The sequence below is a fragment of the Meles meles genome, chromosome 2, assembly GCF_922984935.1.
Source record: "Meles meles chromosome 2, mMelMel3.1 paternal haplotype, whole genome shotgun sequence".
Lineage (NCBI taxonomy): Eukaryota > Metazoa > Chordata > Mammalia > Carnivora > Mustelidae > Meles > Meles meles.
The window spans coordinates 94,986,047-95,058,135 of NC_060067.1; the positions used below are offsets into that span (position 1 = coordinate 94,986,047).

The 72,089-nt window shown below is 33.8% G+C and overlaps 1 pseudogene; it reads left to right on the forward strand.

Moving 5' to 3' along the window:
* The first annotated feature begins 18,822 nt into the window (after positions 1 to 18,822).
* LOC123936869 lies at positions 18,823 to 48,404 on the forward strand (annotated as a pseudogene).
* Positions 48,405 to 72,089: the final 23,685 nt, after the last annotated feature.

The window sequence follows — 72,089 nt, forward strand, 5'->3', positions numbered from 1 at the left end:
ATGGAAGGAATTTGAAATATCAAGGCAAAATCACCGTCTTGCAACATTAAAGTTATAATTCACATTTTTACTCTACAGAGTAATAAGTGCTATGTCTAATATTGTGGAGTCATTAAAACAGTGAGAGCAAGAGATCAGAAGATACCAATCATATTTTTAAACGTAGTAAATGATTGTCTAGCCACCTAAGTAAGTGTGAAATCAAGGTTGTTATAAGACATAAAATGCAACACCAAACTACAGAGTGTTACAGGATTAATTATAGAGTGAAACACTCTGCAGTAGAAAGCAGAAGGAAAACCTTAAATTTGAATAGGAAAAGGCTTCTCAAGACTGAGTACATTTCAGCCTCACTGTAAAGAAGTAATAGGTTTTAACTTTGGATATTTCACATCATCAACATTGCTATTGCACATGGTGGGTATAATTTCCTATGCTCTTTGTTTTTGTTTAATTTGCTCTTTCAGTCAATGCATTTTTCTTATTCATTTCTCTTTAATACCTATTTTATTCTGGCTTTATTGCTATTCTTTCCAAAACACTTCAAGATTCTTTTCAAAAAAGATATCCTCAGGTCTTATAAGTATGAATTTATCTTTGACAAAACATCCTATGTAAGTAGTATCTTTTTATAAAATACACATTTTTGATGTTTAGTACATAAACTAGAAAAAATAAAATTAAAATATTATTGACAGAACTGTTGATGGTGAAGACATGGGGAAACTACAAATTTATATACACCTACCAGGCAACCCAGACATTGTGCTCCTAAGAATTTACATAAATTAAACAAAAACATGCCCAAGCACTTGTACATGAATTTATTTTTTTTAAAAATTTTATTTATTTATTTGACAGCGAGAGAGAAAGAGAGAGAGAGATCACAAGTAGGCAGAGAGGCAGGCAGAGAGAGAGAGAGAGAGGGAAGCAGGCTCCCTGCCGAGCAGAGAGCCCGATGCGGGACTCGATCCCAGGACCCTGAGATCATGACCTGAGCTGAAGGCAACGGCTTAACCCACTGAGCCACCCAGGCGCCCCTGTACATGAATTTATATAGAAACTTTATTTATAATAACCCTGAACTGATAAGAAATCAAATGTCAATAGATGAATGGATGAATTGGTCTATACGTTTAATGGTGCATACTTACCAATAAAAAGAATGAAGTATTGAGACGTGCCTGGGTGGTTCAGTGGGTTAAGGCTCTGCTAGTTTTACTATGAAATAGAAACATCACATGGTCTTTTGATCATTTTAGTTTGTGTTAGCATCATCAGTCCCTATCACTTATCCAAATTCGTATCATTAGAAAATAAAACCAATTACTGTGCATGTAACATAATTTATTTTCTATTCTCGAAAGTTAATTCCATCACAAGAGGATTAATTCTTTTTTAAAACATTTAAAAATAAAGATTTGGTATTTTTGAAATGGTTTTATTTAAAATCTGATTTAGATTATCCAACACATAAGTTCCTTTATCACCCAGTTAAGTGTGTCTTCTGTTAATCAGAATCATCAAATGATATGAGTCAACCCTGATGTCATTTATTGGGATCACTGACTCAGTATATTTTATGTTTATATTAACTCAATATATTTTATATATTTCATGTTTAGATTAAAAATATTTGTTAAAATTAAGATTTAAAAAACAGGAGGATAATTACTGTCAATCATATGTCAGTTACAACAAGAAGTCATTCTGAGTCATTAATAAAGTCTGAGTCATTAATAAATTCTGAGTCATTAATAAAAAGTCTTTAACACAGGCAAAACACAATAGTAAAAGTATTATAAACCTGAGTGGTTGGCATATGTCACTTGCAAAATAATATGTGAGATATAATTTTTCTGACAGTTTTTTTTACTTTGGGATCATTTTTCTTTGGAGAAAATTGAAATTTATAACATCGTCTAGATTAAAACTAAGAAAATAGAGTACAGTAAATTTTTAAGGTTATATACCCTTTTTTATCATTGGAATAAAATTGTTTGAGGCCTAAGGAAGTATTGGCTCCAAAATATCAAGTGAAATTAAAATAAATAAATAAATAAGTAAATAAATGTTTAAAATTGTCATGTTACACATGTAATTTTTTATTTTATTTTCAAAAATATGGAATATAGATTTATGGTTATATTATTTTAAATTTAGATGTTAAAATATTTTCATAAATTACAACAAACATGCTAAACTTAATATGTGGTATGGATATATTTAAACATACCAAGAAGGAAGGTTTTGTTTTTTTTTTTTAAGATTTTATTGATTTATTTGAGAGAGAGTGAACAAGAGAGAGAACACAAGCAGGGGAAAAGGAGAAGCAGGCTCTCCACTGAGTGGATCCCAGAACCCCAGGATCATAACCTGAGCTGAAGGCAGACACTTAAGCAACTGAGCCACACAGGATCCCCAAGAAGGAAGTCTTAAGAATGCCCAGGGCACACATTACTATTAGAACATTTGGCCAGTGCTATGGTGGTAGTGTATACTTTACTTACTGTTAAAAAATAAGTGTTCCAATTTGCTTGAGTCATAATACAGAAAGGAAAAGTGATCCTAGAAGCAGTCATTTAATCTTTATCAAATCCATTAAATTGTTATTGCACTACACAAAAAGGCAGTTATCTTGATAAATAACTTGTTTGTTTGTTTGCTTTTTTAAAGATTTTGTTTATTTATTTGACAGACAAAGATCACAAGTAGGCAAAGAGGCAGGCAGAGAGAGAGGAGGAAGCAGGCTCCCTGCTGAACAGAGAGCCCAATGCGGGGCTTGATCCCAGGTCCCTGGGATCATGACCTGACCCAAAGGCAGAGGCTTTAGCCCACTGAGCCACCCAGGTGCCCCAATAACTTGTTTTGATTAAAAATTAAATCTTCTGGGGCACTGGGTGGCTCAGTGGGTTAAGCCTCTGCCTTTGGCTCAGGTCATGATCTCAGGGTCCTGGGATGGAGCCCCGTGTCAGGCTCTTTGCTCAGCGGGGAGCCTGCTTCCCCCACTCTCTCTCTGCCTGCCTCCCTGCCTACTTGTGATCTCTCTCTCTGTGTCAAATAGATAAATAAAATCTTTAAAAAAGTAAAATAAAAATAAAAATTTATCTTTTATTGTATTTGTAAAGTAGTATTTGAAATTTAAAATTTCTATTTTTTTCTAAATTTATTTTTATTAGTTTTGAGATATTTTTAAATAAGTTCATCAAATGTAAATAATATTGAAAAGTCATCTAAAAAAGGGATTCAATATTTTGGTAGTAGAGAGTTAAGAAATTTGGACTATCAATGAAAACAACAAGAAAGCTTGGAGAGAAAAAGAAAAAGGAAAAAGGAAAAAGGAAAAGGAAGGATTTAGAGACATAATAAGGTAGTAAAGAAATAAGGACCAAATCTAAGAAACAAAGAACAAATAGAGATATGAGCCTTGCATTTAGAATCTACTTTCCTGGGTCTATCTGCTAATTCAGAAAGATTAGCTGAGTGACAGAAACCAAGCAAAAAGCAACACTTTTCAAAACTTCCTCAAGTGAAGAAGAAAGAAATCTGGAGTGTAGTCAGCCTAGAATTGCTTTCTTGGTAAAATTCTAAGCTTTAGACTAGGACCCTAAACACTTGCTGTGTTGAGCACTGGGTGTTATGTGAAAGGGATGAATTATTAAGTTTTACTCATGAAACCAATAATACACTGTATGTTAACTAACAAGAATTTTAATAAAAATTTTGGGGAAAAGTAAATACTAAGTAAAAAAAAAAAAAACCTAAAAAAAAAAAAAAACCTAAAACATTATGAGGTATAAATGCACTACAATAAACTGCACATATTGAAATTGTTCACCTTAATCAATTTTGATTAATACATCCTGAAATCATCACCACAATCAAGACAACAAACATTTCCATTGCCCTCACAAGTTTCCTTGTGCCCCATTGTAATAAGCCCTGTCCCACCTCCCATTCTCAAGCAACCACTGATCTGGTTTCTTCCACAACTTTTTTTTTTTCCATTCTTTTCCCATTTTTCCATTTTTTCTCCATTTTTCAATTTTTAAGGGTTTCATGTATTTTTTTCTCTAACTTCTTATATTAAGCATAATTATTTCAAAATCTTTACATGTTACCATGTGTAACAATACTGCATTCTTTTTTATTTATTTGACAAAGAGAAAGAGATCACAGGTAGGCAGAGAGGGAGGCAGAGAGAGAGGGGAAAGCAGGCTCACTGCTGAGCAGAGACCCCAGATGCGGGGCTAGATCCCAGGACCCTGAGATCATGACCTGAGCTGAAGGCAGAGCCTTAACCCACTGAACCACCCAGGCACGTCTCAATACTTCATTCTTTTTATTGGTAAGTATGCACCATTAAACGTATAGACCAATTCATCCATTCATCTATTGACATTTGATTTCTTATCAGTTCAGGGTTATTATAAATAAAGTTTCTATATAAATTCATGTACAGGGGCGCCTGGGTGGCTCAGTGGGTTAAGCCGCTGCCTTCGACTCAGGTCATGATCTCAGGGTCCTGGGATCGAGTCCCGCATCGGGCTCTCTGCTCGGCAGGGTGCCTGCTTCCCTCTCTCTCTCTCTCTCTGCCTGCCTCTCTGCCTACTTGTGATCTCTCTCTCTCTTTCTCTCTCGCTGTCAAATAAATAAATAAAATTTAAAAAAAAAATAAATTCATGTACAAGTGCTTGGGCATGTTTTTGTTTAATTTATGTAAATTCTTAGGAGCACAATGTCTGGGTTGCCTGGTAGGTGTATATAAATTTGTAGTTTCCCCATGTCTTCACCATCAACAGTTCTGTCAATAATATTTTAATTTTATTTTTTCTAGTTTATGTACTAAACATCAAAAATGTGTATTTTATAAAAAGATACTACTTACATAGGATGTTTTGTCAAAGATAAATTCATACTTATAAGACCTGAAGGTATCTTTTTTGAAAAGAATCTTGAAGTGTTTTGGAAAGAATAGCAATAAAGCCAGAATAAAATAGGTATTAAAGAGAAATGAATAAGAAAAATGCATTGACTGAAAGAGCAAATTAAACAAAAACAAAGAGCATAGGAAATTATACCCACCATGTGCAATAGCAATGTTGATGATGTGAAATATCCAAAGTTAAAACCTATTACTTCTTTACAGTGAGGCTGAAATGTACTCAGTCTTGAGAAGCCTTTTCCTATTCAAATTTAAGGTTTTCCTTCTGCTTTCTACTGCAGAGTGTTTCACTCTATAATTAATCCTGTAACACTCTGTAGTTTGGTGTTGCATTTTATGTCTTATAACAACCTTGATTTCACACTTACTTAGGTGGCTAGACAATCATTTACTACGTTTCTCTTCTGCAAAATGGAGACAACTAACCATGACAAGAATTGTTAAGGGGGTGAGGTTCTGAAACACTATGGATTTTTCAACGATAGTCCCTAGTTTTTTTTGTTTGTTTGTTTGTTTTGTTTTTTGATCAAAAGGTTAGTGTCCTCACAGACACTGAACAAATTTATGTTTTATTGAATAGATGCAAAAATTGAATATTTTGAGTTTTCCATATACAAACACACACACACTTCTTCAGTATATACGCTCACGAATGAAAAGTGATTATTCATCTATTAGGCCAGTAAAACATTTATACGCTATTGGGTTTAAAACTGGTTTGTGATACTCTGATTATATTATTTCTGGTAAACATGGTTCACAACAACAAGATAAGGCTCAAGCCATATCCTGCAGTGGGTAACCGATAACACCTGCCAGACTATGTGGTATCTCCTTCATAGAATATTTTTTAACCATTGCTTTAAAGTTGATAGAAGACTTACTGTCGGGAACACAAGAGCAGACAGTATATAACGAGATATGCTGTACTCTTAAGAGGTGGAATTCAAGCCAGTATCTACTCCAGCCATTTACCCTTAGAAGACTGCATATCAAGTACAACTAACTATTCCCATATGCCCAGAGTCCAAAGTAGGAGCCAGTTATATCCATTGAGTGCTACCCATGGAGTGACATAGTGCAAGAGTCCCCACAGTAACAACATCTTTCTCCGCTTTTCATGAAAGAAAAAGAATTAAATTCAGTTTTAATCAATATGTTCATTATAAGAATAGATGTTCACCCAATATAATTCTAAATTCTTCATGGCCACATCTGAAATACAAATTCCACAGCTGAACACATTAGAATGGCATAGTCTCCCTATAATGACACACATTCCAGCTTTTTGTTTACTTTTGTTTTTGTGGCAAATAATTTATGTTTTGCCCCACAGAATTGCAAGTTATTTTAATGAAAAAAATTTCTTTCTATTTAAAATAATCTGTAGCCTTATTTTTCTCTGAAGTTAATGTACTTTGACATTGTTGGATATAGAAATAGTTCAAACCATGGGCAATGTATTGAGACATATTTTCTAAAGTCTTATAATAATTTATCAATAACCCAAATCACTCTTTGTGGTCAAAGATGGCTATTATAAAAGTTTCTTAATCTATTAATGGCTAGCCTTATCTAATCTTTGTGAACATTTTACTTTGTATTCTAATGGTCCATTGTTGTTCGTGAATTTATCTAGCTTCCTTGTATTTTATCCCTGTTCTTTTACTATTTTCTCTCAATAGTTGCTGAGAAATGACACTGATTGGTACAGAAACTGAGGTGTGTAGTTATGCTGTAAAAAAAATGGCTCTGCTTGTTGCTGAAGAAAGAATTATGACTTTTACCCATCTGTGCTGTGTGTGTGGCTGAAATGGGAACTGAATGCCCAATTCTCTATGAAGAAACTGAAAACTATTTCTAGACCCACTGTGTTAGTTTCATATTGCTGCTGTAACAAATTACCCCAAACTTAATGATCTCAAAGAATACAAATTTATTATTTTATATTTTGGAGACCAGAAGTCTAAAATGTGTACTCAGAGCTGCATTCTTTTTGGAACTTCTAAGAAAAACAAACAAACAAATTTCCTATATTTTCCAGTGCTCAAAGTCTGTCTCCCCCAAACTTCCAAGCTAGCAGTTTAGATCTTTTCACTCTCCTCACTCCCAACACTTGATCTTCTGTACTCTCTTATAATGATCCTTGTGGTTACATCAGGCCCAATGGAATAACACAGGATAATTTTTCCATCTCAAGAACCTTAACTTGATCACATTCATAAAGTCTCTTTTTGCCATATAAGACTACTAATATAATCCCAGGTTTTGAGGATTAGGACCTGGACATATTTGAGAGACATCGTGCAGCTTACCACAACCATAAAGTCCTAACTGGTTCAGGGCAGTTGAGCTGGTAAGGGTTTTCTAGCCTTACCATTATGAAGAGGATTATATAATGATATTACAAGCTGACAAAAGTGTACAAGTACCTTTGTTTTGTTTTCTTCAATTAATGATATCTCTTGTTTATAGAGTAGACCCAAGTAGGGGGTTAATTAAATCTATTCTAGTTTCATTAGACTAACTTAATTTGACTTGTTTCTTTGGTTAGTTCAGAATTTTGGAGACAAACTATAGGTAGAGGCAAATACTCAGTCTTTCAGGTTTCTGCCACCCTCCCTTCCCCTTCTAATTTCTGGACTGGCTTATACAACCATAGGTGCAGAAGGAAGACTGATTCTACAGATCCACACAAGACTTCTGTATCTTCTCTCAATGTCTAAGGAGTTAGAAAAGCAGTCTGTTTCAAGCACTGTGTCACTGTTGAGGTATTCCTAATATTCTCTGGTTGTTTGAGTGACTTATTTGTAACACAGAGTTCTGGATCATGTGCCTCCAAACCATTATTTGCAACTACAGATGTCTTATTTTCCTAATCCTATACTTGTTCTCCCAGTTATCTAAATAACTCCATGCCTTCTATTGGAAAGGATGAGACCCAAGGAACCTCTACAAAAATTTATAAAATCATGATGATCCAAGAAATTTTTAAAAATTTACCTATTTAGCTACTTCCCAATAATGATTCGTTATTTCTGCTTGGTCTCACTTTTAGACTGAGATGTATTGGCAGTCCATAGTTTTTCTTATCCAAGCATAAGAAAATGCAATACCATTCTTGATTCCTCACTGCCAAGTCAAAGTTGTGGGAAGTTTCTACCCCACTCCTGCCAACAAGCATGGACTACATATTTTGGTAAAAACCTGGCACATGATGTTCTTCCTGTGGATCTAAGATGTTTCATTCTTGTTACAAAACTATTTTGTTGACAAGGCAATAGTTTCTGTGTTTCAGTTTTCTATATCTGGTGTGTTTTGTGCATGAGTAAGAAAGCCTTATAATGAACCTATCAATGGCAGAATTAGTACTAACCTATAATGTGGAAGAATTTCTTCTTATCACTCATTTGAACATCTGAAATATATATTGTAGTCAAAAACAAGTTGGATATAAGTTCCGTTTTGCATTTGTTATTCTAGTATTAAAACTTATTTTACATTTGCATTTCGATGTTTTATTTTGCTTCTCTTTTGCTAACAATTCAGAGTACAGAATCTAACAAAACAAACATTCTTGCTGAAAAAATAATTTTAAAGCATTTAAATCTTTAACAGTATTTCCTTGAAGTTTAACTTTAAAATATATTATGGGGCGCCTGGGTGGCTCAGTGGTTAAAGCCTCTGCCTTCGGCTCAGGTCATGATCTCAGGGTCCTGGGATCGAGCCCCACATCGGGCTCTCTGCTCCACAGGGAGCCTGCTTCCTCCTCTCTCTCTGCCTGCCTCTCTGCCTACTTGTGCTCTTTGTCTGTCAAATAAATAAATAAAATCTTTAAAAATATATATATTATAATGTAATGTATTACTTTAATGAAATAACTGGTATTCATGCAATCAGCAAATATTTAGTGAATTAAAGATATTTTGCGAGGCACCTAAAAAAGAGAATGACTAAACTATAGTCTGAGTTCCCAAGTGGTAAACTAGCAGTAATATTTTAATGAATAAATTAAAATCATAGGGAAGATATTCATGCTTGAGGAAACAAAATATGATCAGTAATTAAGGCAAGAACTCATCTTTTACATATTTTAAATAGTAATAATTTGTGTTGGGTTGAAACATGGTTAAAATAAAGAGCAGGCAGTTTGTATTAGAGTAGACACTTTGAAGCTGTATTAAAAGCTATAATTTCAAAGGCATAAAGAGCCAGTGAAAGTTTTTGAAGAGGTGGTGAATACTTTTCTTTAGAAGGATGGTTCAAGTTTCAATATCAAAGATGTACTTTAGGTAGGAGAAGCCTACAAAAGAACTAAGAAATATAAATTAATAAGATGGCAAATATGTAAAAATATTTGGGAACATTTGCAAAACATTATTGCCCAGTCAGAATACACCATTCATAGAAAATGAAAAGAAATAGTTAAGATGACTCTAAGTGTTCATCCTTTGTGGCTGGCAGAACTATGTTATGAAGAAAAGAGGGAAGTAGTGAAAAGTTCACACTGTGTAGGCTCAGAGAAAAAACTACCTCTAGTAATAGTTCTCTGATTGCTTCTTTCCCTCTCTAGGAAACTTCATGTGGTCTTCTAAAAAGTATAATGATGATCACTCTTGAATTGTGGGACACCTAAAGAGAAAGTGTCTCTCTGCATAGGATAAAGTTGCACATTAGATATCAGTGTTCCTTTCTCTTGAGGCCACTGTGATTTTTTGGCTGTGGTCATGGTAAGAACTGCTGTCAGTGGTGCTGGGATCAAACAGGTGATACAGCAACTTCTCTGGGTACTTGCATTCCAGAGAAGCAAAGCCATAGGCAATAGGCCTCAGGAGATATTCAATCAAGATCCTGTTACAGTGACAAATTACCCTTGTATGAAACTTTCTAGAATAATCTTAAATGGGCTTAATTCTATGTTGAGGGAAAATCCCACATTACTAAGTATTTGCAGAGTTTCTGGGATTGGAGGAGGTGAAATTGTAAGAGATTATAGTATAATACATTGCTATCAGATTATCTTGGGCTAGTCATTCTTAAATGACTTTATGTATAGGGTAACAATATTGAAGATCATTTCATTTTTTAAAAATGTCCTGCATAAAGTATTTTTTTCTTGCTTTTATAACTTTTAGACCAAGTCTCAAGTTCATGATTTATATAAAAACTACTTCAACAACACACTTAGATGTTCAAGAATGTGCAATCATTTAATTATGTGTTATACTCAAAATGCTGACAGCTTCATGCCAGATTTACACAGACCAGGAGAAAAATACTGCTTTACTTAATTTCTCTAGGCAGGAACATGTGTTTCTGTGGGATTTGAAGTTAGGCAATCTTGGAGACAACATTTTACCAGAAGCTAAAGAAATTATTTTATTAGATACTATACCAAGTTCCTAAGGAAATGACTTTGTTCCATTCAGAGCATAAAGTACATTTGGTATTGGCAGACATACATCCTCAATGACTTTAGTGTGGCCATTTATTAGTCAAATTCTACAGGGTTTAACACTTAAGTGTTATCTTTGGGTATTAGATTTACACATACCATGAAAGATTGATTTGGAGTCCAAATCCAGGAATGTTAAAGCAAATAGTGGCTACAATACATACACTGACTACATAATACCAGTATACAAAAGAAAAATATTTGCATAAATAATGAATGACTCCTTACTCCCAGAATTGGTAGAACGATGGTTTCAAGAATTAGAAATGACCAGTTCCAGATAGGAAAGGTACATGGTCAAAATTTATTTATAATCAAGGTTCTTTATTAAGTAGTGTTGATTTAACCACAACTAACAGTAATTATCAAAGTCATAATAGTAATAAGAAAAATAGGCAATTATGACATTTCATCAAAAGAAAGATAAATTAATGAAACCCATGATCTGAGAAAGGGATGGCTTTCACCTGACAGCAGCCAGAAATCCTATTGGATGGTGGTAACCTTTCTTTGCTTCTTTATTTACAGAGATTTCTTCTTTTTTTTTAAAGATTTTTTTTTAAGACAGAGATCACAAGTAGGCAGAGAGGCAGGCAGAGAGAGAGGAGGAAGCAGGCTCCCTTGCTGAGCAGAGAGCCCGATGTGGGGCTCGATCCCAGGATCCTGGGATCATGACCTGAGCCTAAGGCAGAGGCTTTAACCCACTGAGCCACTCAGGCGCACCCCTCCCTTTTTTTTTTTTTTTTTTTTTTTTTTTTTTTTACAGAGATTTCTAAAACACAACCTCTTTCTTAGTTTGGCAGTTGGAACTATTAATTTCCAGCAGGTCAAAATTGATTATCAATGGAATCACTAAAATATTTTATCTATGTATCCCAGACTCATACTTGCTTTAGTGAGGAATATTTGTTCTCAATTTTCATAGCAAGAGGAAAAGAAAACAACACTGAGACAAAAGGACTGGTCATATTCCTGGAATTACCAAAGACACAGATTATAATATTGTATCCCACCTTTTACCCATCTTCAGCAAGTCAAAATGAGAACAGTATTTCCTTGGATACTGGTTATCCTAAAATAAGAATGAGTCTGAAAAATTCTTCCAACTCCTTAATTATACTCCGTATAATTAAGAAAAAACTGTTGAGATAGGGGAGTGTGCAAAATTTTAAAAACAAACAAACAAACATAACAAAATCAGTACTTGTTCATAAGTAAGAGCCTTCAACCTTCTTTTCAAGGTTTGCTCCTAACGTATTTTATGCTTCAAAAGCAGAATAGAAAGTATAAAAGTTAGGAATGGAGAGACAATATTTTTTTCCAAGATCTTCTCTGTTGTTGGGATCTGGATAACAGGTTAAGTAGGAAAATAAAAACTCAGGGATACTAAATTGAGTGGGATGAGTGTGGAGGTAAAAACAAACAAAACAAAACACAACACAACTAAGAAGAGTGGGGAAAACACCTAAGTTTCACTAAGAATTGAAGGCTCTGATAAGATGTTATTAATCAGGCTGTCTATATCATACATGGATAGACAGACAACCCAACACAAGTGGTGTTGATGAGACACTTCTAGCCCAAACTAAGTGCAGAGACAAGCTCCTCATGTATTAACTATATACATGTTCTGGACTGGGAAAGTTTCAAAGTGATTTGCTGTAATAACATCAGAGATACAAGTTCTAGTCCACTTTTTATGAGCCCATTTTTGTCATATCTATGCTAGAATTCTGTGGTGGTTATACAATAATGTGTCCAAAATAGTTTCTTTCTTTCTTTCTTTTTTTTTTTTTTTTTTGGTTTACTTTAAGATTTTATTTATCTGTTTGAGATAAAGAGAGAGAGTATGAGCAAAGGGAGTAGCAGAGGAAGAGGGAGAGGCAGACTCCCTGCTGAGCAGGTAGCCTGATGCAGGCTCCAGCCTAGGATTCTGATACCATTGATCTGAGCCTAAGGCAGATGCTTAACTGCCTGAGTCACCCAAGTCCTCCGCAAATAGTTTGTTTAAATACATTAAGACTTAAAAAGTTTGGGACGTCTGGGTGGCTCAGTGGGTTAAGTTTCTGCCTTTGGCTCAGGTCATAATCCCATGTTTCTGGAATCGAGTCCCACATTGGGCTCCCTGCTCAGCCAGGAGTCTGCTTCTCCCTCCCCTCTCCCTCTGCCTGCCACTCTGCCTACTTGTGCTCTGTATTTCTCTCAAATAAACAAATAAGTAAATATTTTTAAAAATAAGGTTATTTTTCTAGATTATTTTTGTCTTTTCAACTGATTTGTAAGCACTTTCCTATTTTTTTTTCTGTAAATGATACTCCATAATACTAAATAATTTAATAATCTGTAAATTTAAGGTTGATGACACCATATCATTTTTCTCTACATGGAAGAAGGAAGAAATGAGATTATAATTTATTGACTGTTAATATAAAATGATACAATATAAGTAAATATAATAACAAGTATATTATATAAATATAATAAGTAAATATAATAAATATAAAATGATGCAGGGGAGACAATCTATACAGAATAACAATAGTATAATTGAAAATCAAATTGTCTTCTTACTGCAGAAAGAAACTAGCATTTAATATCATCATGCATGAGAAAACACGTTTATACATTTTATTATTGTACTTATTTTACATAGAACAATAAAATGTAGTATATTGGTTTATAATTTTTCAGTTAGGTATTAAAAAATAATGGTCATACATTACCAAATATGCTTATCTGTCAAATTCTCCAAACTCATATAAACAAAAAACAATTCTAAGTTTGGTTCTGTTTCCATTCTAACTAAAGCTTCCTAGAATTCTTCCATGACTTTGTTTTATAAAAGTGTTCATATTCTAAATCACTTCTTTCATACTCTCCTTCAGTCAAAGAATCCATAAGTGTGACTTTATCTAAATTCTACATAGTTAGGTCATCTCAATTCCTAGAGTTCCATATTCATTTTATTTTCCCTTGTAAACTATTAGAAAGTTCAACATCTGCTCCCTCAAATCTTAAATTGTCATCCTCACTTTCAAAATTATCCCATAACCTGCATTCCACATTGTGATCAGAATTAGCACAGCCTATGAATGGTTTTATAGAAGACCGTAGGAACTGACCACAGAACAACCTTTTAAAAACTCTCATCTTTCTTTTGAACATAAGCTTAACTTTATTAAAGTGTTTACCTTCCTATTGGACCATGTATTTGGGGGAGGCTGGCCTTAGCTCCAGTCCCTAGAGGGTGGGTGGTAATTGACTTAACTCAATCACAGTGGAGCTGATCTACATACAAGGGAACTGAGTTTGTTATGGGAATAAAAGCACATTAATAAATGAGGCATGAGAAGAACTCCGTTAAGTGTCTTCAGGGAAATGATTTCTTTTTATATTCCACCCCCCCCCACAACCCCAGGCCAGACACACAAAAGCTGATAATCTCTTATCCTCTTGTCATTTTAGATGTGTTGTCTAAAAATGTATAGGTTTTTTTTTAACATGAGAATAAACTTTTCTAACAAAATTGACAAAGATGTAAAAGTGACAGGCTGGCTATTTAATGACTTCACTAAACCACTGAATGAACTAACCATAGACTTACCATACATTGGGACTTCTTACTTACATATACTACAACTTTGAGTGTAATTGTTTATGTAATTTTGAGTTTATATATATATATATTTTAATATATATTAAATATATATTATATATAGTTATATATATTAAATATATAATATATTAAAATATATATTTTATATATAATATATATGAAGCTCAGCAAATTATATATATATGTAATTTGCTGAGCTTAATTGAAAGCATCCTGATATTTATTAATGTCTATGACAGAAAAGTGGGAGTTACCTCCACAACACCTTAACACCATCCTCCCATTTTTTTCCAAAGCTACATTCTATCTATCATTTGAATGAGATATTTCCTCTTTGTCAAAATCTATGCTACTTTAGTTTTGAAGATAAATTTCCCGTTATTATTGAAGCATCCTCTGAAATCCATAAACCTACCCACTTATTACAGCCTACATCCTTTAAAAAAAAAATCAGGTGGTTTAGTATGATGAACTACTTGAGGGCATTATTTTTCTTTATTTTTAATATCACTAATGCTTAGTATAATCCCAGAAAATTATAGATTTTAAATTTATTCAATGAATGGATTATTATACAACAAATTATGTTAAATTTTATAAAGAAAGATTGATTTGAATCTCTTGGTTTTAACTGTAATGGGTATTAGATAAAACATACTTCTTTTGCAAACACTTTTGTGGTACTCCAAGAAAAATGTTTTGATAATTTGTATCTTGTTTATGTGTGAATGTAAACTAAATTCTTAGAGTAATAAGACCACTATAGTAGAAATCAAGGTGAAATAAAAGATCTCATATTTAATTTATGACTCTTCTGATAATTGGATATACAGTGTTAAATAATGTACTTTAACAGTATAAACTTCAGTCTTCATATAGGTATAATAATGATAATTATACCACATGTTGTTTTATATCTGAATAAAATGAGATAAATTATGTTGAACTCAATGGAAAGTGGAAAAAGGCTGTAAAAATTTGTGTTATTAATAGTACATTTTCTATTATGAAAAAAAAATCAATGTAAATTGCCAAGAACTGCTGGGCCAATAGATGATATCATTTGAAGTAATACACCACATTTTAAGAAAAGTAAAAAACCAAAAATGATAATTCGTATTGCGCAAAACCAATCAAAACTTTTAAAAGCCATCTCTACCAATCCTGTGGGCTTCCTCCTCTTCTCCCCAAGCACAAAAGAAGTATTTGATTTTATAAAGTGTTAAACTATAAAGAGGTTGTTTGGTGATTTTCAGAGTTGTAATGAGAACAGATCAATTTCCATCATCTTTCTCCTAGGAAGTCATGAATCAATAATAAACTCACTTCTACAGAAAATAACAAATCATTATTTAAAGGCTAGTTCCTCAGATATCTCATGAATTATATAGAATGTTATAATAAAAGCAACAAAAGTGATAGCACTAAAACCATTTTGATAAAGTTATTACACAATGCAGTTAAAAACATACATGGGATTTGTGATTATGCTCTAGAGACTTAACTAAGAGAATGAAAAACAAGTCCTTTCAGCTTGAGAAACATTACATGTTACCCATCATGTTCCAGCAAGTTTCTACTGAAGAGAATTTGAAAGTTCCTCAGCCAAGCCTGAGGCACCAGGACAACCTCAGAATTTATTATAGCAAGTTGAAAAAGTGTTTGTACAATATTTGACATAAATGCATTTAAAAGTTAAAAAGAAATTTGAAGGTAGAGAGTGACTAAAATGGGCAAAACACAGAATAGAGGAAGAAAATACAGTAAGAAACAGGAAAAATGGGGGCGCCTGCGTGGCTCAGTGGGTTAAGCTGCTGCCTTCGGCTCAGGTCATGATCTCAGGGTCCTGGGATCAAGTCCCGCATCGGGCTCTCTGCTCAGCCACAAGCCTGCTTCCCTCTCTCTCTCTCTGCCTGCCTCTCTGTCTACTTGTGATCTCTCTCTGTCAAATAAATAAATAAAATCTTTAAAAAAAAAACAGGAAAAATGAAAACAGACACATGGAATGTAGAACAAGAAGCTGTATATGATGATAATCAAATCAAAGCATCACAAATCTTTCAAGGAAGGTGGGGGGCAATCTGTGTAATGAAATGATAACCCAGAAGTTTGGAGAGGAGGCTATTCTCATGCTTGAGGAGAACACATTAAAAAATTAAATGTCAGTGGAGAATGTCTGTGGAGGTAGAATGGAGCCATGTTAATCAATATCACCATGTGGTTGGGAAGGTTGTACCCTGCAGAGTCACTTGGATGAGGGTGGTTTGTCAAAGAAGTGTGCGGCTGCAGCACTCCTGAGGAAGGTCCATTCTGTAATTACTTCTGCCCTCCACCAAACAAAGAGAAGAGGGTCTTCTTCTCCTCCTCTTTCTCCTCCTTCTTCTCCTTTTCCCTCTTTTTCTTCCTCTTTCATTTCCTTCTTCACCTTCTTCACACGAAAAAATAGAATATGCTTGATATAGACCCTCTACCTCCTCCCCTGAAAAGCAGAGATTATAAGAATGTATGTAAGGGTTTATAAGGAAGGTTATAAGAAAGTATGTAAAAATGCTTAAAAATCAGAAAGTCTAATCATATTGCTTTGTGGTGTGTGTCAAGGGTGGGTATAAGATGATTCAAGTATTCCAGTGGATAATTAACAAAGATAGCAGCCAGAATGGAAATTGACAAATTGCTCAAAGGACATACATGTTCATATATAAAGAAGCTTAATTTGGTTATTACTTGTATGTGGTAATTATAGAGAAAGGGACTGTATGTATCAAGGTTTTTTTGGGGGGTATGAAATTTATTAGATTTGACAGTACATGAACTTCCTCTATTCACTGCTATCATATAAAGAAACATCATGAAATTCATGGAAGATATAAAATCACAAATTTTACTTTTCATTGCAATTATTAAGTTATTGAGTTTAATATTTAACATTATAACTTCCATTTTCTAGAGAAGAATATGTAGTATTTGTGTCTGCATGCATGTATGCATATGCATGTTGTATGTTTAGGCACACCTACAAATACAGAACCATGAAAAAAAAAAGAATGTGATTACTGTCATTTTTACTTATAGAATGCTTCTGAACACATAAAATTTTTTAAAAAATACTATGCTAAAATAAATTTAAAGTACTAGAAAGAGAATATTTAAACTGGGAAGAAAGTCACTTGTAATTTTTAGAAATAAGTAAGTTAAGATTAAGGAAAAAAACACACTTTAAAATGTGGTTTATAAAAAAACAATGTGGTTTATATGTTTTTAATAAATGGATACATAAGGTTTTTAACCAGAAAGACTAGAATGGTACTATTAGTAGTCAAAGAAAGGGAAAGCAAGGAACTTTGTAGGAAATGGCACATGAATAAATATTATGTTGAAAAAAAATATTAAAACACAAGATTAAAAATAAGCCATCCTCATAATTTTGGGGGGTAAAACACCCAAGATAACCCTTAAAAAACTGATTAAATAATTAATTTTTTTTCATTATTTCATTTACCAAAAAATAACAACCCCCCTCCAAAAAAAAAACTTTCCTCTTTTCTCATGTCTTCTTTTATTCCAGGCACCTAAGAATTCTCTAGAAATATGAGATTAAGGATTTTAAATGCCATTCAGTAGATATAGACCAACTCTGTCACTCACACATCAGTTCATTAAGTCTTTAGTAGAGAACCGAAGGATACGCAACATACACAAGGATACATTCCGGGATTCAACTAAAGTATTTTAGGTTTTAATATATAGTTATTAAAATCAATGTGATAAATAATGGGTATTTTTTGGCAAAGTTAGATGAATTATTTATTTATTAATTTATTATTTATTTATTTTAATCAATTTAATTTTAATCAATTAGCCAAGGTATAGTATATCATTAGTTTTTGATATAGTATTCAATGATTCATTAGTTGAATATATGTCACCCAGTGCTCATCATATCACACATGTGGCCTCTTTAATGCCCATCACCTGGTTACCCAACCCCCCCCACCACCTCCCTTTCTTCAGCTCTCAATTTTTTCCCAGTCAAGAGTCTCATACAGTTTGTTTCCCTCTCTGATTTCTTCCCATTCAGCTTTCCCCCTACCCTTCTTGTCCTCTGTTCCTTCTGTTCCTTGTCCTCTGTTCCTGAGTGAAACCATATGACAATTGTCTTTCTCTGATTAACTTATTTCACTTAGCCTAATACCCTCCAGTTCCACCCATATCAATGTAAATGATAGATATTAATCCTTTCTAATGGCTGAGTAATATTCCATTATATATATGAACCACATCTTTATCCATTGAAGGATATCTTGGCTCCTTCCACAGTTTGGCTATTATGGACATTGCTGCTATGAATACTGGGGTGCACATGCTCCTTCTTTTCATTGTTAAATGAAGATAAATTTTAATGAAAATTGTCTTAAGACAGTATGTGTCACAAAGCGATATGCTTTTGAGATGGCCTGGCACCTTCTAACTATCCTAACTATCCTAGTTTCTATGAATAAGTGAAGTTTTAAGTTTAAAATCATTACTTACAAAAAAAAATCATTACTTACAAAATCATTATTTATAAATCATGGATTTTTAATTGAAATTTCATAAATAAGGGTTTGCCTACAATGACTTTAAATTATCCAAGACAACGAAATTTTACAAGGAAATACAGGGGTCATCAATTTACAATCATTTAACTTTTTTTCTTTTTTACCTTATGATTGTGAAAAAGTGATAACCATTTAGTGGAAACTGTACTTCAAATTTTGAATTTTGATCTTTTCCTAGACTAGTGATATATAGCAGGACATTCTCATGATGCCGGGCAGTGGCAAAGAGACACAGCTTCCAGTAAGACACAAGATCATGAAGGTAAACAACTGATATACTTATAATAATTCTTTACCCATACATCATTTCATTTTTCACTTTCAGAACAATATTCAATAAATTACATGAGATGTTCAACACTTTATGATAAACTATGTTTTGTGTTAGATAATTTTGCCCAAGGGTTAATGCAATTGTTCTGAGCATGTTTATTTTATTTTATCAAAGATTTTGTTTACTTATTTGTCAAAGAGAGAGTGCAGGCAGGGGGATCAACAAGCAGAAGGAGAAGCAAGCCTCCTGCTAAGCAAGGAGCCCAATGTGAGACTCGATTCCAGGACCCTAGGATTATGAACTGAGCTGAAAGCAGACATTTAATTGACTGAGCTATCCAGGTATTCATATGTATTCTGAGAATGTTTAAGGTAGGCTAGACTAAGCTGCGGTGTTTCATAGATTAGGGGCATTAAATGCATTTTTGATTTAGGACCTTCTCCACTTATGATAGAGTTATATCCTGATAAACCTGTATATGACAATTAGTTTAATAATTAATATCTGCTTGAAAACCCCCCATATTTCTTCTAGGGCAATTTTGTATTTTTACATTGTATTTCTACATTGATTTAAAATAAACATTTAATAAAATATCATCCTATTCAATTATGGCTTTCAATGATGTTAATAGAGTACAAATAGAGAAAAAGGAAAATATACCCATGTGCACAGAAGTATGTCAATGTTACCACAGCATTTACCATCTATGACTATGTTTGTGCCCTTCAGCATGACCATCATGCCATACCTTACAAACACAGGTGTCAACAAACATAAAGAGATTCTGTCAAAAAATCTTCACGACTTGTTAGTATACCTTCCCTCACAGTGGAGAGTGAAAATTGCATTAGTGAGAGCTTTCCAAGTTGATGGGCAGGAAAAAGTGTATACCAAGCTTGTAAACATAGTGAAATTACACCTATCCAGGGTTATCTAAGAATTCTTATTAAAAATAGTATAGCATTAACAAAGAATATGGAGGACATGGGGAGAGGGAGAGGAGAAGGGAGTTGTGGAAAATTGGAAGGGGAGATGAACCATGAGAGATTATGGACTCTGAAAAACAACCTGAGGGTTTTGAAGGGATGGGGGTTGGGAGGTTGAGGAACTAGGTGGAGGGTAATAGAGAGGGCACATATTTCATGGAGCACTGGGTGTGGTGCAAAAACAATGAGTACTGTTACGCTAAAAATAAATAAATAAATTTAAAATAAAAAAAAAATTAGTATAGCATTCATCTGGGTTTTTTAAGTGGAAAGTATAAATATGCAATCAATTTGAGCTTATATTTTATAGTAACTAAGGTAAAATTATTCTAGTTCATCCCTGGAAAAACAAATGAATTCATTAAATATTTGAATTTCATTCAATTTCCTTGATGATAATAATATTCAGATTCTTACATTATTTCTATACTATGTGTTTAAAATCAAACTACACTGAAGCAGTGAAAGCAAAAGGGATGCAAGTCTCCTTTGGAACATTGTGCCAGAATGATATAGAAGTCTACTTGTAGTTTTGCTTATTTGCTTGCTTTTTTGTTTCAACACATTATTTGTTATAAGATTAGGAACTGAGTATATTTCAGTTATGATATTGTAATTCTTGCTTAAGAATGGGTTGGCTTATCTAAATTTCATGCCAAACCTACTGGTAATTTGCTTATCTCTTGTAGATTTACCAATAACAAAAAGTCATAAACCCGAAGTTAAAAAAAATGTACTTCCTTAAATCATTTGTAAGCACTGAAAAATTTTCCTTTTGCAACATGTTAACCAAATCTTACTTTGAAAAATATACTCTCCAAGCATAATAAGTTTTGTGGTATATTATTGTGCATTGATTTTAAATTGCTAACAATATGGTTTCACATTAACAATGTTTGGTTCAATTTCAAGTCACATTCAAAATCTAAGGTGTTTTATTCTGCCTATTTAATGTCTGCCAACTAGAAATTTTTACTTTAATGATGATGAATGGACAAGAACTCAATGACAAATTCTAAATAAATATCTTGTGTTATATCCAGAATAAAATGTAGTGTTTGGAATAAGGTTGAATAACTAAATTCTGTTATATAAAATAGAAATGTCAAAATGTAAGTAAACTATATTGAACCTGTGAGAAGAATATCGATCACTTGTCAAGTAATAGATATATATGTTTTAGGATAAATCTTATTTTTCATTTCTAAAAATATTTAATTAATGATGCTTGATTTCTCCTCTGTACTGATGCTTTAAGTAAAAATATATGACCTCATTTCTATTCAAATAATCAACATTTCTATTCAAAGATACATAAACATAAAAATATTCTAGAATTTGATCACTATCTTTAAATTTATACATCACTATTATTTTCAAAACTGCAAGTCAAAAATATTTCTGAATAAAGTGATGAAATAAAAATGACTTTAATATATTTTCCTTTATAAAATGAGTTGATCATTACAAAAATAATGTAATTAAGCCTTAAGGTGTGCATGCATTTAGAGTTAAATATGATAAGATCCTGGAAGAACAAATATTTCTCAAGATCTTGTCTCCAATGCAAAATCCTATAGAAGCCATATAGTACAACTGCTGATTCCTTACATGGAAATAGCATGTAAAATTATCCTTCTAAGCCATCTCAGAGGTATATCATATATTGAAATATAGGGAAAGAGTCATATTAAAATGATGAACCAGAAAAATCTGCCATAATTACAATGATCAGGCAAACAGAATCCACTTGATATCCCCCCAACTTTCAGAAACTTTGGAGATAAAAGGAGATGAAAAACCAAACCAAACCAAAATAAATATTTAATCAAGTACCATGAAGGATTGTTTAAAGGAAAGTAAATTTTAGAATTTACTAAATGATGCAATTAAAACAATATGAATACATAATGAGTTCAGTAATTAAAGATAGCATATTTGCCTTTAATCACATTACTTAGCTTAATCCTAAGCACAAATAACTAAATATTCAACTTGGAAAGTAGAATATAAGGAGTTTTATGACCTCCAGAGGACCTTGATAGCTAAATAAAGAACCCATCCTTCTGCTCCTTCGGAACTGAAAATGTTAAGTGAGTGAATGATCTCACCAGACTGCATGTGTGAAATTGATCTATTGTATTGATTAGGAAGTATACAGCTCCAAGAATTTACTATATGAGAGAATTTGGGTACCTCAGAGTCCTTTAATTCCCCAGCCTCCATCTCCACTGAGATCATTTTACAATAAACAGCAGCAATGCTTCCCTTGAAAGATGAAGTTAGTCCTTGCTTTCATAATTCATAATACACTCACCTAAGGAGTCTTATTTGCAGTAGAAAGTGGATTCTCCTCACGCTCCATTCTTTACTGCCTCTAGGACTCATTGCAATCTGATATATGTAGGAGGGGTATAAACACAGGAAGCTGAAAACATAAACTTTAAAAAATTACTAACTATGTAAATAAACTCTAAGGATGTTAGGAAAAAAAGGAGATTATAATCATACACAGGATTAAATTTTAAAAAAAATGAGTGTCTTTTCCCACAAACTGGATTCAGTGGACTATGTGAAACACTAGACTATGGTTTCAATTGCTCCATTATTTACTTGGTTAGTTAACTGGAACATGGCTTCAAAGACTAAGGTGAAAAAATTAGAGAAAAAAATAACTAGAGGAAGCAAATATTTGGGGATATAGTTGCCCATGCCCAAACTATGTTTGAGGAGAGAGCTGAGCTCAGAGCTCATCAATCTTGAGGAGCATATTACTAAGGAGAACACTAGATTCTACACATAGAAGTTTATGGTGATAGGGTTTATGATGCTGTTGGGAGTTAGTGTTATTAAAATTGTCTCCCAGATTTTAGTAGGAAAAGAGGAACTGGGGCAACGGATCACATACTTGTACTACAGTGTCCAAAGCAATAGACTCCAAAAGATGTGGGGCTGGTTAATTAGAAAGATTATATCAAAAGGAATCTTCAATGTTGCTTAATTGTGCACAGGGTCCTTGGACTAAAATAAAAAACAGATCACTTGGTTTTCTTTTAATGTATCACTAAAATTATTCCAGCCGTATTAACAGAAGCCTAACATCAGAATTAAAGACTGGAGTTACAGCTTCTTACACACTTTTTAGAATTAAATAAGTTTACATATTCAGGATCCATTGAAAGAAGTAAATATTTGGTATACTTGAAATTGTGTTTTTAATCTCATGAAAAATCCTAAAAAGTTTCATCTTGTATGAATATCTAGAGAAAAATTACAAAACTAGTTTACAATTTGAGTACTCATTAGAATGAAATCTGCTCTCAGACACAAAATACAATAATAAACTTGGTTCCAGAGTTTTTCCCTGATTTTTATGAGCTATATAGTCAAAGTTTCACCTAGGATCAGGAAAGAACAACCTATCTACTCATGGAGTGTCAGAAAGCAGCGAAGCCTGCAACAGTTATTTTGTGATGGAATGATATAGAGTCACCAAAGAGAGTTAAAATATTTTTTTTTCTAATGCAAAGCAAAATGAGAGTAAACTAAAAAACTCTAAAAAAGAAAAAAAAATAGTCGTAGCCAAAAATGCTCTTTTAACAATCTTCCTCTTTACTCTCAGAGCAAGACAGGAGTGGAAGACAAGAACATTGAGAGGCAGGTTCTATTTACATGTAACTTAGACATAGGAAATTCTTATGTCAGTAGAGAACAGGACAGCCAATGGTAATCTTAAACTGTGTTGCCTATGGAAGTGTTTTTCATTCTAAGGGTGATAAAATATTAGTTTTTAACAAAAGTTTATTTGATCCTACCATATATTTTTGCATGGAATTTCTGAACTAGGTTAAAATTCAATAGAATAAATTCAATAGAATCACTATGTTACATTTGATATTTTAAATCTTCATTGAGGTGCTCGCTTTGGCAGCACATATACTAAATCTTCATTGAGATATCAGAAATAAACTCTCTTTAATTGTCTTTGGAAAAATAAGAGTTTTTCCCCTGTTACAAGAGCAATTCCTATTGTATATTAAAAAATAATTTAGAATGTTTGAATTTAAAGTATTGTCCTGTATATGTTAATTTAGTTTCAGAACTAAAGAGTGACAACTAATCAATAAAAAAATAAATGAATATTGATATTGTAAGACTTTTTCAATACTTTATTCATAGCACCTTTAAAACAAGCTAGACATTGTATATAAGGAATCAATATGGTGATATGGAAATTGTAAGGCTAATATTTTGTACTTTGAATTCTTACTGTGATGAATAGTTGTTAAATATTTACCCCTTGATGATTTACTTCCTTGATTAGTTAGCAAAACTTAGTTCACTTTAAAAATGAGCAAACTGAAATTATTGATTTCCTTATATTGGATTATACAGACATTCACTAATGCTGAGGGAGAAAAAGAAAAGAAAAAGATCATCTAGAAAAAATAAAAAGAAGCTGAGTGTTTAGTTTATTGTTTCATAAATTTTGAGATGGTATAGAGTAAAAGAATAGGGGAAGAAAATGCTATCTGCCTTTCTTTAAAATGTTCAAATACTTGATACTTAACATCTTTTACCATGTTTTCTGGTTTAAGCATACATTTGTAAATACATAACTTTCCTGTATGTCTAGGCCAACTTTCATCTTTTCCCAATCTTACACATTAAAATATGCAATATTTTCTGTCTTTAAGTATTTAAAATTACAGAAAGAGATTCACGGTAGACATTTTGTAGGCTATATGTAATACTTAGAAATATTCATTTTTTTTTTTTTTAAGATTTCAGCTATTCATTTGAGAGAGAAAGAGAGTACACGAGAGCACAGGAGGCAGGAGGAGGGTCAGGCAGAGGGAGAAGGAGAAGCAGACTCCTCACTGAGCAGGGAGTTAGATATAGGATTCCATACCAGGACCCTGGGATCATGACAGAAGCCTAAGGCAGACACTTAACTGACTGAGCCACCCAGGGGCCTATACTTAGAAATATCCTTAAAGATAATGAAGTCCTCCTGGCTTTGTTTGTGTTTCTCTAGGGCATAGGCTACAGAAGTGACTCCAGTTTCCCTCTGACCCTTGATGTTCTTTCCTTTTGACCACATATAAAAGAGAAAAATAAGTAAATCTTATATGCCTATCATTTTATTATCAAGAATAAATATAATTTGCATACATTATATGAAAGAAAGAGGATAACAATGAGCAGATGAAGCTTTGGGAAGTTTTGAGGAAACCATACAGGCACTTTGAGAAGAAAACACAGGTGTGACCTTAAACATATTTTAGTCTTCACTGAACACTTTTTTGCCTCTAGCCCCTGAGGTACAATAGAAACATCCTAGGATTTTTTTTTTTTAAGATTTTATTTATTTATTTGACAGAGAGAAAAGAGGTATCACAAGTAGGCAGAGCAGTAGGCAGAGAGAGGAGGAAACAGGGTCCCTGCTGAGCATAGAGCCCAATGCAGGGCTTGATCCCAGGACCCTGAGATCATGACCTGAGCCAAAGACAGAGGCTTAACCCACTGAACCATCCAGGTGCCACACATCCTAGGATTTTTTTAACAAATAAATTAAAATCTCAATTTGAGAAAGAATCAAACTGGTTTAGGAAAAGGAGAAAAACTATCTGGTACTTCTTACCCAAGTTAACCTACTAGTTGCAACCTCAGACAATGCAAAAATAAATAAATAAATAAATAAATAAATAAATAAATAAATAAACAAACAAATTTCAATGGTAAAAATATTTGATGAATCTTAAGTTCTGAAAAAAAAAAATCTCAAGCTACTTTTTAAAAACTGTTTTCACAGTGTCTCATTGTTGATCTCCTCCTCCGATTTACCCCAATTCACTTTTCCTTTCCATCTCCTAATGTCCTCCATGTTATTCCTTATGTTCCACAAGTAAGTGAAACATATAATTGACTCTCTCTGCTTGATTTATTTTATCCAGCATAATCTCCTCCAGTCCCATCCATTTTGATGCAAAAGTTGGGTATTCATACTTTCCGAGGGCTGAGTAATATTCCATTGTATATATAAAGCACGTCTTCTTTATCCATTCATCTGTTGAAGGGCATCTTGGCTTTTTCCACAGTTTGGCCATTGTGCTATGAACACTGGGGTACATATGGCCCTTCTATTCACTACATCTGTATCTTTGCAGTAAACACCCGGTTGTACATAAACAGTGAATCTTGGAACACTGCTTCAAAAACTAATGATGTATTTTATGGTGACTAACATAACACAATAAAAAAAAAAAACTGTTTTCATTTTCTGAAAACATAATATTCCAAACGAAGCTTAATCCTAATAGTTAAATAGTTTATTTTCTCATTTAGTCAGAAACTTATTTCTTAAATACATCACACTTAGTTTATATTTCTTTTTTTTTATTTGACAGAGAGAGAGACAGATCACAGGCAGGCAGGGAGGCAGACAGAGAGAGGAGGAAGCAGGCTCTCCGAGGAGCAGAGAGCCAGATGTGGGGCTCGATCCCAGGACCCTGGAATCATGACCTGAGCCGAAGGCAGAGGCTTTAACCCACTGAGCCACCCAGGCGCCCCTTCGTTTATATTTCTAATTTGTATTTCCATGTTTCAATATTCTAGCCTTAAACTTAATATACTGAAGCTGCAATGCTTCAAAGCAGTTCTGTTGTTAACCACCTGGAATTAGGTAGAACCCATATAAGTTAAGGACATAGTCCCCTAAAAGACTACTCTCCATCTTCAGATGTCAGCTGCAGGTTTAAGAATTCTCTGGCCACCCACTCTTATAAACAACTGGGGGTGTTTCCATCCCTTCAGTTCAATAACTTGAAAGAAAAATGCCAAACTCAGGAAAGTGTTATATTAATGACAAGTTTTATTATACAGGATACATATCAGGAGCTGGCAAATGAAGAGACACAAATGGCTGTCTCAACACAAGGCACCTGACAAGGGAAGCAATTTAAGAGGCAACTAGAGTGACTAACATGGAAGGAGGAAACCACAGTCTTTATATAATCTAATTTCAGAGGGGAAAAAATAATCCCACCTCTTTTGTCTTATTATATTCATTAGAAGCATGTTAATATTTCCACCTCACATGCAAGAAGACAGGATTACATACATTCTGAAATGTTCAACCTTTTGAGAAGTATTTGTAGAACACCTGTCATATATATACATATATATATATCACAGTGGACCAGTTAAGGAAAAGGATGTGATTAAATAAAAGGAGGAGGAGGAGGACAAATTACAAAATAGCATGAAGAGTAAAGAGAGAATTAAGTTCTCATTAGATCTAAAAAATCTGTTTTGTGTTTGGATTTTGCAATTTCCACAAGCTAGTTTTAATTTTAGAGGCTGTCTACCACACTTTGCCATAGTAAGAGATACATTGCAATATAAGAAATTCATCCATTTCATATTGTTATAAATGAACCATATGTATAAATTATGTCATTCAACATAATCCCCTAATCTTAATGACAATAAATGGGAAAATATGTATGATAATTAGTTGAGAGAAGTGAGAAATTCTTTACATATATCAAAATATGTTGAATAAAAAATGCCCTAAAGGAGTGATGAAATGAAAGAGAAACATTTTATTGTAAAGCTATATAAAATTATCTTAAAACTCATTTTATGAATGAAAATCAAATTTTAGTCAATAATGTTAGGTGGGTTAATTTCTGTCTTTCTATACTGTTCCACTGATCTTCAACAAAGCAGGAAAGACTATCCAAAGGGAAAGACAGTCTCTTCAACAAATGGTATTGGGAAAACTAGACAGCAACATGCAAAAGAATAGAACTGGACCACTTTCTTACACCAAACACAAAAAGAAGTTCACAGTGGATGAAAGACCTAAATGTAAGACAGGAAACCACTTTAATTCTAGAGAACACAAGCAGTAACTTTGGCCTTAATAATTTCTTTCTAAGTGTGTCTACTGAGGCAGCGGAAACAAAAGCAAAAATAAACTCCTGGAACTTCACCAAAATAAAAGCTTCTGCACAGTAAAGAAAATTATTAAACAACAACAACAACAACTAAAGGGCAACGTGCAGAATGGGAGAAAATATTTGCAAATGACATATCTGATAAAGGGTTAGTATAAAAATTATACAAAGAACTGAGAAAATGCAACATCTTTGAAATGAATAATTAAATTAAAACTTGACATGGGGAGCCTGGGTGGCACAGTTGATTAAGGGTTCAATTCGTGGTTTTGACTTAGGTCATGATCTTGGGGTCCTGAGATCTAGCCCCATGTAGGGCTTCAAATTTCGCACAGAGCTTGCTTGGGATTCTTTTCCCCTAACACTCCCTCCTCCACTAGTCCTCCCTTTGCTCTCTCTGTTTCTCCTTCCATCTCGCTCTCTCACCCTCTCTCAAATAAATAAGTCTTTAAAAATTGGGCAGAAGACATGAATAGATATTTCTCCGAAGAAGACCTACAGATGGCCGACAGACTCATGAAAACATACTCAACATTTTTAACCATGAGGGAAATACAAATCAAAAGTATAATGAGATATCACGTCAGAATGGCTATTGGGTGGTTAACATTGACTGTCAGAACAGAATGGCTAAAAGAAACAACACAAGAAACAACAGGTGTTGGTGAAGATGTGGAGAAAGGGGAAAACTCTCCCACTATTGGTGGGAATGCAAACTGGTGCAGCCACAGTGAAAAATAGTATAGAGTTTCCTCAAAAAGTTAAAAATAGAACTACCCTATGATCCAGCAATTGCACTACTAATTTCTTACCCAAGGAATACAAAAATACTAATTCAATGGGATACATACACCTGGATGTTTGTAGAAGCATTATCAATAATTGCCAAATTGTCAACAGCCCAAGTGTCCATCGACTGATGAAATTCATCCATTTCATTGAATGGTGAATGGATAAATAAGAGAAGGGTATACACACACACACACACACACACACACACACACACACATAAATAAAATAAAATAAAATAAAATATTACTCAGCCAAAAAAATTGAAATCTTGCCATCTGCGAGAATAGGGATAGGCTGCAATGGAAAATGCTGAAGTCAGCCAGAGAAAGACAAATCCATATGATCTTATTCATATGTGGCATTTAGGAAACAAAACAGATGAGTATAGGGGAAAAAAGAGAGAGAAGCAAGCCCAGAAACAAACTCTTCACAATAGAGGATAAACTGATGGTTATCAAAGGGGATGTGGGGGGGGATGGGTGAAATAGCTGATGGGGATTAAGGAGTATACTTTTGATGAGTACCAGGTGCTATATGGAAGTGTTGAATCATTATAATGTACACTTGAAGCTAATACTATACTGTATGTTAACTGGAATTTAAAGAAAAAATTCTTTTTGAAAAAAGAATGTTGGATAGAATTCTCTTAGGTCTAAAATTTTGTTTTATGTTCATGTTTTGCAATTTCTAGGATCCAACTTTAGTTTTTAATTATAAACCACTGCAGGTGGTTTGGGAAAAAATGAAGCTACAAAGAGAAACAAGAATATTTTGTTTAAAATAGAAAAACAATAATAAATCAAGCAGTAAGTTTATCTTAAATTCTATTTTATATGTAATAATTAATAAGTATAATTTATGGACTGTTTCCATATCTTACATGCTTTGCTTTATTATGTTTCTCAGTTACTAAAAATTTTTTACTGAAACTATGGTATTGAAAAAGATAATGTTTAAAATTTTAGGTAAATTCAATTACAAGAAGAACCTATGTATTCCTTTCCTTTTAATAAAAGATATAAAAAAGATGTTTGCTGCTGTTGATACAGTACAGTATAAGGGTTGGCTACATATTGAGAACTTTGTTTTAAAACTCATTGGTAAGCTCCCTCAAACTCTTTGTTTTGTTCACCAGGTTGTAAATCCATCTTACTATCTCACTGATAGTAAATGTATTTTACCTGGAACCCAGTAAACAAAGTTTTCTATATTCAAGTGGTTTGCTTTATATTTTTATTTAATTAATAATGAATATATATCTAAGAGAAATATTTCTAATGGTATGTTTGTATTTTTTAAGTATTATGTTCAGCTAGCCAACATATAGTTCATCATTAGTTTTTAATGTAGTGTTCAATGATTCATTAGTTGTGTATAACATCCAGTGTTAATCACAATACCTACCCTCCTTAATACCCATCAACTGGTTACCCTAACCCCTAACTAACCTCCCTCCTTTCTATAACCCTCAGTTTGTTTCCTGGAGTCCAGAGTCTTTCTAGTTTTGTCTCCCTCTCTGATTTCTTCCCATTCAGTGTTCCCTCCCTTCCCCTGTGGTTTTCCACACCATACTTTATGCTTGCATTTTTTTAAGATGGAGCTCAGTTAGATGTTTCACAACTCAAAGATGTAAACACATAGTCATTAATAAATGGATTTTTCCTGTGACTTGAGTACATTACAAAAAGAAAAGATGAGAAGATCCATGAGTTATAAGATATTTTTAGTAGAAAAAAAGCTTGAATAGTGAGTGTGATTTATGAGGTACAGGAACATGTCCCCTAAAAGCTCATATTTAATCAAATAATTATAATGCAGACAATTCTACTTCATGTTATGCATTTATTTCTAAATTTCCTTTTAAAATGAAATTATGCTAATGTAGGCACAACTTCACAACGGTAAGTCATTCCACCTATAGATAGTGGCATGCCAGTAAATGTGTAACAATTAGTTATCTGAGAAAAAAATAACTCATAATTTCAACTTGTAACACTTGTCAATTTCTGAAGTATAACTATCCTTACTATACTATAAATTGTATATATCCTCAAGAATATAGATAATGAGGGTGTCTGGATGGCTCAGTCATTTAGCTTCTGCCTTTGGCTTAGGTCATGATACCAGGGTCCCGGGGGAGAGCCCCACACCCGGCTCCCTGCTTGGCAGGGAACCTGCTTCTCCCTCTCCCACTGCTTGTGTTCCCTCTCTTGCTGTGTCTCTCTCTGTCAAATAAATAAAATATTAAAATAAAAAATAGATAATAGTAGAATGATGTAAGATAATAGGGAAGTCTTGACTTTTGGATATTTATTTTGTTTTTAAGAAAAATAATTTAATTATAACTTTATATATTACTTTTGACAATGACTACCTTCAAAAATCAGCTTGCAAAGTTCCTAAAATAATTATCAATCCACTTATCTGAGCACGAATGGGACAGCTCCAACTCACTACTGACTGTAATTCATTTTACGATATTCATTTATAATAGGAGACCGTGACACCATGTCTGTAAATCAGGAGAAAGGGGCAAAAAGGGAGACTGATTTGCTGATAATGACAAGATGCACAGAAATGAATTGTCTTTTTAGAATATTTCATAGACTTGCCTAACACAGCAACTTGGAATGGGCACTATTTATAGTGGTAATCCAAATAAGCCATTCTTATATAAATTCGATTTTAGCATTTTACTCCATCATCCATTAAGTAAAAAATATAGGAAATTTTCCTTAGAGACACCATTAATTTTCATATGTACCACCACTTTCTGACTGTTCTTTATTATTAGATATCAACCACATCTCGACACCCTCTTTTATCAATGATTAATGCAATGATTTATAAATTAATGTATATTAACATATATCTCTTTATTATATTTCTTTTCTTTTTCTAAAGCTCAATAACAGATTTATATTGTTTTAGGACGAAAGTTAGCAAATATTTTTTTTTCTGATATGAATACAAATTTCTTTTTTGTTTATAAATACAGATTTCTATTATGAATCTAGATCTTGGAAAACTAAAGTGAACAATAGACTTTTTGTCAATGATATTTTACAATACATGATCATCATTCACACATTCTCTTATTTTGAAATTTGGTAGAGCCAAATAAGAAAATTATTAAGATAATCATTTTAAACTTTGTGCTCAAGTATATTGTAGGAAAAATATTGTGAAATGAAATTTATTTGGTTCCATTTTTCTTTAGAGTTGAAATAATCATATTCTAATACATAATTATGTCCAATATAAAAATATTAAATTATTTGTAAATACCAACATTCAAGTAATACTTAAAAATATGTTGAATGATGAAATTAATGCTCGCATTTCCTTGAGACTTATTCTGGAAATTTTATCTTACTGATAATCCTGTATTTCAGCAAACTTGCATTCAATAGTTTTACATTTATCTCTGAAGTTAGAGAGAAAGGTCACACTTACTGTTTTTCATTTATCCCTGAATATTTGATCTTTTTCTCTGATATTTGTGCCTCTTATTTGGTTCCATTTCTTGGTGTTTTGTTAATTTCTCCAAATCTTTAAATAAGAGCTTAGTAACTTCAAGGGGTTCAAGATGATGACATAGGAAGATCCTGAACTCAACCTCTCCCATGGACACAACAAATTTAAAACTACATATGGAGGTAAATTCCTTTGAAAAAACTTGAAAACTAGAAAAACAACAACAACAGATGAAAGGACAGGGTCAAAACAGATATAAGAGGGTCACTTGTCTGGCTTAGTAGGTAGGGAGACCCAACTCTTGATCTCAGAGCTGTGAATTTGAGCCTACATCCAATTAGATGTAGAGATCACCTAAATAAATAAAACTTAAAAGAAGAAAATTAAAAAAAAAAGTGGTGAACAACAAATCAGAGGATATCAAAAATGCAGAAATTTTCCTTGAGTATTGAAGGGTCTGTGATTCACTTTATGTTGCTCAACCCCTGGATCCTACACATGTGAGACAAATCCCCAAAATATATAACTTTGAAAACAATAGGGACTATATCTAGTAAAACCATAGAACTCTGAATAAAGGAGAGTCCATTCTTAAAGAGTTCACACAAAGATTCACTTGTCCAGACCCAGCACTAGTGTGAAAAGTACGTGGTATAAAATAAGGACACCCTCTTACTAATTTTAGAGCATCTGACAGAGAGGCAGTAGCTCTTAGGGAATGGAGACACTGGCATGTGCCATTTCTGCAATCTTGTTCTAACTTACAAATGCCAGCACTGGCGGGTGCCATTTTGGAACTCTTTCTAAACTGTTAGCACTGGAAGGCATGCTTTCATAAGGGTCCAGCTCTAACCTGTACCAGAGCCCTTTGTCACGGCTGTGTTGAGTGAGACCTCTGCTTAACCCTCCTGCTGCCTGCAAGAGACTCACTTCAGAAGTAAAGACACATAGACTGAAAATGAAGAAATGGAGAAAGATCTCCCATGCAAATGGAAATAAAGAGAAAGCGGGTATAGTTTTACTCATATCATACAAAATAGACTTTAAAATAAAGACTGTAATAGACAAAGAAGGGGAAAGAGGACACAGGGGAAGATAGTGGAACACAAGTATCCTTAGTTCATCTTCTGTGGATTTACCAAGACTACAACTACAACCTTGCTAGCACTGCTCACCATCATTGGTCATCCCCTGTAGAGCTGCTGCACCTAACATGCCTGTTCTGGCATGTGTCCTTCCAAGGTGGCTCCTGTCCTGCCATAGCTGACAGGCAACGCAGCCCAACCTCTGCTCTTCCAAAGCTACTCAGGTCCTGGTGAGGGGAGTAGTCCTGCCTATCAGCTTGTCATAGCTGCTTCAGCTGGGCCCCTTGTCAGCACTGCTGGGAGTCAGCCCTACTCACTAGTGCACATGAAGTAGTCATGCCAGTCATTGCAGCCAACTACAATGGCTGCGTGCCATACCCATGCATCAGAATGCCTACAGCGGTCATGACCCAGTCACAACAGATTAAGGGATATATAAATAAAGTCATTGAATCATATGGGAAGAGTGCAAGACATGAAAAGGACAAAGAAGAAATACAAAACACCCAAAAAATAATTAATGAAAAGGCACTGGGATTACATCAAATAAAAATCTTCTGCATAACAAAGAGCAACATCATTAAAACAAAAAGTCACCTACTGAATGGGAAAAGATATCTGCAAATCATATTTCAGATAAGGGGTTGATATCTGAAATATAAAAGAACTCATGAACTTGACACCAAAAATTTTAAAAAATAAAAAATGGGCAGAGGATCTGAATAGGTATTTTCCCAAAGAAGACATACAGATGGCCAACAAGCACCTGAAAAGATGTTCAACTTTATTAATCATCAGAGAAATGCAAATCAAAACCATAATGACATATTATCTTACACATATTACAATGGCTATTATCCAAAAGACAAGAAATAACAAGTATTGGAGAGAATATGGAGAAAAGAGAATGCTTAATCACTGTTGGTGCAATCACTATGAACTAATGTATGGAGATTTCTCAAAATTTAAGAATATATCCCCCCTATGATCCAGCTCTTTGACTTCTGGGTATTTATATGAAGAATACAAAAATATCAATGTGAAAAGATATGTACATTCCTATCTTCACTGCAGCATTATTTACATCAGCAAAGATATGGATGGACCTTGAGGATATTATTCTAAGTGAAATAAGTCAGACGAGGAAAGATACAGTACATGATTTCACTCATAAGAAGAAATGAATAAAACAATAAGAAAGCAAACTCATAATTACAGAGAACAAATTGGTGGTTACCAGAGGGAAAGGATAATGAGAGATGGGCAGAATGGATGAAGGGGATCTACAGCATGGTAATGGAAGGTAACTGGATGTTTCATGGTGATCACTTGGTATTGTAGTGTAGTAGTATATACAGATACTGAATTATAATGTTGTGTACCTAAAACATATAACATGCACTAGTTTTACCACAATACAATGAGTTTAGTTATTCCATTGTTTTAAATGGTTTATTTATAATTTTATTTCAAATATCTTAATATATACACATATCTTTCAAATATCTTTCAGATACCTTTCAAATATCTTACTAATATATACACATAACATATAGAGAAATAATTTTACTAATATATGCACATGACATATATATACACATATGTATATAATATCTATCTATCTATACATAAGTAGCAAGAGAGAGAGAGAAATTTATTCTAAGACCTGGCATTTGAATCAGTTGGAAATAACTTAAGCATTCTCAATTTAGGACAATTCTGATAATTATGCTAACTTGTTAATAACATGCTTTTTGTAAGTAATATAACCAACTCTGGCCAATTTAACCAGTACATCAATTCATTAAATGTGTACTGAGAGGTACATGGAATATCCAGAACTGTAGGAAAGTCAGCAGTGCAGGCTGAGTATCCAGAAACAATGCCCATAACGATCCTTCACAACAGGTTCTGGGAATGGCAGAGGCAGTTCACCATAGTTTGTGGCCAGTGTGCCAGGGCCTACTGCATAACTAACTAAAGAGTTATTCTTCATCTAAAAAAGAAAACCACTAATAAAAATAATTAGAAAAATATGTCAATCACAAAATATTTCAACACAATTTCATAGACAACAATATTAATTGGGTTTAAGATGTCATACTCTGTATTTGTTTTTTCCATAGAAAATTATAATACTGGGCGCCTGGGTGGCTCAGTGGGTTAAGCCTCTGCCTTCGGCTCAGGTCATGATCTCAGGGTCCTGGGATCGAGTCCCGCATCGGGCTCTCTGCTTGGCAGGGAGCCTGCTTCCCTCTCACTCTCTCTGCCTGCCTCTCTGCCTACTTGTGATCTCTCCCTGTCAAATAAATAAATAAAATCTTAAAAAAAAAAGAAAATTATAATACTTATTGCACCAACTGAGTAGACAAATCATTGAAAACAACACTATTTCTTGCCTTGAATCAGAGAAAATTTACATTATCATTCAACAGTTTAAAACAGTTTAAAAACATCCTGTATTCATCTCCAGATTTAAAGAACATTTTGAGATGTACGCTAGAGTTGTGTTTATTATAGGATTTTTGTCATGTTTTATCATCTAAAATTGACCTTTCCCAAATATCATTTCAAAATACATAAAACAAATTTTTAAAGTATGATACTTTTCCTTTTGAATGTGAAATTTAAATAAATAGGATTCTAGGAAGTGTTCTTAATTAAAGTTTTTAACCTTGGTGTTTAAATTTGTTTTGGGGTGTTTATGTTAAAAAAATTGCTGTCAGCAATCATTAATTTGAATAACAGTAAATGGTTCCTTGTGAGCCCTAGTTATCAAATCTTTATCATAGCAAATGAATATTTTGCATTCTCAGAAGTGCCACAAGAGAAGTTATGGATTATTACAGGTAAAAAAAAGACACACACATCTGATAAATCATTGAACACTACATCTGAAACTAATGATATACTATAAGTTGGCTAGTTGAATTTAAAAAAAAAAAAAGACAGACTACTGGAATTTTTTCTTATTCTCACTTACCTTCTATTGAGTAGAATATTCAAAGTTATAGGTGTGGAACATTTGCCCTGTCTTTTTTTTGTTAAATTTTACCTTCCTAGCAGAGAAAGTTGGCAAATAAGTACAGAAATAGATAACCACAGATCTAATTTGGGGGGAGTAGCTCAGCAGTCATCAAACTATAATCTGCAAGCACTGGAGGATAATATAACATTGTGAATGTTAAACTGTAGTGATTTAAAATCATAGGAGATCTGAAAACTCCCTAATATTTCTCTGAATTCTTGAGCATTTTGTATCTTTAAATTCTCCTCAGACTCTGTATCTGCTTGCATTCGTCTGCTCACTGTCTTGATTCTTGTTAATCCAGATATCAGAGCTCCTTTTCCAATCTATCCCAAATCCACCCATATATACAACTTCATATTTTTATACTGAATGTAATAATATGTACTAAAATTCAAGGGAAATTGACAGAAAAATAAGGAAGACAATGGATTTCTTTGTAAACATGTGGCTAGTAAAAACTTCTGGTCCCTCACTGACCCTTCATTTTAGTACATTTCTTCTTGTTCTGCTCCTTCCATCATTCCCTGTTTTTTTCTTTCTTTCCTTTCTCTCCTTCAAAAGAAGCATACAATGTATTTTCCCTCATTTGTCTTGACCTTCAGTTTAGCTATTCTCCTCTATTCTGTTGACGTTACATACATTTATTAATCCATGTGTTTATTATTTATTTGAGAGAGGGGGAGCATAAGAAGGAGGAGCAGAGAGAGAGGGAGAGTCTCACATGGACTCCATTCTGAGTGTGGAACTTGAAGTGGGGCTCGATTTTACAACCCTGAGATCAATACCTGAGCTAAAATCAAGAGTCAGATGCTTACCTGACTGAGCCACCCAGGTGTCCCTGTTATATCTATTTAAATCCTTTTGTCTTTCCTCCTGTATTAATTTCAGAGTGTTGTCATAACAAATTATCATAACCTGATGGCTCAAAACAATGTAAACATATTCTCTCATACTTTGGAAATTAGAAATCCAAAGTCAAGATGTTTGCAAGGCCATGTTTCTTCTAAAGGCTCTAAGGGATATTTCTTCCTTGTCTCTTGTAGCTTCTGGTGGCTTCTGGATTTTGTTGACTTATGGATGCATAACTCCAGACTTTCTTCTATTTTCACATGACCTTCTCTTCTTCCTGTGTCTTGTGTCCTCCCTCTTTTATTTCTTATAAAAACACTCATTATTGTTTTAGGGCTGTAAAATATTTGATTTAGGGTATTTGAGTAATCCAGGGTGATCTTAAGATTTTTAACTTAATTAGACTTTCAAAGATTCTTTTTTCAAATAAAGTCCTGTTTACAGGTTCAAAGGATTAGGTAACAGGCCTCTGTTTTGAGGACCACTATTCAACCCACTATGCTGCCTTTCCAAAATGCATATTCAAGGGACTGCTTGTAAGATTTTTTTTCCCTAAGAAGTACCTATGTCTGCTGAAAATTCATACCATATAAAATTTTCACTCCTTTACAGTAAAGTGTGTGAAGTCTGGAAAACATGAAGTTCTTTAATATTAGTCTGTGATAAGGGCAAATGTGTGAAAATAGAAGCAACAATGGGAACTTTTATAGGAATTTGAATGTTATGCAATTATTGCCAAAAAGTTATTTATAATTCTGACTTTCATAATCACTTTAACTTTCAATACTGAACACTGCTTAATCATGTTTTTCTTTCCTATAATTTCTGTGCTCTTAAAATATCTGATTCAGGGGCATCTGGGTGGCTCAGTGAGTTAAGCCTTTGCCTTCAACTCAGGTCATGGTCTCAAGGTGCAGAATGGAGCCCTGCATTGGGCTCTCTGCTCAGCAGGAAGCCTGCTTCCCCCTCTACCTCTACCTGTCTCTCTGCCTACTTGTGATCTCTCTCTCTCTCTCTGTGTCAAGTAAATCATATATATTTTTTCATGTGTCTGATAGCCATTTGAAGCCATTGTCTTCATTGGAGAAGTGTCTGTTCATATCTTCTCCCCATTTTTTGATATGATTATCTGTTTTTTATGTGTTGAGTGTGAGAAGATCTTTATAGATCCTGGATATCAACCTGTTGTCTGTACTGTCATTTGCAAATATCTTCTCCCATTCCATGGGTTACCTCTTTGTTTTGTTGACTGTTTCCTTTGCTGTGCAGAAGCTTTTGATCTTGATGAAGTCCCAAAAGTTCATTTTCGCTTTTGTTTCCTTTGCCTTTGGAGACATATCTTGAAGGAAGTTGCTGTGGCTGATATCGAAGAGGTTTCTGTCTATGTTCTCCTCTAGGGTTCTGATGGATTCCTGTCTCACATTGAGGTCTTTTATCCATTTCGAGTTTATCTTTGTGTACGGTGTAAGAGAGTGGTCGAGTTTCATTCTTCTACATAAAGCTGTCCAATTTTCCCAGCACCATTTATTGAAGAGACTGTCTTTTTTCAACTGTATTTTTTTTCCTGCTTTGTCAAAGATTATTTGACCATAGAGTTGAGGGTCCATATCTGGGCTCTCTACTCTGTTCCACTGGTCTATGTGTCTGTTTTTATGCCAGTACCATGCTGTCTTGGTGATCACAGATTTGTAGTAAAGCTTGAAATCAGGTAAGGTGATGCCGCCAGTTTTATTTTTGTTTTTCAACATTTCCTTAGCAATTCAGGGTCTCTTCTGATTCCATACAAATTTTAGGATTATTTGCTCTAGCTCTTTGAAAAATACCTGTGGAATTTTGATGGGAATGGCATTAAAAGTATAGATTGCTCTAGGCAGTATAAACATTTTAACAATGTTTATTCTTCTGATCCAAGAGCATGGAATGGTCTTCCACCTTTTTGTGTCTTCTTCAATTTCTTTCATGAGTGTTCAAATGCTATCAGACACATGAAAAAATGTTCATCATCACTAGCCACCAGGGAGATTCAAATTAAAACCACATTGAGATACCACCTTACACCAGTTAGAATGGTCAAAATTAGCAAGACAGGAAACAGCATGTGTTGGAGAGGATGTGGAGAAACGGGAAACTTCTTACACTGTTGGTGGGAATGAAAGTTGGTGCAGCCACTTTGGAGAACATTGTGGAGATTCCTCAAGAAACTAAAGATAGAGCTTCCCTATGACCCTGCAATTGCACTACTGGGTATTTACCCCAAAGATACAGATGTAGTGAAAAGAAGGGTCATCTGTACCTCAAAGTTTATAGCAGCAATGGCCACAGTCACCAAACTGTGGAAAGAACCAAGATGCCCTTTAACGGATAAATGGATAAGGAAGATGTGGTCCATATACACAATGGAGTATTATGCCTCCATCAGAAATGATGAATACCCAACTTTTGTAGCAACATGGATGAGACTGGAAGAGATTATGCTGAGTGAAATAAGTAAAGCAGAGAGAGTCAAGTATCATATGGTTTCACTTATTTGTGGAGCATAACAAATGACATGGAGGACATAGGGAGATGGAGAGGAGAAGGGAGTTGAGGGAAATTGGAAGGCGAGGTGAGCCATGAGAGACTATGGACACTGAAAAACAATCTGAGGATTTTGAAGGGGCGAGGAGTGGGAGGTTGGGGGAACCAGGTGGTTGGTATTAAGGAGGGCACGTATTGCATAGAGCACTGGGTGTGGTGCAAAAACAATGAATTCTGTTATACTGAAAAGAAATTTTAAAAATCTTTCAAAAATAAAATAAAATATCTGATTCAGTCTTTGCTTTGTTCTTTCATTATAGGAAGGGAATCAAACTAACCTACTTGTGAATATTGAGAAGGTGAGCACCAAAAAGGGGATCCACATAATCTACTCAAATTGAGCCTTTTTTTTTTCTTTTTTGCTCTCTCTTCTCCAGTTAGGCAGAGAAGGGATGATCAAGTCTGATCTGTGATCACAGCTGAAGTTCATATAGCTGTGGCTAAAGAATTCACAATGTTTAAATAAACAGGGTCAGCCATGAAGAATATGCTATAGGATATACCACTTTGTGAGTAAAAAACAACAGAATTTCATTTGATGAGCTGCCAAAAAGTGAATTCATCTTGCCTATTATCTCATAATGACCTGCAGGTGTGTACCAGACAGCTGCCAGAGCTCCACTTTGCAGGAAATGGGAATGTAGTCTAGGCATGGGGGTGGCTGAAGCACCAAGAATGTAGGATAAATGTCATGACATACATGGAAAGAAAGAAAGGTATGTTTAGCCCCAGGCCATTACTTGGAAGCATCTCTCTTTTCATTTGGCTGGTAGTTACATGAGTGTGTTCAGTTTGTGACAATTCATCAAGTTGTGTACTTACTTGTGAACTTTCATTTATGAATATAAGTAAAGTGTTAGAAACAAATATCCAAATTCAAGTATTGTTTTAAAGTAAATGTTATTCTTTTGCCTGGGGCTTTTATTGTCTTCTAAATAAGGTTCTTTGTAAGTTTCATGACAAACCATTTTGATATTTTTAAAATTGAAGACAACTTCCCTGCCAGTGACACAGTATCGCTTATCCTTTTTTTGTAGAATTACTGTCTTTTTAGAAGTTAGGGTCTCAACCTAGTCGCAATAGTATCTACATAGAGTCAGATAATAGTTTCTAATACCATTATCCAATAAAAGGAACAAGGGCTCGTTGTAAAATGACTGATCTTAGGCCTGGGGCAAGAGGGGTGCCTGGGTGGCTTAGTCATTAAGCTTCTGCCTTCAGCTTAGGTCATGATCCTGGGATCTTGTGGTGGATGGACCCCATGTCGGGCTCCCTGCTCAGCAGGAGAGCCTGCTTCTCCCTCTGCCTGATGCTTCTCCTACTGGTGCTCTCTCTCTCTAATAAGTAAAATTAAAAAAAAAAAAAAGACTGGGGCAAAAATTATACAAGATGAGCCTAAAGAATCTTTTAGTACCAGAAAATAAGGAAGTACAAACACACACACACACACACACACACACACACACACACACACACCCCATGATGAGGGTATATCAAAGGGACATGGAAGGAAGCCAACTGAAAGAGCTCTCCATGGCCAAAACTGGAACCATTTGAGCAACAAAATAACTTAAGTAACATTCTAATGCAAAGAATAAAATTGATGTATATGAATATGTGCAAATATAAGTCAATTATCGAATGGGTAAATACATGAGGGAGAATAGACAAATATTCTGTACAGAACTGTGGGTTTCCCGTACTCACCTCCTTCTAAAAAGTACAGTATGGAGATAGAAGAGAAAAAAAATAGTAACTTTACAGTGTAGAAACCTGGCAAACATTATCTCAACTATGTGATAAAGGTTTATATCATCAGTGCTAAGTTGTTATGATGAGGTAAGATGACACTTTATCTCTATGATCTTCCTCCCCAAACCCACAATCCCAGTCTAATCATGAGGAAAATATAGGACAAATTCAGTTAAGAGACATTCTCAAAATACTGTTAGGATTATTCAAAACAAGCAAAGTCTGAAAATTGTCATATTCTATAGGAACCTAAAGAATCATGACAATTAAATATAATGTGATATCTTGGTTGGGATTCTTGAACAGAAAGAAGACATTGGATAGATCTAGGAAAAAAACTGAATAAAGTATGGGCTTCAGTTAATAATAATAAATACATCAATCAATATGCTCACTGTTGGTGATACAAACACCATGCAAATGTAAGATCATAGTAATAAGAGAAATAAAATGTGGAGTGCATGGGAACTTTCTGTACTACCTTTGTATTTTTCTGCAAATTTAAAACTATTATAAAATAAGAATTTGTTTTTAAAAGTTAAAATTCAAGATGCATAGATAGAAGAATAGTTATGTGATAAAACATTTATAATAAATGTCAATGGTTGAATCTATGTAGTAGGTATAAGATTTTTCAGTATTCTGTTAACTTCACTGCCTATATGAAACTTGGAATTTAAAAAAATGAAAAGAAATAATTAGGATGAGTAGAAGGGTCAGACTCAAAAAATTATACCAAGTAAGTTTTCTATGACCATTAAAATATTTATACATTAGTTTTTTCCTAATGTTTTCCAAAACATTTTCCAAGGTATTTTTTAATAGATGACATTTTATACATAGCCTAATGCCATGTTTTCAGTCTCAAGTATTTATTGAACATTTGACAAATTCATATCAACTTTAGGCCTTTTTTTTTCAGTCCTAGACTCTGTTATTTCTTAGTTGACAAATTTTGTCAAATTTCTACATTTATACTAGACTTACCTCGTGAAATAGTAACACAGCTAAACTAGGATATTGATGGGAGTTCTGTAATTCTAACCTTAAAGATATTATCCTAAGTACTCAGAGGATATTTTTATTTGTGATTTATTTGAAATCTTACAATCTGTGGCTGGTATTTTCTATGTTAGACAGGCATGTGCATATGTATATCCAAATAGCTCTCACAAGCTTAAATATTTTTGAAGTTATACACAGAATTTGAATACTTAAAATCTGTGATGACAATTGAGAAATTTTCTTATTTGTTAATATAAAATCAGAAGCAATTTTTCCTTCTGTAACTTATAAATAATTATGAAAAAGCTAGACAAATTTAGACAATGTTAATAATCAAGTATTATGTTGCTTTACTATCTCTTTCATGGGAGTGTGGTTCTAATATTGATGAAATGTGGAGGCTCCTGGGTAGCTTAATTGGTTGAGTATCCAACTCTTGATTTTGGCTCTGGTCATAAACTCAGGGTTATGCAATCAGGCTCTGTGCTTTGTGCTCAGCAGGGAGTCCACTTGAGATTCTCTTTCCCTCCCCCTCTGCCTTTCACCTGGCTCACACTTGTTCTCTAAATAAATAAATCTTTAAAATAGATGAATTCAAAGAAACAAGTTCATAACAAATCTTTGTAATTTTGAGAATTTCAGGGGAAGGAGAGAGATAAAATGACTTCATATTCAATGCTTGAACATACTGGAGTCCAACTAATTTCTCTAATTTGTTGGACAAAATATTTGCTGAAATATTTTCATAAAATCTAAATGTAGGACTAAAAAAGAAATTGTTATGATGAGTATATATATGTGTGTGTGTGTGTGTGTGTGTGCGTGTATACATATGTATACTTCTTCACACCCACTAAGATGACTCTCAGGAAATGTATATATGTATACATATATATATATATATATATGTATATATATGAGGATACATATGTGTGTGTGTGCATATATATACCCCTTTAATCTAATATACTTTTATTTTTGCCAATGTCTTTATCACAGAAAAATATATATAACATCAAATGTACAATTTTAACCAATTTTAAGTGTATAATTTAATGATATTAAATGCATTTATAATGTGCAGCCATTACTACCATCCATCTCTATAATTTTTCACCTTACAAAATAGAAATTCTGTATCCATTAAAAAATAACTCCCCATTTCCCTCTTTCTAGTCCCTTGTCTAGTCATCATTCTACTTTCTGTCTCTATGATTTGTACGTCTTTGAGTATTTTATGTAAGTAGAATCATATAGTATTTACCTTTCTGTGAGATGATCATTTCACTTAGCATAACATCCTCAAGGTTCATTCACATTGCACCATATTCCTTTTTAAAGTTGAATGACATTCCATCATATGTATATACCATATTTTGCTTATCTATTAATCTGCCAATGGACACAATTTAGTCACAATGACCACAATGGACACAGTGGTCATGAATATGGATGTACAGATATCTTTGAGACTGTGCTTTCAATTGTTTAGGGTATATACTCAGAAATAGAAGTGCTGGCTTATATGGTAATTCTATGTTTAAATTTTTGAAGAAGAGCCATACATTTTTATATATTGGCTATGCTATTTTATATTCCTACTAGCAATGCATAAGTGTTCCATTTTCTCCATATCTCACCAACATTTGTTGTTTTCTGTTTTTCTGATAGTCATCTTAGTGGGTGTGAAGAAGTATCTCATTATAGTTTTGATTTACTTTTCCTTAATGATTAGTTATGAGCATCTTTTCATGTGCTTATGGTCATTTTTATCTTTTTTTAGAGAAATGTCTATTCAAGACTTCGCCCATTTTTAAATTGTTTTTAAAAAATTTTTGTTGTTGTTGAATTTTACGATTTTTCTATACATTCTAGAACTGATCCCTTATCAAATATGTGATTTGCAAATGTTTTTACCCTTTGTGTGGGTTGTCTTTTTATTGTGTTGATAGTATCTTTTGATGTCCCTTTTTTTGTTATTCCTGAAGTCAGTTTTGTCTACTTTCTCTTCTGTTCTCTATGTTTTTGGTGACATAGCCAAGAAATTATTGCCAAATCTAATGCAGTCTTGCCCTGCTTTCTTCTAGAGATTTTATTGTCTTATTCATAGATTTAAGTCATAAATTATTTTAATATTTGCATATGGTGTTATGTAAGAGTCCAACTTCATTTTTTTATAACTAAAAAAAAGAAGACAATAGGTTTACCTTAATAAGTCACAAAACTTTTCAAGGGGCACCTGGGTGGCTCAGTTAAGTGTCAGCCTTCAGCTCAGGTCATGATCTAGGGTCCTGGGATCAAGGGTCATATTGGGCTCCCCACTTAGAGGGGGATTTGTTTCTTTCTCTCCCTCTCTGCCCCCCTGCCATACTTGTGCCATTTCTCTCACGGTCTCTTGCTGTCTCTCAAATAAATAAATAAATAAATAAATAATAAAATCTTCTAAAGAATTTTAAATATCACAAAATTTTTCAAATTGAAAGGGTATTTTTACCTTTTTATTACTATATGTAAAATGCTATCTATGATATATAATATTTCAGTTCTGAATGAAAAAATTGCTGTACTGTATAGTAGGTAATTCTATTTAAAGAAAAATAAAAATTAGATGGTTGCATTTATAAATATTTTGTTTAATGAGGTAACAACTGCAAGTCATGACATTTATTTCAAGCTTATTTGAACTATATGTAACTTTAGAACTCCAACTTAAACTTTTAAGAAAATAAACAATTTCCTTCGCTTCATAATTTTGGTTTTATTATAATTTTATTTAACCAGGTTGTTGGATATTCATATGGAATTCATCTTTAGTAGACTAAAATGATATAACAGAATTATTTTTTATTTCTTCATTTCTCTAGGTTAATTAAAATAATAGAAAAACAAAGACATGAGTGAGACAAATTTATCATTAGGTGATATGAACTTTTTTTTTTTTTTAAGAAGAATATTGATTTAAAAGTCAGGAGATTTGGAATAGTCTAGATTTTTCAGGATAAACTTTTGTGATTATAGAAAAGCCACTGGACTTCAGGTGCTTCGTGAGTTTAATCATTTTCATAATTAGAGACTTGCATGAGGAAATTCATATAATTTTCTCTAAAATCTATTCTATTGATATATCTCTTTTTATTAAAAGAATATACTAGATGATATAGTTTTAATCTCAAAGGACTCTTTTCATCCGTCATGCAAGTCACCTCCAGATAGTGATTAGAGTCAAGTTTGTAAATGGTATATAATTCACCACATTCTAGTATTCAAATAACCAAAGTCTAAATTGCCATTGAAGCACTAAATATGGGTAAGTGTAAAGTTGTGAATAAAATATGTTTTCATTAGAAAAAAATGGTAAGGTGTTTGTGAAATAAATAAAAATCATGAGAGTATGTGTTAGGAGGGTATCTAAATTGATTAGAAGAAAATGATCAGATTTTTTGAAACTGTAGTTTAGGAAAAAATATCTTCTAAAAAAATCCCCATGACATCAGATATACTTTTAATATATGAGCCTTGGCAGTTAATTAAAGAGGGGCAGTAGAATAGTTGAAGATATTCTAGCCATCAATATATTATTTTTTAGTATGTATATATACACATGCATTTAAACATCAAGTAATTGAACAAACAAAATATATTAATGTAGTTTGATTCATGCATTATAACTAAAAGAATAGCCAGCTCTCTGTAGTCTCTTGTTAAAACAATATATATGTTACATACATATGTATATGTACATATACTATACATATGTCTGAGACATGATTGCTCTTCATCAGCTTGCTCCAAATAGAGCCCCTTTGGGTTCATGTCTCCAGGTAATATTATAAACCATATTTTTTGTTGAATTATATGTCTAATTTGAATATGTTAGAGTCATATTTCATTCATACTGAGGAAAGGAAAGTCCAGTTACTTATACAGAACATGCACTACAAGGATGAACAAGTATTAGTTCTGTTTTTCTGTAATATAGTTTTTCATGTGTGAGTTGTGACTATAAATTTGTAAATACTATATATCATTCTCCTTTGAACATAAATGTAATAATTATGTTGAATCCCTGCTAAATAAGAGGGGCATTATTACTAGGCACCTGGGTGGCTCGGTGGATTAAGCCTCTGCCTTCAGCTCAGGTCATGATCTCAGGGTCCTGGGATCAAGCCCCACATGGGGCTTTCTGCTCAGCGGGGAGCCTGCTTCCTCCTGTCTCTCTACCTCCTCTCTGCCTACTTGTGATCTCTCTCTTTCTATCAAATAAATAAATAAAATCTTAAAAAAAAAACAGGAGGGGCATTATTACATTTTTATCACTATGGGGGGGAGGATGGACTGATTCAACACTGGTGTGAAGATCTTTCATTAAAAAAAAAAGGTCATGATAATGGACCTGAGTGAAAGTTCTACATACATGGGATCCAAAAGATGGAATGAAAAATAAGCAAGTGGGATGGGGGTGGTTCAAGTGAAATCTGAAGTGTTCTATGTGAAGATCTTTATATGAACTTTGAACAGATGAGGACAAAAGATTGTGTAAGTGCTCTCTGGGAACCTCCTACCATTTACTTGGTCACCACATTCCCTTATATTAATTTCAGACAACTTAGTAATTAAAGAAGAATAACTGTGTTGGAATCATAATTAACCACAATTAATTTATTTTATTTATTATGTATCAACTTGGCTGGGCCCTAGTGCCCAGGTCTGTGGTCAAACATTATTTTGGATTTTTCTGTGCGGTCTTTTGACTGAAATTAATATTTAAATCTGTTGGGGGATGTGGGGTAGGCTGGAGAAAGCAGTGAGTTGGGGCCAGGGCTAGGCCTTTCCTGGCTCCAATGAAACTGCTGGGGCCCCAACTTCTGGCAGTCCCAGGAGTTTGTGATGATTGTTGCTACTGCTCCCACCACCATCACCCAGGCTACTATCTCCTGTCTTCTTCTTCTCTTCCTCCTCCTCCTCCCCTTCTTTCTCCTCCTCTTCTTCCATGCTAATCACCTCCATACTGCAGCCTCCATCCTGAGCTGGACCCTCAATGCTTTGTCCCCTTGCCAAACTGCTCCTGCTGCTGCTGCCTCCCCATTCAATCTTGTACATCATATCATGCATGATAGGTGGGTGGTACAGGCACCAAGTTGTTCAACACAATGGTCTGATGGGAAGGCAATCACTCCAGGAGCTGGTACACAGCCTCAGGATCACAGGGGAATGCATGGCTAGAAGGTTGGCTTTCATAAGTACAGTCTACAAAAAGATTTGCTAGAGCCATTAGTGCACTTCATGTAGGATGTATGTACTATATGTACTGTGGGCCTTGTGGTACTCAGGCTTCATGTTTACAAGCAAGTGGATCCATCTATTTTCAGGAGTATTTTCTGCCTGAGACCTTCTCATCATATGTTCCTCTCTGTGTGGATATATATGTTTATATCTATCTATTATATGACCTTGTTATTGACCAAAGGATTTATGGAAAACTATGGAAGATAGAATGTTTGAATTAATGCCTCTGCAGACAGATGAAGATAAGCACAGTATTGAAAATTTGCCTTATATTATAAAGCCATAGAAAGCCATGAGGGTGATTTTATCATTACTCCTGTGTTGGAGCTCTGAGTGAGTCAAAAGAACAGGAATTTGGAAAACTCTTCAGTAAATATTGAGCAGATCCTAGTAATCTCTTTGTGGTTTCTTTTGATTTCTTCCAGTGGGGTCAAAACTTCCCTTATGCTTCCTATGATGAATCCCATGGGAGATTTATAGATTCTTCGAACATATAGATTAAAATGGGCATGAGTATTATAGGACAATTAGATCCCACATCTTTTAGCAATTACTTAAATAAATACCACCATACTCTATGTGGAAGACATCCCATTGGGGTCTATTAAATGCTATCACAGAGCTCCAAAAGAATAGCCAGTCAAGCCAGTGTAGAAACTTGTAAGACAATTCAGTGAGTTATGCAGCAGGAGCACTGAAGGGCCACTAAATCTCTGAATCATCAGTGATGCCACCTGCACATACTCATTTTCTGCCCTTACCAGATACCGGTTCTGGTTTGGGGGAGAATCTTAAGCCTCAAACCAATAGAATTTTCTTCTCCTCTTTTCTTTTCTTTATTTAAAAAAAAAATACTTATTTTAGACAGACAAAGCCCAATGCAGGACTCAACCCTTCAATCCCCAAGATCATGACCAGAGATGAAATCAAGAGCAGGATGCTTAACTTGAGCCACCTAGGAACCCCTCGTCTCTTCTTTTCTAGTAGGTGTTGTCCTTCCTTAATTTCAACTCATTTAAAAATGTTTTATAGTAGAAGGAAGGACGGCATGAAAATGTTTTGACCAAAAAAGATAGACGTGCCTGGGTGGCTCTCTCTGTCTCATACACATATATTCCACTCTGAGGATATTTTTGCAAATTGTACACAAATAAACAAACAAAAGGATGGAAGCTTTTTAATAAATTGCTTTTATGAATGATCTGTATTAGAATATATCTCTAGTTACAGTCAATTATTACCCATGTCGTACAATAGACACCTTCTATTTTAGTTGCTAATAAAGGGCTACACAACTCAAAAAAAAAAAAAAAATCTGTGAACTTTGAGTAAAACAGATTGCCCTCCACAGTGTGGGTGACCCTCATCCAATTAGTTAAAGTCCTGCAAAGAACAGAAGATTTACCTCCCTTGAGTAAGAGGGAATTCTGCTGACAAATGGACTTCAGACTTTAACTGCAACATAGGCGCTTCCCTGAATCTCCAGCCATATGGCCTTTAGACCTAAATTGCACATTTTAGTCTTACCAGCCTCCATAATCATGTGAGACAATTCTTTAAAATAAATATTTATTTGTATCTATATCCTGTTCTGTTTCTCTGGAGAATACAGACAAATAAAACTTCTATAAGTTAAGTTCATGAGGCCATTCATTATTTTGTATATTACTGTTCTTTCTAAATATTGGTAATTGTTGATGGATACCTGGTAGTAATATTGGTATAAGGGTAATTTTTGTAGGTTCTTTTTGCTTTTTTTTTTAGATTTTATTTATTTATTTGACAGAGAGAGAGATCACAAGTAGGCAGCGAGGCAGGCAGAGAGAGAAGAGGAAGCAGGCTCCCTGCTGAGCAGAGAGCCTGATGTGGGGCTCCATCCCAGGACCCTGAGATCTTGACCTGAGCCAAAGGCAGAGGCTTAAACCACTAAGCCACCCAGGTGCCCCAATTTTTGTAGGTTCTATTGGAAAAACTCTAAGCACTCTTTCATACACATTGTTTTATCACTTATAATACTTCCGGGTAATCAAAATCTACAATATATTCTTCATATATTATAATATGGAAGGCGAAGACGTAAAGCAATGAAAAGTTAGGCATCTTGGAACAAGGTCATAAACTTAGATTTTGATATTTTAGAATTTGAGTTCACATTTTTGACTTCCAGGTGAGTGGTCTATCTGCATTATTGTATTTTCTCTCAGTTTAACTTTAGTAGAGAAGTTGAAAGTAAATTATTCTCTGTGGAAAAAAAAAAAATCCGTGCTAGTTAATCTTGGTAGCTATTTTAACTATTTTTAGAGAATTGCCTAAAGTTACTAGATTTTCTCATATATTTCCTTAAAATGAAATGTATCTTTCAGAAATGTTCAATAATCTCTTTAATACTATACTATTTAGTCCTTTAATGAGTACTTTAATCATGAAATTTTAGTTTTTTTTCATCTCTGGTAATGATCTTATTACTATATACATATTAATGAATTTCTTCCTAGTAATGATCTACTTTATGGACCATTTAAATTTAAGAATATATAACATATTTTAAATATGTCATTAATACAGATCTTCTAAATTTTTAAAGTAAATTAATTTATTCATCTGTACTAGTTAACCTTTGAATTGGTTTTCAAAGATTTTCTACAGAAATGAATACATAAATAATCAATTTGGGATAAAAATACATACATTTCCTTGGAACCAGCAAAGTACTAGTTTATTTACATAGTTACAGAGATAATTCTGTTTCTCAAAGAATCCACAGAGTGATCAGATTGTCAATCAACATGGATATACTAGTAGAGTCTGACTAGTCATCTATTAAGGGAGCTAAATTAGAAGTATTGGGGTTTTCCCAAAATATCTATCATTCGAGGTAATATTTTCTGTTTTATTAAATCGTATTTAAATGATAGGAATAAAACAAGAAAATAATAAAGTGCAGAGGAAAACATTTCTATTTTAAGCATGAAATTCTTACAGACTATATTAGATTTTTAGATATCCAATTACCTATATTGTATGAATATCTAGAACTTTGAACTTTATTGGTGATTGGTTTATCATTGGTAATATAATCTAATATAATCATTTATATATCTCATGACCAAATAATGTGCATCTTTCCTTCAATTCTGATTCAAATGATGTTGGCTTGGGTATAACACAAATTTTAAGGAAATCAGTGACATTTTTCTACTCTTGGTCATGGTGTCTCTTTTGAGCAGATATATTAAAGTTTAAGTGTAATCCCTTCCTCATAGAAAGATGAGACTTGTGCCATAATGTCAAGCCCCAATAAGTAAAAAATATGTTTACCCGGAGTTCAGGCTGATTCTAATGTACTTTTTATCAAAAGAAAACATTTTGTGTACCTCACATTAAAGTTCTACTTTTTTCCTATGGTTAATAGATTTACTTGACTCCCCACCCTTTTTTTTTTTTTCTTTTTGGTTAAAGTTTACTTAATTGACCTGATGCTAGTGCAACTGATTTTAAATCTATTCAGTCTTGATAGCATCTAGACCTATAATTCACACTATCTTCCATCCCAACTCTCTGGTGTTTGTATCTTGCTGAAGGGGCTCAAGCTAAATAAATTTTCTCTCTGATCCAAGTACTTTTGCTAATGTGATGTTCTTGAAGACACTTTCGTGATTTTGTGTGGCAATTTACAATAGTGAGTATCCTCACTCTTTTTCTAATCAAATTCAATTAATAGAATTATGAAGATAGTATCAGTTTAATACATATTTATAAATTTATTTTAAAAAGAGTCACTGAATTCAAACAAATCTAAAAATAAATATTAGCGGAATGTTGATGAATAGTGTTGTTAATTATTCTCACTTCATTTCCTTTGCCCAAGTACTCTTCTGGTTGGGTCTTTTTTCTTTTTCTCACTTGCGTGTTAATCCATCATGAACTAATTCTGGTTGACCTCTAAATGGTAAAACTCAACCATGCCTTAATTAGGTGCCATAGATTCTTTTATTATTTTTTTTGAAGATTTATTTATTTGAAAGAGAGTGCACATGAGCAGGAGGGGCAGAGGAAGGTACACAGAATCTCAAGCAGACTGCAGGATCAACTCAGAGCTCAACTGTGGGGTTTGATCTTCAAAACCCTAGGATCATGACCTGAGCCAGATGCTTAACGGACTGCACCACGCAGGTGCCTATAGTGTTACTGATCTAACCCCAATTTTGTGACTACTGTGCTATTCCTCAGTGGTGACTACTAAAATCTGTAAACATTCATATAATGGTCAATTTTATGTGTCTACTTGATTTAATAACTGGGCTGCCAGATATTTGACTAGACAAATATCCCAGATATTTGACTAGACTACCTCTGGGTAGTTCGTGAGCATGTTTCTGCATGCAGTTAGCATTTGAATTGGTGAGCAGAGTAGAGGAGATTACTTTCCCCACTGTGAGTAGTTATCATTTAATTCATTGAAAAAGTCAATAACAGTAGTCAGGGTAGGAGAGAATTTGCTCTCTCAGTCTGATTGTGTGAGCTGGAACTATTCTTCCCCTGCCTTCAGACTGGTGTTTACTCCATCAGTGCTCTGTTTCTCAGAACTAAACTACCAGCTTCTGGGGTCTCCAGGTTGTGGATTATCTATTTATTTATCATCTATCTCTCATCTATCTCTCATTTATCTATCATCTATTATTTATCATTATCATCTATCTATGAGAGAGATGATATCTATGAGAGATATGAATATATATGAATCTATCTATCTATATTATATATGTGTGTGTATATATATCTATATCTATATATATGTATAGATATAGATATCTGTATATATTTCCTATTGGCTTTGTGTCCCTGGAATACCCTGACTAATATAATTCACTTGAAATGTGGGTTTTTTTTTTTTTTTTTTCATGTCAATTGGAACTTCAGTGAAGGCACTCAGTACAACATAGTTGCTAACAATCCCTAGTCCTCTCCAACATGTTGAGCCAATGTTTGCCTAGGTCATTTAACTTTGTCATTTTTTTCTATATTTCACTTGTTTTATGTATTTCACTGTATTTCTGTATTTACATATATTTTCTATACGTTGATTTTATAGCTGCTGTAACTGCCATATTACAGCATATATGTATGAATTTTTTAAAAGATCTTTATCTTTTAGATGTACACCTGCAAATACTTATATGTGATATAGGAAAAGACAGCTGAATGACAACATAAAATTCGTAAAATTCCAATGGACAAGACAGAAATCATCAGAGCATCATAGAATCTTTCCACTCTCCTAAATCCAGAGCATAATAACCGTGATTTTACTAATGTAAAATAACTGAAATTTACTTAACGCTCTCTGATAAACATTTTCCTGTGCAATTTTTGTGTATTATTATGCAAACTTTAAAAGATAATCATTGAGGATATATTTTTATTGATTTATTATGAGGACATATTTATTATTTTATTATTTTTATTACTTATTCTCCAGTAACAAGTGTAGAGAAAGCTGTATGAATCAGGTTAGCCTTAGATCTACTACAGGTCTTAGCTCTCAAAGAACTTATTTTCTCCCCTGAATATTAGAGAACATAAAAAATAAGTTTTTTTTGTTTTTTTTTGGTTTTTTTCCTAGAGTTCTAATCTCACCTTCTGTTCTATTTTCCTTTTCTTCACCCAGAACAACCTTCTCTTAGTCTCATTTTATTTGTTAATATTCTTTGCATTCCATTGTCATACATTTTTATCTCATTATAGACAATGAAGACAGTATGATCAAATGGACATCTCGTTGTTCTGAAAACTGGGTATATAATATTTCAATGTTATTTACTTTAATAATTTTCAAATACTTTTCTGGTATCTGGGTCACATCAGTAAACCACGATAAAAAATTATACTGAGTCTTCTGAAGGTGATATTCAAATGGGAGAGATATAAACCATGAACAAAAACATAGTAAATATAGAAGTGATAGAGTGTAGTAGAAAATGATAAGAACTATGGGAAAAATATATTAAAATATGTTACAGCAGTTAAGGAGTATCGGTTTACAATTTTAAATAGGGTGATGAGGGTAGGCTTCAAGGTAAAGATAATATTTGAACAAAGACTTGATGGAGTTGAGGGGATTGGTTCTGTAGATCTGAAGGAAAACTTCTTCAGCAGAGATGAATAGTTAGAGCAAAGCCCTAATGAGGAAGAATATCATGTGTGTTATAAGAACAAAAAGTCTTGTACAAAATAAGTCAGGGCAATGGCAGTAGGGGATAGGATGTCAAAATAGGATATTTCTGAATAACTAATTTATTAATAACTGCACAGGATATTAGGTGCAAACTGTGACTCTTCAGGGCAAATTAAGATAGAAGGTCACCCTAATTGTAGGCTATCATAACAACTTTATCTTTTGTAATGAGGAAAAGAAAAGTCATTCCAGAGTTTTTAAGATTGTAGATTACGTGATCTAACTTGAGTTTCTTCAATAGCTGCTGCACAATAAGTACTATTTGAATGAATGACAGATTACTCTGGATGCTGAGTTGTTAGCAAACTCTAAGGGGAGTGGTGATGGTGGTGTAATATGAAGTCAGGAGACCAGCTGGATGTTTTATAGTATAATCCAGGTAAAAGACTGTGCTTGGACATGGTTTTAGCTATGGAATGGTAAAACATGGTTAAATTTTGGATATATTTTGAAGATAGAACTCGAAATATTTGTTGATGGATTAGATAAGACATAGGAGAGAAGAGCCATAAATATGTCCAAGTTCTTAAGTCTAAGGAGACCATTAAGGGGTATGAGAGATTGTAGATCTAGTAGGTTTGTGGAAAACATATCAGAAGTTTCATTTGAAATTTTTATTAGCCAAGTGCAAGGATTGAGTAGGTAGTTAGATAATTTCTGTTGTTATGCCCGAGTTTTCACATCCGAGAGACCACAAAGGAGCCAACACCGATGTAAACACACGAGGGTTTACTCAGCAAGCTTAAGCTTGGGCCCAAGTATACCAACACAGCAGAGTAGGGACTTGGACCCCAAACCAGACTACAGTCAGAGTTTTTAAAGGCAGAGTAGGGGTGGACTTTTACATGAGTACTTTTACATCTCTGTAAGTTACAGATAACTTAAGAAAAAGTTTCTCTAGTCTGGAGGAATAAACCTTACAGAACCAGTAACTGTTTAAAATAAGACAAAACATCAAGAGACATAACATTACAACCTTTCAGTTCATCTAGTCCCATGTTACTAATTCTGGTTTAGTCTGAATGCAGCTTTACTTCTGGAAATTCTTACCCATTTCAGTTCCAGGATTTTAACATCTCATAATGAGATTACTAAGAATGTAAGTAGAGAAGAGAAGAGGATCAAGTATCAAGAACTTTCCATAATTTTTTATCCAATAATTATTTGTTATGCCAAAAAATGGAAGAAGAGAGGGAAAAAAAAAAAAAAGGCAAGCCTGGGTGACTCAATAGGTTGGGTGCCTGCCTTAGGCTCACATCATGGTCCCAGGGTTCTGGAATCAAGTTCAGTGTCGAACTTCCTGCTCTACAGGGGAGCCTGCTTCTCCCTCTGCCTTCTGTTCTCCCTACTTGTGCTCTCTCTCTCTCTTTCTCTGTTGAATAAATACATGAAACCTTAAAAAAAAAAAAAAAAAGGAATGAGAAAAAGAATATCTGTTAAGAGACCACATAGGTGATCAGAAAATTCATAGTGTGATGTCTTGCAAGCTAAATGGAAAACAAACAAACAAAAAAAAAAAAAAAAAAAATTTTTTTCTGAGAGAACATTTAATGATCTCTAGCTCTCTCTCTCTCTCTTTTTAATTTGACAGAGAGAGACACAGCAAGAGAGGTAACACAAGCAGGGGGAGTGGGAGAAGCAGGCTTCCCACCAAGAAGAGAGCCTGATGCAGGACTCAATCCCAGGATCATGACTTGAGCCAAAGGCAGATATTTAACGACTGAGCCAACCAGGCACCCCCAATGATCTCTTTCTTGACAAGATAATTTTCCTCATGGTATAAATTCTGTTTATTGTGTTTAATCTATTTTAGTTTTAAAAAGTTATTTGTAAGATTATGCCTAGTCTTGTGAAGCAACAGTTCCTTCTCATAAATTATTATTTTTTTTAAAATTAACATATAATGTATTATTTGCTTCAGGGGTACAGGTCTGTGAATCATCAGTCTTACACTATTCACAGCACTCACCATAGCACTTACCCTCCCCAATGTCCGTAACCCAGTCACCCTATCCACCTTCCCACCCTCACCAGCAACCCTCAGTTTCTTTCCGAGATTAAGTCTTTTATGGTTTGTCTCCCTACCCAGTCCCATCTTGTTTCATATTTTCCTTCCCTGTCCCCCACGACCTCTCTGCCCCACCTCTCAAATTCCGCATTGAGAAATACAGAAAGGCATACAACTAAAAAGATATGAACGATTATATAAAAACATAAATACTGGGGCGCCTGGGTGGCTCAGTGGGTTAAGCCTCTGCCTTCGGCTCAGGTCAAGATCCCACGGTCCTGGGATCGAGCCCCGCATCAGGCTCTCTGCTCACAGGGAGCCTGCTTCCCCCTCTATCTCTGCCTGCCTCTCTGCCTACTTGTGATCTCTGTCTGTCAAATAAATAAATAAATAAAATCTTTTATTTATTTATTTTTTCTAGATTTTATTTATTTATTTGACACACAGAGATCACAAGTAGGCAGAGAGGCAGGCAGAGATAGAGGGGGAAGCAGGCTCCCTGTGAGCAGAGAGCCTGATGCGGGGCTCGATCCCAGGACAGTGGGATCTTGACCTGAGCCGAAGGCAGAGGCTTAACCCACTGAGCCACCCAGGCGCCCCAAAACAGTAAGGTGACAACTTTATTTTTTATTTTTTTTATTTTTTTAAAAGATTTTATTTATTTATTTGACAGATAGAGATCACAAGTAGGCAGAGAGGCAGGCAGAGAGAGAGGAGGAAGCAGGCTCCCTGCTGAGCAGAGAGCCTGATGCGGGGCTCCATCCCAGGACCCTGGGATCATGACCTGAGCCGAAGGCAGAGGCCTTAACCCACTGAGCCACCCAGGCGCCTCAATAAATAAAATCTTTAAAAAAAACATAAATATCTAAAATATTATTAGACCACTTATATATAATGGAAAATTGAGAGTTAAATATGTAATTAGCTTCTAAAAATCTTGTTGGAAGTAAGTAGTAAACTTGAATTCTAACTCTTTCTTCTCCTTCATCAATAATCCTTACCTTAATTCAGGAATTCTGAAGTTCTCACATATAATTTGAAAACTGTTACTTGACTTTTCTCTAGTTTTCCACATTGTCATCTCTCTTAGTCCTTCAACTAAATTGTACCAGGGAAATGTATTTGTAATGTGTTACAGACTAACCACTTACCATCGTCCTACTTAAATTTTCCCTTTCCTCAGAATGAAGTACAACTATATTTTTAGGGTATAAAAGATTCTTTGGTTGCAGCCAAATTTTAATCTCATTTTTTCTATTTGTTAACTAATATTTTATTGTGACACATTGTGTTAGTTTTAGGTATAGAACATAATGATGTGAAAATGTATGCATTGCAAAATGATTATCACAATAAGTTTAATATCTATCACCACACATAATTACATTTTTTTTCTTATAATGAGACTTTTAAAAATCTATTCTCTTGGGGCGCCTGGGTGGCTCAGTGGGTTAAAGCCTCTGCCTTTGGCTCATGTCATGATCTCAGGGTCCTGGGATCGAACCCCACATTGGGTTCTCTCCTTGGCAGGGAGTCTGCTTCCCTTCCCCTCTCTCTGCCTGCCTTTCTTGTGATCTCTGTCTGCCAAATAAATAAACAAAATCTTAAAAAAAAAAAAAAACTACTCTCTTAGCAACTTTCAAATATACAATATGGTTTTTCTATTGTCTATAGTCAACAGGCTGTACAGTACATCCCCAAGACTCATTTGTCTTATAACTGGAAGTTCATGCCTTTTAACCCCATTCACCCATTTTATCCTTTCCTCACCCCCTCTGTCTAAGGTAACCAGCAATTTGTTCTCTGTACTTATGAATTCAGTTTTTGTGGATTTTTTTCAAATTAGATTATACATATATGTGAGATAATATAGTGGTTTTTCTTTTTCTTTCTGACTTGTTTCACTTAGTACAACATCCTCAAGGTCTATCCATGCTGTTTCAAATGGCAGGATTCCTTTTTTGATGTGTGTATCTAAATTATATACATATATATGTTCTTATAAATTATATATAGCTCATTTTTATTCATTCATCTATTGATAAACACTTTTCCATGTCTCAGCTATTGTAAATAATTCTATAATAAACATGGGGGCACAGATATCTCTTCAAAATATTGATTTTGTTTTCTTCTAATAAATACTCAGAAGCAGAATTACTAGATCATATAGTAATTTAAAACCTCCATACTGTTTTTCATAATGGCTGTACCAATTACATTACCATCACAATGTTCCCTTTTCTCCCCATCTTCTCCACACTCATTATTTCTTGTCATTTTTGATAATAGTCATTCTAACAGATGTGAGCTGATACCTCATTGTGCTTAGGATTTTCATTCCTCTGATGATCAGTAATGTTGAGAATATTTTCATGCTTCTATTGGCCATTTGAGTATCTTCTTTGGAAAAATGTCTCCTCCGTTTCTCTGCCTATTTTTTAAAAGATTTTATTTATTTATCTGTCAGAGGAAGAGTGAGAGAGAGAGAGCCCACGCAGGGGAAGCAACAAGCAGAACAGGCAGAGCAGACAGAGCAGGCAGAGGGAGAAGCAGACTCCCTGCTGAGCAAGAAGCCCAATGCAGGACTGCATTCCAGGACCCTGGAATCATAACCTGAGCTAAAGGCAGACGTTTAGCCAAATGAGCCACCCAGGGATCCCTCAATGCCCATTTCTAATCAGATTTTCCCCCCCTTTTTGTATGAGTTCTTTATGTATTTTAGATATTAGTCCCTTATCAGAAGTATGCCTTTTTTTTTTTTTCCCCATTCTGAAGATATCTTTTTATTGTTTCCTTTGCTGGGTAGAGGTTTTTACTTTGATGTAGTCCTACGGGTTTATTTTTGCTTCTGTTTCATTTGCGTTTGATGTAAAATCCAAAAAGAATCTTTGCCAAGACTGATGGCAAGGAGCCACCCATTATGTTTTCTTCTAGAAGTTTATGATTTTAGTCCTTATGTTTAGGTAATCCATTCTGAGTTGATATTCTGTATGGTGTAAAATAGTGGCCCAATTGTATATCATTGACCCCTTTGTCATAAATTAATTTGACCATATATGTGAGGGTTCAGTTCTGGGTTGTCTATTATATTTCATTGATCTATGTGACTTTTTTTTTTAATGCCGGTGCCATATTATTTTGATTGCTATACATTTGTAATATAGTTAAATCAAAAAGTATGATGCCTTTAGGTTTTTTCTTTCTCAAGATTTTTTTGGCTATCCAGGGTCTTTTGTGCTTCCATAGAAATTTTAGGATTATTTCTTTTATATCTGTGAAAAAATGCCAGGTATTTTGACAGGGATTGCATTGATTGATTCTGTAGATTGTTTTGGTTGTATGGACATTTAACAATATTAATTCTCCCAGTAGATAAGCATGGAATATCTGTCTACTTTTGTGTGTCTTCCTCAGTTTCTTCCCTCTATATCTTGTAATTTAAAGTATATGAGTCTTTCATTTCTTTGGCTAACTGTATTCTGAAGTATTTTATTCCTTTTGATGAATTTGTAAATGGGTTTGCTTTCCTGATTTCTCTTTATGATAGTTTGTTATTTGTATATAGAAACACAACAGATTTTTGTATATTGATTTTGTATTTGAATCCATGTATTATTTCTGATAGGTTTTGCGGATTCTTTAGTATTTTCTATATATTTCATGTAATCTACACATTCTAATCCCATTTATTTTCCCACTGATTTACCCATTTTTAATTTATACTTCACTAAACCATTTATAGTTTCTTATATTGGCATTTATCTTTATATTTTATATCCCCTTATATTATGCACTTTTTCTGATATATTAAATTTTATTTTTCAAGACAAAACATTCAGCCTTTTCTAAAGTCCTTCCATGATGCCACTTCTGCCTCTAATGTACTCATTTAGCTAACTCCTATATGCCTATATTCTTTATATACTGGGTAAATCTATGCATTATTTTTTACTTTTTAAAAAATTCCATGTGTATATGTTTTATTTATTTAACTGATTACAATTTCCTTAAAGTTCTAACTTCTTTGTTTATACAGTTGACTATATAAAGAACACAATATATTTTTGTTTAACTAAAGAAATTTGCTGAAATCTTAGAAACCATTATTGTGAACTTTAGAGTGTTATAATCACTACATTCAATCTAAACTTCTGTATTTCCTGTTTTCAATAAACAATGTAATTTTACATGCAAAAAAAAAGAAAAGATGCTGAGAGAGACCAATTAAAGATATGAAACTAACACAACAAGGGTAAATGACAGTAATACCATGCTAAAGCAAAGCTAAAGCAAAACAGATTTGAAAATTTCCAGGAAACAAATGGGGAGTTTTAGAAGGAAAGGGGGTGGGGGGATGAGTGCGCCTGGTGATGGGTAGTAAGGAGAACACAGATTGCATGGCGCACTCAGTGTTATACGCAAACAATGAATCATGGAACATTACATCAAAAACTAATGATGTACTTTATGGTGACTAACATACACAATTAAAAAAAAGAAAATTGAAACAAAACCAAAAGTTTCATAGACTATGGAAGAACACAGTTACCTGATGTAACCAGATATATGAGAAACTCATTCTCAATATCTAGTAATAAAAAGTTCAGCAATTTATTTAGCATATCTTTCATTAAATATGAGTCACTAAGTCATATTAAATCAATAAAAATATGAAAAACTATCCTTGTTTATTCCTGAAGCCTAATCCCATCTTTCAAAACTTTATTATTATTTTATTTATTTCTAATTTTTCTGTGTGTATAACAAAATAAATTGAGGCAACCTATTTTTGAAATTATAAGTTACATGATTAGTAAATAAAAATTTAAAAGCCATGGAAAAAATATAGTTGACCAACGCCTAACTATTAATGTTAAGCTTACTTGGGCATGTAGGCAGCAATAGGTTATATATATATATATATAGAGAGAGAGAGAGAGAAAGAGAGAGAGAGCTGGCAAAGAACCTGAAATTCCTCCTATATTATTTTCATTCTACATTAGAGATGAATCAGAAAATACCTAAGATGCTCATTTAACATGAACATTTTTTATGCCTTTGTGTCTCCTTCCTTCCCTCTCCATTCTCATGAAATCAACAGCTTCCCCAAATACCTGTTGATCTCATATTCTACTTTTCTCTACCAGTTAGCTGAGCTTTCACAAAAACCATACATGAATTACTTTCATAATTCAAAAAAACTATGTTCTTCATTTTTTTTAAGCAATGTAATTCTCTGTTTTTTCATACTTTCATAAAACACTTCTCACATTGTATTATTATAACTATCTGCTTTTCTGCTAGCCTATATATTCCTTGGGGACAAGGACAATTTTATTTATTTATTTATTCATTAGTCCATTCTTTAATTTATTTACTTTTAATTAGATATTTAGCATGGTGGCAAATACATAATTGATTAATATAACAGAATTATTGAACAAACATATGAATAATTTCTCTATATGTTACATATATTCATCTAATAATTCTGCTTTTAATTCTACTATAGATAGACATTTGACAAGTCAGTATTGAGAGTATAATTTCAATTATCTGGCCATCTTCAATACAACATATTATTGGTAATCGTGCATTATATCAATGTATAATATTAGATTCTAATATGCAAGTGTAATTACAATACATTTTAGATGAGCTAAAATACATATGGAAATAACACATAGTTGAATAAAATACCAGTCAAAGGTTAAACATATGAATATATGTATTTGTAATGTATATCACACATATCAAATATTTTATGTATTATATATAAAATATATTATGCATATATTTTAAAGTAGTTTGATGCAGGTGAATAAAGATTCAACAAAAGTAGGCATACATTGGCCACTTATCTGCAATGTCTGTGCATGGAAACAGAAAGAATTCAAAGGATGCTACCTCCTCTCTGTCCTCTGGTTTTAGTTTATTTACTAGTAGGCTGCCTCCACAGATGCTGGTTGTCAGTCTTAAGCTTCATATTCCAAGTTAAGCAGAAAGAAATTGAACACTTCTCCAGATTCTCTAGAGGAAAACAAAAATCTTGGAATTATAAATGCCTATTTGCCAGTTGGGTTGTAAATTCATCCCTGACTGATCACAATGACTGAAATGATGTTCTGATTGACCAGACTGAATCAGGCCATTCTCATAACTGGCTGTTGAAGAGGCCCACCCCAAATCACAGAAACCCAGGGTGAAAAAGAGTGGGTTTCAAAATCAAACTTGAAGTGCTCTATCTAGAAAAGTGGAGAATGATATTCCACATATTGAACAACTGTCACTAAGAGCAATAATTGCCCCCTATAAGATCACAGGAAAAGAGACATTATTTCTCCTTACATTTATGGCTGGAAATTCTCATACCTAAGTCTGAAAAGACTAGTATGATGTAATCGCTACTGAAATAGCAGAAGGGATTCCAGATATTTGATAAAGATGCAGTTATATAAAATATATTGAACTTTCATGGAATACTAACTAGGGTTGCTGGAATGTAAAAAAATAGAGGCAGATATGAGACTTAAAAAAGGACAAATAATTTCTTTTTAAGATTTTTAAAAATTTATTTGACAGACAGAGATCACAAGTAGGCAGAAAGGCAGGAAGAGAGAGACAGGGTGAAGCAGGCTCCCTGCTGAGCAGAGAGCCCAATGTGGGGTCCAATCCCAGGACCCAGAGATCATGACTTGAGCTGAAGGCAGAGGCCAGACCCACTGAGTCACACAGGTGCCCAATGACTTCTGTTCGTACATGTTGAATTATAATAAATCATAATATATAAATAGCTGCATTAATCAGGCAAATGAAATCATTCTATACCTATGTTTGTGGTATGGTGTTGTGCATATGTGTGTGTGCAGTACGTGTGTGTAGTGTGTGTATGTGTGAAGTTAAAAAAGGTCAAATGTGTGTATGTATATATACTGACTAGTAAAACAGAGAGAGAAAAAGTACACTTAAATGGCAATTTAATAAACAAATTATATGGAAAAGTGTAGGAATAGTTTTCTATCAAATTATGATAGATTTTAAATTAATTAATTAATGTATTTATTTATTTATTTATTTATTTATTATGTTATGTTAGTCACTATACAGTACGTCACTTCTTTTGATGTAGTATTCCATGATTTGTTGTTTGTATATAACACCCAGGGCTCCATGCAATACCTGCCCTACTTAATACTCATAGATTTTAAATTTAAGCATCTTACTGAAAAATAATGTATCCAACTCAGTAAGCTTTTACATTAGTAGGCAAAAATTAATTTATATAAATATGATATATGCACATATATGTATATGTTTATGCATGTGTACATATGTTTATATATTTACATTATATATATCCAAAATATTTCACTTTAAATTTTATAAAATTTATTTTATTTATTATGTGAAATAAGAACATAGTTTTCAATTATAAGACATGTTGTAGAAAGTAAAAAAAATTCTATAATTTTTATACAGTGGATAATTTAGCTGTATTGAAATGTACATTGGGTCCCTGTGGTGAAATTAGTCCTTTAAATTTCTAGACATATTTGAAAAAGAAATTGATAGGATGGTTACAAAAAGATTATCATCTGTTTTTTATCATCTGTTAAGAAATCTTATACTACTTCAGATAATTTTTTACCAAATTCTCATTAAAATATATTTATCTTCCTAAAGATATATATGTATTTCCTATCTGTGAAAAATGTTCTCAGATCCTAACTTAAACATGTTACCTACTGATTGTCTTTTTCTTGTATGTTTTTCTAACTTTTTTTTTTTTTTTAATATTTTATTTATTTATTTGACAGAGAGAGAGGTCACAAGCAGGCAGAGAGGCAGGCAGAGAGAGAGGGAGAAACAGGCTCGCCACTGAGCAGAGAGCCCGATGCGGGGCTCGATCCCAGGACCCTGAGATCATGACCTGAGCCGAAGGCAGAGGCTTAAACCACTGAGCCACCCAGGCGCCCCTGTTTTTCTAACTTTTGAATTGTATGTTGAAACAATTGATAATGTAAAGTACACCAACATTTTACGAAAGGAGAGCAAGAAACAAAACATGGAAGTATTTAGGTTCTCTTTACGTCTATCTGTGTGTCATCATTGTTTTATTTAAGAAAGCAGCATTTAATACCATAGCAGAACCTAAAGTATTCTATAAAGACAGATAAATTATTATGATATATTAAAATTAGCTTTATATTATTAACAATTGTTTTTCTCTTCTTCTTCCTCTGGCCCTAACATTTCCTGGGATTCTGGTGAATTTTCATATGAGCGTGCCATTTTGTCAGCTACTCAGATTTGTCTGACTGACAGGAGCTAAAAATAAATCTATTTAACTTGCTTTATGCAGCATTTAATTAAAGATACCACTAATAAGACTTCAAGGAGCAGGTTGAGGAAAAGCTGCAGTATTAACCTCAATCTTTCCTCAGGGTCTTGAACTCAGACAACTCTGAATAAATCCCAGGGGAAACAAGGAGCTGTTATTTCGCACAGCAAGGAAGTAGATTATCGTTAGCCTATTAGCCATTGCAGCCCAAGAAGAGGGTTTAGATTTATCTTTGTTGTCATGGCTAATAGTTAGAGGGAATAATGTATGGGCAGAGGTTCAACTCATCCCCAAAAGAGATATAGTCCATGGCCCAGTCATTTCCACATACAAACAAATAACCCAAATGCATACAAGTCACTTTAATTTAGGATGTATTATTGAATTCATCTGAATCACCATTACATTGATTTGTTTAAGCCTCCTGGATGGTGTCACCAAGTGTTGCATCATCAATACCCATACACAGTATAAGTCCATTCTATTTAGATATCAGGAGAACATATGCATTTAGATCAGATTGGAACAAATCCATGCCAGTCATGTGACTGTACACTTTATAAGGAAAGCCACATTTAGAATTTGTCATGGATGGTGTTAGACACAGAAAAATAGAACTGGCCTTGTCCACATGAGTTATTTTGTTGTCACAGCGTGTGGATGAGAATGAGTAGCCAATAGGTTAGGCTGCCAGCCACTATTAGCTCTTGACTCAGACAAACCTTATCCTTGTTTTTCTAGGCTGAAGTGCTGAATGTAGAAGGCAAACGCTTTCAGAGAAAGAAGTGGAGGAAATATTACCCAGTTGAATCCACAGAACTCAGCATAATCTTGAAAATAATTTCAGAGTGCACAAGAAAAGAGTTCATGAGTAAAGATGCAAATTTTTCTTAACAAAATAGTCACAAAATATAAAAATAAACCATAATCAAGATGAGTGTATCTCAAAATTGTAATCATGACTTAACATGAGAAAATCTTTGAAAATCATCCTCTATTTAAGTAATTATGAAAAATATGATCATAACAGATGCTATCAAAGTTTTTGATCAAATTCCACCTCCAAGCATGATTAACCCCCCACTGCTTCTGTTTAACATAGTATAGGAAGACTTCATATGCAGTCTGTTGCTGCACTCACTGCTCTGTTCCAGTGGCATCTTTCTGTTTTTAATCTAGTACCACATAGTTTATCCATATGGCTTTGTAGTATATCTTAATACATGTAAGACACCCTAATGTTTTTTTTAAGGTTGGCTTACCTATAGATGATACCTCTTTTTTGTAGAAATTTTACAGTAAACTAGTCAATCAAAGTCTTTAAAAATACAAATGATGATCTTATGAGGATTAAAATTATTTATAAATTACTTTGGAGACAAGTGATAGCTTTATAAAATTTTGCCTTCCTATCTAAGATTATAGAATGATTATTTAGATAATAATGTTATCCTTTATTAAAATGTTAATGTTTTCTTTAAGGATGTACTATATATTTTTTGTTTGAATTTGTTTAAGTTTTTACTTAAATGATTATTACTGTCATTAACAATATCTTAATTCTTAATTTTACTGCTTTTAAAATTATTATTGTAGAGACTTTTTTAATCATTTTCTATACATTTTGAGTAATGGCTACCTTGATCAAATATTAGAAATTTAGTAGTTATTTGATTTTAACTTATTTGATTCCTATTTTTTACAGTTACCTTTTTTTTAAGATTTTATTTATTTATTTGACAGATAGAGATCACAAGTAGGCAGAGAGGCAGGCAGAGAGAAAGGAGGAAGCAGGCTCCTGGCTGAGCAAAGAGTTGGATACGAGCTCGATCCCAGGAAACTGGGATCATGACCCGAGCTGAAGGCAGAGGCTTAACCCACTGGGCCAGCCAGGTGCCCCCTGTTTTACCTTTTTATATTTTATTCTTTCACTTCATTTTTATTTTTCCTTCATATAAGAGCCACTGAAATTAATTGATAAGTAGATGAGGCTGAGGGCCAATCACTTTGATCTCAAAATCCAAGCGGGAGATAAAAGATATTAGTAGCAATACAATATTGGCTGGTTTTGTTTTTGTTTTGTTTTTTGTTTTTTTAAAGATTTTCTTTATTTATATGAGAGAGAGAATGGGTGGGGAGAGTGGCAGAGGGAGAAGCACACTTCCTGCGTAGCAGGGAGCGCAACAGTGCATGATCACAGGCCCCTGGGATCTGAGCCAAAGGCAGATGCTTAACTGACTGAGCCACCCAAGTGCCCAGATGGTGGGTTTCTATACTGACATAAATTATTTGGGAAATAATTTGCCTTTATCTTTAAAATTGAACATTGTATATCGCTATGAGGAGTACCTGATTTTTAATTATTTTTATTAAGATATAATGTATTATTTGCCCCAGGAGTACAGGTCTGTGAATCATGAGGCTTACACATTTCACAGCACTCACCATAGCACATACCCTCCCCAAAGACTCTGTTTTTAAATATGTTGAAAATCTCATACTGCACAATGGGAAATGCATGAAAGACTGCATTGTAGCACTGTTCTTAAAACAGACAAACAAAAAAACTCCAAAACCCCACAACATTTCAAATATCTTCCATTCCGAGAAGAATAAATAAATAAATCATGAAATGTTTAAATGGTGGATTATATACTTGTTAAAATAAAATAAATTTTACTTATACATAATAATATAGATATATGTTTCAAGTGTTCAGATAAATTATATAAATAATATCTGAGAAGACCAAACACAATATACCATTTTATAGGTCTCACAGCAAAACCAAACAATATTTGTTTTTGATACAATTTATATGACAAACTTTTACTTTTAAAAAAATACTTAAGTGACAAAAGTGTACTTCAGTGGTAGAAAGCAAGGTTTGTAATTAGATAGATTCTATTTTTATTAAAATGCTAATTTCAGGATTAAGGGTATTCTACTAATAGGTTATTAGTATGGTTTATTTAACACATAAATATATGACATACATTTTATATGTAATAAATACCATAGTAAAGCAATGGGGGTAAAGGAAAGTAAAAAATCAGGTTAACTTCTGTAAATCTCTTTCATGGCACGTGCTGATTCCCTCATTATGGCAGGCACTGAAGAAGGTGATAGAACTGAAAATTTAACCTTGGGAAAATAACATGTAAATAGCCTTTGTATTAAGCTTTTTAAAAAATTTTATTTTTTTCAGTGTTCCAAGATTGCTTATGCACCACACCCAGTCCTCCATGTAATACGTGCCCTCCTTAATACCCACCACCAGGCCCTCCTAACCCCACCTCCCTCCAACACCTTCAGTTTTTTCTTAGAGCCCACAGTCTCTCACGGTTCATCTCTCCCTCTGATTTCCCCCAACCCACTTCTCTTCTTCACCCAGTATCCTCTGTGTTATTCCTTATGCTCCACAAGTAAATGAAACCATATGATAATCAACTCTCTGCTTGACTTATTTTACTCAGCATAATCTCCTTCAGTCCCGTCCATGTTGATACAAAAGTTGGGTATTCGTCCTTTCTGATGGAGGCTTAATATTCCATTGTATATATGGACCATATCTTCTTTATACATTGCTCTGTTGAAAGGCATCTTTGCTCTTTCCACAGTTTGGTGACTGTGGCCATTGGTGCTATGAACATTAGGGTACAGATGACCCTTCTTTTCACTACATCTGTATCTTTGGGGTAAATACCCAGTAGTGTAAACCCAGTAGTGCAAGCACAGGGTCATATGGTAGCTCTATTTTTAATTTCTTAAGGAATCTTCATACTGTTTTCCAAAGTGGCTGCACCAACTTTCATTTCCACCAACAGTGTAAAAAGTTCCCCTTTCTCCAACACTTGCTGTTTACTATCTTATTAATTTTGACCATTCTAACTGGTGTAAGGTGGTATCTCAATGTGGTTTTGATTTGAATCTCCCTGATGGCTAATGATGATGAAAATTTTTTCATGTGTCTGTTAGCCATTTGTATGTCTTCTTTGGAGAAGTATCTGTTCATGTCTTCTGTCCATTTTTTGATGTGATTATCTGTTTTGTGTGTGTTGAGTTTGAGGAGTTCTTTATAGCTCTTGGATATCATCCCTTTGTCTGTAGTGTCATTTGAGAATATCTTCTCCCATTTCATGGGTTGCCTCTTTGTTTTGTTGACTGTTCTCTTTGCTGTGCAGAAGCTTTTGATCTTGATGGAGTCCCAAAAGTTCATTTTCACTTTTGTTTCCTTAGCCTTAGGAGACATGTCTTGAAAGTAGTTTTAAGCTTTTAGAAAAATAGTTCTGTGATTTTCACTTGGCAGTTGAGTATCCATGAGTCTCTAGATGGAGAGGTCCATCATTTGTATAGAATTTGTCCATGGTGAAAATGAGATGATTTTCTTAGAAGTCACAGACTTTAAGAACCAGCACTCTTTGCTCCCCCAAGAGAAATTGCTTTGCTAGTTACTTCTGGAAGGTGAATTATTCCCTTTACATGTTACAAAAATTTATACTGCCTCTGTTCTTTTATAGGATATTTTGTGGTTTCAAGTCTCACATTTAGGTGTTAAATTTACTTATCTTTGTGGATGGTATATGAAAGTAGTGTAAGAAATTTGTCTTGCAGGTAGCATTGCTTGTTGAAGACACCTTTCCCCATTGAAAATTCTTGCCTCTTTTGTGATAGATTAATTGACCATATAAACATGGGCTTATTTCTGATCTTTCTATTCTATTTCATTGATCTATGTTTCTGTTTTTATGCCAGAACAATACTGTTTTGATTACCACACTTTAGTAGCATATCTTGAAATCTGGAATTGTGATACCTCTCCAGCTTTGATCCCCTTCATGTAGATTATTTTGGCTATTTGGCATCTTTGGTGGTTCCATACAAATTTTAGCATTGTTTGTTCTTGTTTTGTAAAAAATGTCAGTGGTATTTTGATAGGGATTGCATTGAATCTGCAGACCAATGCTTTGGGTAATGTGGTCATTTTAACAGTATTTTTTCTTCCAATCTATAAGCATGGAATATCTTTCCATTTGTGTCATTTTCAATTTCTTTCATTAAGGTAATAATGTTATGTAGTGACAGATGGTAGTTACCCTCATGGAGAACGCAGTATAAGGTATAGAGAAGTTGAATCACTATGTCATACACTTGAATCTAATGTAAAATTGTGTGTCAACCATATGTACATAAAAATAAATTTAAAGAGTCATTTTATATATTTACACTAGTGTCTTTTAGTCCATACCCATCTCTTTATTATGACTGACTATTATAATTAATTACATTTTCTGCTATCTTTTATATTTACTTTTTTTTCTCTTTCTGAAGGAAAAGTGTAAATTCCATAAGCACATGGGTCTTATTAAATCGTCGATCATTTTAACTATATATTAAATAATAATGCCTTTGCCCTCCTTGAATTTCAACTAGTAGTTCTCAAAGGATGAGCAAATCATATGTTTTTCAAAGTGATTATGTTAAGTAATTGATAAAAGTGCTGCCATGGTATTGTAGATATTAAGAATAGCATGTAAATGGTATTGTTGTAAATTTGTATCATCTCAAGTTTCTATCATCCTCATTTATTTACATGAGCCTCACATGGGGTTTGATCCTATGACCTTGAGATCATTACTGGAGCTGAAACCAAGAGTTGGAGGCTTAACCAACTGAGTCACCCAGGTCACCAGGAATGTGTATTTTCTAATTAAATACGGCTTTTGAGAAAAACAGGGTAAATTTTACATGCATTAAATATTGATATCACTATAAATGGATTAACTAATGATTGAATACTAGTAAGTTTATCTTTAAGTAATTTAATAGTAAATTTAACACTAAATATTTTTTAAAACACTTCTTTTATTACAGAATTCAAGGGTTTGTTTTTCTTTTGCAATGTTACATATCCATTTACTTTGAGAGGAGGAATTTTGTTATATATTTGTTATGTATAACATCTAATACAATGCCTTCGTTGTCAAAGATAAAGATGTTTTTATTACATCTTTTCTTTATGATGAACAAAGGTAAGAATAAAAAATGCATGTCTTATAAACAAAATAAAATAATCTGTCTTCCACTAATTGTCTTACAGAGAACAAATCAAGCAAATAATATCATAGAGTAAAACAAAACTAAATAAAAACATAAGATTAGAAGGCAGTTTGTGAAGAGCTGTAAAATAAGGTCCATTTAGGTGGATCTTGAAGATAACCGATAAGACTGAATTAGTTATAAAGGAATGATTAGAAGCCTGCATGTGAAAGCCATCAAACTACATGGATGCATGATAACTGTGGCTCACATGTCAAGAGATTAAGTATAGGGCACACGAGGAGCCTTAAGAAAACCTGAAAACAGCGTTTAAGGACAGAAATAGATGTCAAAGGACACAACATACAAGTGCTAAGAAAGGAAGGAAAAAAGAAGTTAACAAAATTAAGTTCTGAATAGGAAATTAAAGGAAAAGATGATTAGTAGTATCATTAGTAGTATCATTCAGGAATCCCTGACTGTTGTCTTTCTTTCACTCACTGGATTCGTTTCATCAGGAATCCCTCTGACTCTACCTTCAAATTATGCTCCAAATCAGCCACTTCTCACAGCCTTTTCTACCTTCTTGATTTGAACCACTATTATTTATTTCTTAGATGGACACAATACCTCCTTTCCCCGCTTCTATCCTTGTCATTTTTGAGTTTAAAACAATCTTTTGAAAGTCTAAATCAGATTATGACTTTCTTCCATTCAAAATGCAGCAAGCTGTACCTTTGTATTTGTTGTAAAATTCCCTAAGGATTTGCATGATATATTATCAAAGCCATCTATGAAAAACCCACCGCAAATATCATTCTCAATGGAGAAAAACTGAAAGCTTTTCCATTAAGGTCAGGAACACGGCAGGGATGTCCATTATCACCACTGCTATTCAACATAGTATTAGAAGTCCTAGCCTCAGCAATCAGACAACAAAAAGAAATTAAAGGCATCCAAATTGGTAAAGAAGAAGTCAAACTATCACTCTTCGCAGATGATATGATACTATATGTGGAAAACCCAAAAGACTCCACTCCAAAACTGCTAGAACTTGTACAGGAATTCAGTAAAGTGTCAGGATATAAAATCAATGCACAGAAATCAGTTGCATTTCTGTACACCAACAACAAGACTGAAGAAAGAGAAATTAAGGAGTCAATCCCATTCACAATTGTACCCAAAACTATAAGATACCTAGGAATAAACCTAACCAAAGAGACTAAGAATCTATACACAGAAAATTATAAAGTACTCATGAAAGAAATTGAGGAAGACACAAAAAAATGGAAAAATGTTCCATGCTCCTGGATTGGAAGAATAAATATTGTGAAAATGTCTATGCTACCTAAAGCAATCTACACATTTAATGCAATCCCTATCAAAATACCATCCATTTTTTTCAAAGAAATGGAACAAATAATCCTAAAATTTATATGGAACCAGAAAAGACCTCGAATAGCCAAAGGAATATTGAAGAACAAAGCCAAAGTTGGTGGCATCACAATTCCGGACTTCAAGCTCTATTACAAAGCTGTCATCATCAAGACAACATGGTACTGGCACAAAAACAGACACATAGATCAGTGGAACAGAATAGAGAGCCCAGAAATCGACCCTCAACTCTATGGCCAACTCATCTTCGACAAAGCAGGAAAGAATGTCCAATGGAAAAAAGACAACCTCTTCAATAAATGGTGCTGGGAAAATTGGACAGCCACATGCAGAAAAATGAAATTGGACCACTTCCTTACACCACACACGAAAA